This window comes from Protopterus annectens, chromosome 4.part0 (genome assembly GCF_019279795.1).
Source record: "Protopterus annectens isolate FY-2018-M chromosome 4.part0, PAN1.0, whole genome shotgun sequence".
Taxonomy (NCBI): domain Eukaryota; kingdom Metazoa; phylum Chordata; order Ceratodontiformes; family Protopteridae; genus Protopterus; species Protopterus annectens.
In genome coordinates this window covers 998,965,898-999,037,986 of record NC_056733.1, presented here as the reverse complement: position 1 = coordinate 999,037,986, position 72,089 = coordinate 998,965,898, and positions in this window count along the sequence as shown.

Below are 72,089 nucleotides of genomic sequence, written 5' to 3'. Positions count from 1 at the left end.
TGGACCAGTGAAGGGCCTTAGAATGAGAATATGGTGTTTAATTTGAGAGATAGAGCAGTTCTAAGGGAAAAAGTGAAGAGTAAACTTCTTGGAGCCAGGAATAGTTTAAACCCAATTAGGCGGTGCTGCCCATTGTTGCTCTATGCATAAAAATGCGCAAAACCGCGCAAAAGAGGGTTTTAAGAGAGGGAGATCAAGGAGTTTGGAATTGACCCAAAATGGCCAATAAAACTACAGTTTCAAGGCAGTAACCACTCCCACAGGGGCAGGCAGGCTGCTCAATGTTTATCACTGCCACTGATGAACAGAGAGACTTCCCTTTAGCCCAAGCAAAAAATGGCCTCCAAGAAACTTACAAACAGTTCAGAACAGCAAGCCTGTAACTGAACGTTTTTAAATCTCAGAAAAGTGGGAAAAAAGCAAGTTTTTTTGTTTTTTTAAAGATAGCAGAGGTTCACAAGTATCAACAAGTTATAACAGTGCAGTAAATGACCCTACACTTGAGTGCTAGGCCAGAGACAGATAAAATGCAAGTTTTAAGAAAAAAAGATTTTAAAAATAAGTACAAACAGGAAATTCAGTAAACAGCTCTAGGTTGTGTTCTAAATACAGTTACCAATGCAGAAATCAAGTTTAACAAGCCAGAAAATGCTCAAAGTAGGCGGCTATGCAGAAAAACTTAGCAAATAATCTGAAGAAAAATACTTAAACTCTGAAAAGTGGTTCCTTTCTTCTCTCAGCGTTTTCTCCTCTTGGTGGGTGCTTCCTCAACAGCCAACAAGTCTGAAAAGACGCCAAAACCACGAGGCAATCTGGTTTTAAGAGAGGGAGATCAAGGAGTTTGGAATTGACCCAAAATGGCCAATAAAACAACAGTTTCAAGGCAGTAGCCACTCCCACAGGGGCAGGCAGGCTGCTCAATGTTTATCACTGCCACTGATGAACAGAGAGACTTCCCTTTAGCCCAAGCAAAAAATGGCCTCCAAGAAACTTACAAACAGTTCAGAACAGCAAGCCTGTAACTGAACTTTTTTAAATCTCAGAAAAGTGGGAAAAAAACAAGTTTTTTTGTTTTTTGTTTTTTTAAAGATAGCAGAGGTTCACAAGTATCAAGTTATAACAGTGCAGTAAAGGACCCCACACTTGAGTGCTAGGCCAGAGACAGATAAAATGCAAGTTTTAGATAGCAGAGGTTCACAAGTATCTACAAGTTATAACAGTGCAGTAAATGACCCCACAATTGAGTGCTAGGCCAGAGACAGATAAAATATAAGTTTTAAGAAAAAAACGATTTTAAAAATAAGTGCAAACAGGAAATTCAGTAAACAGCTCTAGGTTGTGTTCTAAATACAGTTACCAATGCAGAAATCAAGTTTAACAAGACAGAAAATGCTCAAAGTAGGCGGCTATGCAGAAAAACTTAGCAAATAATCTGAAGAAAAATACTTAAAATCTCAAAAGTGGCTCCTTTCTTCTCTCAGCGTTTTCTCCTCTTGGTGGGTGCTTCCCCAACAGCCAGCAAGTCTGAAAAGATGCCAAAACCACGAGGCAATCTGGTTTTAAGAGAGGGAGATCAAGGAGTTTGGAATTGACCCAAAATGGCCAATAAAACTACAGTTTCAAGGCAGTAACCATTCCCACAGGGGCAGGCAGGCTGCTCAATGTTTATCACTGCCACTGATGAACAGAGATATTTCCCTTTAGCCCAAGCAAAAAATGGCCTCCAAGAAACTTACAAACAGTTCAGAACAGCTAGCCTGTAACGGAACTTTTTTAAATCTCAGAAAAGTGGGAAAAAAGCAAGATTGTTTTGTTTTTTTTTTTTTTAAGATAGCAGAGGTTCACAAGTATCAACAAGTTATAACAGTGCAGTAAATGACCCCACACTTGAGTGCTAGGCCAGAGACAGATAAAATGCATGTTTTAAGAAAAAAAAACGATTTTAAAAATAAGTGCAAACAGGAAATTCAGTAAACAGCTCTAGGTTGTATTCTAAATACAGTTACTAATGCAGAAATCAAGTTTAACAAGCCAGAAAATGCTCAAAGTAGGCAGCTATGCAGAAAACCTTAGCAAATAATCTGAAGAAAAATACTTAAAATCTCAAAAGTGGCTCCTTTCTTCTCTCAGCATTTTCTCCTCTTGGTGGGTGCTTCCCCAACAGCCAACAAGTCTGAAAAGATGCCAAAACCACGAGGCAATCTGGTTTTAAGAGAGGGAGATCAAGGAGTTTGGAATTGACCCAAAATGGCCAATAAAACTACAGTTATAAGGCAGTAACCACTCTCACTGGGGCAGGCAGGCTGCTCAATGTTTATCATTTGGCAAGGAGTATCCACACTATGAACTAAACTACAACAGTATCTGGGAATTGTGTTATTTAACAAGCTATCATTTGGCAAGGAATATCCACACTATTAACTGAACTACAACAGTATCTGGGAATTATGTTATATAACAAGTTATCATTTGTCGAGGAATATCCCCAGTATCAACTGAACTACAACACTATCTGGAAATTGTGTTATATAACAAGTTATCATTTGGCAAGGTATATCCACACTATCAGCTGAACTACAACAGTATCTAGGAATTGTGTTATATAACAAGTTATCATTTGGTAAGGAATATTCACAATATCAACTGAACTACAACAGTATCTGCGAATTGTGTTATATAACAAGTTATCATTTGGCAAGGAATATTCAAACTATCAACTGAACTACAACAGTATTTGAGAATTGTGTTATATAACAAGTTATCATTTGGCAAGGAATATTCACACTTTCAACTGAATTACAACAGTATCTGGAAATTGTGTTGTATAACAAGTTATTATTTGGCAAGGACTGTCCACACTATGAATAGAACTGCAAGAGTATCTGGGAATTGAGTTATATAACAAGTTATATTTGGCAAGGAATATCCACAATATCAACTGAATTACAACAGTATCTGGAAATTATTATATAACAAGTTATCATTTGGCAAGGAGTATCCACACTATTGTCAACTGAACTACAACAGTACCTGGAAGTTATTATATAACAAGTTATCATTTAACAAAGAGTATCCACACTATTTTCAATTGAACTACAACAGCATCTGGGAATTATTATATAACAAGTTATCATTTGGCAAGAAATATCCCCACTATCAACTGAACTACAACAGTAAATGGGAATTGTTTTATAACAAGATATCATTTGGCAAAGAATACCCCCACTATCAATTGAACTACAACAGTAAATGGGAATTGTGTTATATAACAAGTTATCATTTGGCAAGGAATATCCACAATATGAACTGAATTACAACAATATCTGGGAATTGTGTTATATAGCAAGTTATCTTTTGGCAAGGCATGTCCACAATATCAACTGAACTTCAACAATATCTGGGAATTGTGTTATATAACAAGTTATCATTTGGCATGGAATATCCACACTATATATAGCAAGTTATCATTTGGCAAGGAATATTCACACTATCAATTGAACTACAACAGTATCTGGAAATTGTGTTATATAACAAGTTATCATTTGGCATGGAATAGCCACACTATATAGCAAGTTATCATTTGGCAAGGAATATTCACACTATCAATTGAACTACAACAGTATCTGGAAATTGTGTTATATAACAAGTTATCATTTGGCAAGGAGTATCCACACTATCAATTGCACTACAACAGTATCTGGGAATTGCTATAACAAGTTATCATTTGGCAAGGAAAATCCACAATATCAATTGAACTACAAAATTATCTGGGAATTGTGTTATATAACAAGTTATCATTTGGCAAGGAGCATCCACACTATTATCAATTGAACTACAACAGTATATTGGAATTATTATATAACAAGTTATCATCTGGCAAGGAATATCCCCACTATCAACTGAACTACAACAGTAAATGGGAATTGTTTTATAACAAGTTATCATTTGGCAAGGAATATTCACACTGTCAATAGAACTACAACAATATCTGGGAATTGTGTTATATAACAAGTTATCATTTGGCAAGGAATATCCCTAATATCAATTGAACTACAACAGTATCCGGGAATTGTTATATAACAAGTTATCATTTGGCAAGGAATATCCACACTATCAATAGAACTACAGCAATATCTGGGAATTGTGTTATATAACAAGTTATCATTTGGCAAGGAATATTCACACTATCAATAGAACTACAACAGTATCTGAATTGTTTAATATAGCAAGTTATCATTTGGCAAGGATTATCCACACTATGACTTGAACTACAACAGTATCTGGGAATTGTGTTATATAACAAGTTATCATTTGCCAAGGAATATCCACACCATCAACTGAATTACTATAGTAGTTGGGAATTGTGTTATATAATAAGTTATCATTTGCCAAGGAGTATCTACACTATCAATTGAACTACAACAGTAGCTGGAAATTGTGTTAAATAACAAGTTATCATTTGGCAAGGAATATCCCCAGTATCAACTGAACTACAGCAGTATCTGGAAATTGTGTTATATAACAAGTTATCATTTAGGAAGGAATATCCACACTATCAACTGAACTACAACAGTATCTGGGAATTGTGTTATATATCAAGTTACCATTTGGCAAGGAATATCCACAGTATCAACTTTACTACAACAGTCTCTGGAAATTGTGTTATATAACAAATTATCATTTGGCAAGGAATATCCTCAGTATCAACTGAACTACAACATTATCTGGAAATTGTGTTATATAACAAGTTATCAATTTGCAAGGAATATCCACACTATCAACTGAACTACAACAGTATCTGGGAATTGTGTTATATAACAAGTTATCGTTTGCCAAGGAATATCCACACTCTCAACTGAACTATAACAGTATCTGGGAATTATTTTACACAAGTTATCATTTGTCAAGTAATATCCTCAATTTCAACTGAGTTACAATAGTGACTGGGAATTGTGTTATACAACAAGTTATCATTTGGTAAGGAATATCCACACTATCAATTTAACTACAACAGTATCTGGGAATTGTTATATAACATGTTATCATTTGGGAAGGAATATCCACACTATCAACTGAACTACAACAGTATCTCGGAATTATGTTATATTATGATAGTGTGTGTCTGATTTGTGAGCCAGTTGGCAACCCATCTTACAATGAAGGGAGTCACATTCAATTTACTATGTTTATTGGTAATGCCTGAATGTGGGATTGTCAAAAGCCTTTCCCAAGTCGAGGTATGCAGTGTGCACAGATTTGCCCTCTTCAATGACCTTGGTCTCACTTTCAAAGCAATTCACCAGATTTAACAGGCAGGATCTGCCCTTCACAAAGCCAAATTGGGTAGGGACTAGGGTTTGGATGTCACCTATGTTTTATTTATGAGGTCCATAATGATACATTTCATGGCCTTACAGATGAAGCTGGTCAGGCTTATGGGTCTGTAATTCCCCAGGTCTGTTGCTAGGTCAACTTTGTGGAGGGGAATAACTGCTGCTGTTTTCCATTCTGCAATAACAAAGCCTGTAGTTAGGCTATGATTGAAAAGGATACTTAGTGGTAATGCTAGTTTATGCTTTAGCATGTTTAGAAGACAGCCTGTGATATCATCTGGTCTCATAGAGGTAGTGTTCTTTGCCTTGGACAAGTCTTTGAGGGCTTGTTCTTCAGATATGTAAAGTGGGGGGTTGGGAGAAAAAAAACAATGCTTAACTATTTTTACTATATTTTCCTGACTAATCTATAGAATTATTGGTCCTACTTACTGATTAGAGCAGGCAAGATAATGTGGATGAGTGGTCCTTGTTGTCAGACCCAAGACAGAATACAGAATGCTGAGAGCAATCTCCTAATATCTAAATATTATTTCTGTCTTACAAAATGACATCACAAACATCTGGTCATCTGACTCTGTTTCCTTCACTATCGCTCATTACTAGAAGCTGGCATGATTTTAGCACCTATATGCTAATATTTCTGCCCAGTACTCTGAATGTCAATGTGAAGAAATTCAATGAAGTGCGGGTTAATGGTGGGAGAAACTATGACCATCTTAAGGTAGCCAAATGCCTTGTCATCTAATTAGTGACACAATGAATTGATGCACAAGATTTTGACTGTCTCTATTTACTATCTAGCAAAACCACAGCCAGGGAATAGACATGGCAGAATTAGCTGAGAAGGTAGACCCTGTTGAGCTTGACTCCAGTCTGGCACTGTGAAGTGACATGAGAGGTGTATATTAAGTGGGAGGCCTCGGCCATCGGTGAAATACCACTACTCATAATCATTTTTTCACTTACCCGGTGAGGCAGGGGAGTGATCTCGATTGGGAATCTCGCTTCTGGCTCCGAGCACCCGAGCATCCAGGCACAACCCACTCTGGGGACAGTGCTAGGTGCGAAGTGTGACTGGGGTGGTACATTTGTCAAAGAGTAACACAGCTGTCCTAAGTTGAGCTCGGGGAGGGCAGAAACCTCCTATGGAGCAGAAGATAGCAGACAGAGTATTGCTGAAATGTGGTGCAGCTGCTGGAAGTCATAATACCACAAAACCATCCCACTCTTCCTAAAGGAGCTACAACCTATTCTCTAGTACAGACACTGCATCTCCGGCTCCAGTCAAAGCTGTGAGATAACATCTTTATAGCCTAGGCCTAGTAGTTTAATTATCTTACTATTTTTGATGTTTAAGATTAACCTCTTCCCTTCTAGTATATGCTGTTACACTGTATACATTTAAACAGTTACAATAATGCATGCACATTTCTTTTCTTTCCAACAGGGCACACTGTTCACACACTTTAACACAAGCACCTTTACAAATACATTTTTAAAGACAAGCGTCTGTACAAATCAGTTTGATATTCAAATAACATATATTTTTTTACTAAATTCCAGCTAGCTGTGCTGGCATATGTTATACATCCACTGTCCTACTCTTGGCATGGCTGTTAGTACCACCTATTGTTACAAGGAAAATTGCAACTTAAAAATTAACTCTGCTTTATTTGAATTGCACATTGTACTAGCTTAGTAAGTTACTCTGTATATCAAAGGCCAACCACCTTCTCTGCAGTTTTAATATGATGAAAAAGAGGGTGTTCATTGAAGCTGAATTACAGAAAACTAATCCAGCAGATCCTTCCTGGTCCATAATTTACTCAACAAATGGAAAATGAAACAAAAAAAAAAAAACAACAAAACAGAATTCATTAGACTGTGTACATGTTTGAACTATTCACATCCACACTGAAGAAGAAAAAAATGCCATTTTAAATAACGATAGTGTCTGGAAATCTGAGTTACAGGGATCTGGTCTACCACAGGAAAGCGTCACAGTACTGGAGGGTAGATATTTTGCTAACAAACATTGGCCTGGCAGACATGATAGTTGCAGCAATGAAAAAAGAGCTTAACCCATTATGCTCTTGTACCTGTAATCTGCAAGGAGTGATGAAATATATCACAAAATGCATTGTAGGTTTTGGTATCTTATAAAATAGAGTATAAAAAATAATTTCAACACTTGAGGATTATCACAATAAAGTTTTGCTCAAACTAAACCATTCACACACTTCTCCTAAATTATTAAAGTAAGAGCCTTGACTCTAAAGGAAGATCCTGTAGGGGCAATCTGATTATTAGGGGTGTGGGAGAAGAATATATTCAAGAGAAATTAAGAAATGCAGTACAAGAAATTTTCACCCAAGTGGCAGGTCCTACCAAGACCTTACATTATACAGTGTAGATGAACTGCACATATTTTTGCACCTCCCCAAAAACTGCTGAGGTTGATGTACATAAAATGTTTAAGAACTGCTGATACTCCTTGAAACTTGCAGCTAAAATAAAAAAAAAAAATTAAAAACACTTCATGAGTGAGAAAAAAAGATTTAGATGCTGTCTGAGATATGGCTCCTTGTACAACTTATTGTATAACATAGCCACAGATTCAAAATGTCATGCATAACTACTGCATAATTGTCAATGAGTGATGTTATTCACAAAGGTCTAGATACAGCTCAGTATAGTTTGGCTATAAATTGTTCAGGCAGAAATTATTGTTATCACTTCAATTAATTACGTTCTGTCTAAAATTTTGCAGGATGAGATATTTTTCCTTTTAGGTAAGTTTTTACAAAAGAATAACTCCATGAATGGTGGCTGGTGAATATGCAGGTAAAAATCAGTATCATTGCTGTTCTAACATGGATTGTTAACATGTACCTAGTAGTACACATCAGTAATCTACACAAGTCTTACAACAAATTGTGTCTCTATTAATTCTGATTCTAATACTGTTTTCATTCTTAATCATATTGTATCATATTATATCTATCCATCCATCCACAACCCCTTTTTTCCCACTTTTGCACATGGGGTCAGTGTCACTTCAACAGTGAGAATTATCTAGACCCAAGGTTCATACTGCCAGGTGCCTATCCCTGCAGTGGCTGTTCTTCCATACCACACACTTGCATACACTCTCACACCTATGGCCAGTTTAGACTTTCCAATCAACGTACTATATGCATTTGGAATGTGGGAGGAAACCTACACAAATACAGGGATGACATGCAGATTTCACACTGAAGGCACCCCAGCCAAGAACTGAACCAGAGAACCTCTTGCTGTGAGGCAACAACACTATTTGCTTATAGGGTCATATGTGTTTACTTGGCTAATGACCACAAGAGCCTTTTTAAGCCTAGTCATGCATCCCATATCTCTGACAAATCCTGGTACCCTTGATAAGTGTAAGCAGGTGCCTAGGAGATTAACCATTTACAGGCTGCCTGTCTTCATTAGAGACATAGGTGCCAAAGCAGGAATGAATTTCCCATTCTCCATCCAATTGTCCAAGTTACATTTGAATTCGGTTAGGGAGGAACTTTGATTCACATTGATAGCCTGTTCCAGTGAAGGGGTAGTCTCTAGAATATATACTTCCCCAGGATTCAGTAAGCTAAAATACCATGTCTGAATAGTGGCACTGCCCGAACAAGAAGTTCTGAGCCTGTGCGATTCAATAAACCAGGCTGGGCGTGTGCATGAGCCTGGGTGCACTATTCTGGCATGGACACCACTGAATAATGCTAATTACCTCATTTGCTGGTGAAAACCAGAACGGGTGCATTACAGCTCAAAGTAAAACATGTATTATAATCATTAGGCATGCCAATGGCCAAAAATATGGACACTGGCATGGAAAAGAGTCGCAAACTTATAGAAATCAAAGTTTTTTTTTTTGTTGCCAATTTTGGCTGTTTAAGCATAGGGCAGTGGCATGCAAACGGGATCATGCTGAAAATGAAAAAAAAATGTGAAAAGTCAATTATAAGTGAAATCTGCATTTTGCCATTATAGGCTATGGCATGCAGAATCAAAACAATAGCAGGTAACCCTGGTTGCTAAGGAGGAAGGCTCTGGTGTACAGGTGTAACCAGGGACTAAGGCAGTGGGGTATGCAAATGGATACATTTTACTGAATCACTAAATGGGAGACCATTCCTTGGCTGCACCTAACTGTGTGGGAGCTGTAATTCTGTAGTGTAAGCAGGAGGAGCAGCTGACATGAAAAGGGGGTGTGTCATGATTGGTGTAAGCACATTAGAGCTCCATGGCTCCCATTTGAGCTTAGCTAAGCACAACTAAGCAAGGGGGTGTATCTGATGCTGTACTGACTTATTCCATGAAATAAAGAGCATGTTCATGTCCATGGGAGGGCCATTTCTACTGCAAAGTGTTTACTTTAGCTAAACGGGTTTACATGGTGTGCACCAGGTCTAAAACAAAACAAAACCTGGAGATACCAGAACTGTTTTCATCTGGGCAGTAGGTTTGCGTGGCACACCTCATGGCTTAAAAGGGGTGGAAATGGGAAGGGGAAAAAAAAGTGAAATACCAGAATAAAAGCAATCAAGTATAAATAAAATACCAAGCAGGTGGAATGTATTATAGCCAGCCAATCATACAGGCATCATCTGCAGCACAACAGTATAAACTGTGCAAACACCTTTCAGTCTGGTTTTTCCCACAAACTCTGCACCCTTGGTGTACACACTTGGGTGAATGTTTGCCGGAAAAATGTTAGGGGCTGCTGTCACTTTGATACATCAGTATGTGCTGCAGGCTGATGGCAGTGAGGAGGATAATGCTAGCAACCACCCCAGACTGAGGACGAGGAGAAGAGTATTCAGACCCAGGGTAACGTACCAAGGGCTACATGATCTGGAGATAGTAGAGTGCTACAGGGTGGACAGGGACATACTTCAGCAACTAAGAAAGCTGTGCTGGCCTCACCTCAGACTCAGAGCCAACAGAGTGGAACCCATCCCAGTGGATACAAAGTTATGTGTAGCCTTAAGAATATTAGCTACAGGTACTTTCCAAAGACCTACTGGGGGCATCATGCGGCTCTCACAGGTATCTGCATCCAGGATACTCCACCAGATCCTGGATGCCATACTGCCACATGATGGTGATCACATTTACTTCCCCAGAACCCGTGAGGAGTGGACTAGCAACATGCACCTCTTCCACTGTATAGCAGACTATATCCACATCAAAGCACCACCTGATGAGCAGGGTAGGGTCTACATAAACCACAAGGACTTCCACTCCATCAACTGCCAGGTTGTGTGCAATGCCCAAGGCATTATCATTAATGTGTGTGCTGGCAGCCCTGGAAGCTATTATGAGTCCCACATCTGGCATTTCTCACAGCTGTATCAGGGATTGGGGATATCCCATATGGCCATCTGGTGAGGGATGCTGGCTAGGCACTGGAGGCATGGATGATGACACCCATCAGAAATGCACACACACCAAGTCAAGAATACCATAATGAGGCACATGCACAAACCAGGATCATTATAGATTGTGTGTTCAGGATGCTCATGGCACGGTTCTGCTGCCATGACATATGTGGTGGAGCCTTGTAGTACTCTCCAGCCACATGTGCACACATGTTCATAGTATGTGCCGTGCTGCACAATATGATCCTATGGAAGCTGCTGCAGCAGGAACAGCACGGGGAAGAACCACACAGCCCCCCCATTGCCAAGATCCCCATAGGGACAGAGGGACTCAGAGGAGAAACCTACTGAGCCAGCCCCTGTAGGCAGACAGAGGTGTGCCCAGTATGGCCTGGCCTTGGCAAAGAGGCAATTCATAGCACACACACATACACTGACACTGTAGCCATCCAGGGACTGACACCTCTCTCTGACTCACACACACTGTAAAATGGATGACACACACATCACACTACCTTTAACTTACTGTGTATAGACAGTGTACTGCTTGCATCCGACATAGGCAGCCCACAAGCACCATCCACACAACTGCCGCAGGTACAAGGTAAGTCAGTCTTCTTAACAAAAAATGAATGCATTAGTATGTTCTGTTAGCATTATCGATGGTATTGCTGCATGCATGCAAGGGAATGGGGTGGCCTACTGGGATAGCAGCAGACAACTGACAGCTATGTGAGACACCAGGAAATGTCTGCCCAATACCGGCCTGCCCATACTATGCAGTAGTACCCAAGGTGACAAAACCCACTGCAATATATGTGGGGGGGGGACTAACTGGGGCGTCATAGGTCACAGGCATGGATGTCAGTGTGGCGGTCCCATACTCATCCCTCAGCCTCATTCAGCAAGTCAGCTGTAGAAAACCATAAAGAAATGTCTGTCAAAGGCCCACAAATGGTGACAATGATGAAATACCCGCTACAGACTTACACAGTGATAGCACAGCAGGTCTTGCAGTTGCAGTAAGGCTCTGAAGGGTAAGAAGTCTGAAACTCAAATTATGTCATTACAATCTGTCCTGCGGTCTGTAGTTATATGCCTCTAGTCCCCAAGACAGGGCACAATAGTATGCTTAATAGAACCAAATGTAAAGCAAATATCAGCACAGTCAATGCAGATGTGTATAATTAAGAGGTGTGCCCCCCCCCATATACCCACACAAATGCAGTAACATGTATGTTTGCAGGCAAATAGCAGCACAGCACTCATTGCCAGGGCTGTCTCAATACACATGATAACTTGTTGCATGTCCACAATATGCAGGGGTCAATGAGCTGTGTATATGTGTGGTCAATACTGTCAGGATTTTGCCAACACTTAATCCTGGCTGTTGTGTTGTAGTGCCTAGGTACAGTACTGTCTCTGACAGGGCCATGTTCAGAGAACTGCAGTGCAAACTATTATGCATATCAGCTACAACTACAGTAGGAGATATACACACTGTGTGGGTGTCAATATCTGTTAATGCAGGAAAGCTGTACATTTCATGGACAGGGGGCCACACATATGGACAGTACACAGCTTGGAATAACCTATACAGTGCCTACCATACCTGTTAACTGTATAGACCTATTGCAGAATGCCCAGAGGTTTGCATAATAATTGTGGACTGTATAACATGAAATAGTGGTTGCCTGGCAATTCATTGGCAAATCACACAAGACTACAGTCAGAAAATAATGACACATTGTAGTGTCAGACTTCATACCTTATAGAAATATGCATGCAAATGCAAAACCTGTTATTGAATCAACTTTCCAGGTTTGTAAGGCCAATACTTAAAAATAGTCCCTACATTTAGGCCCCGTTCCCCAATCACTTTTGGCATTGTGCAGATGTCTGGCTCTCAGAAGTTAAGGTACATGAAGGTCAGTGAACTACCAGTGTATAAAAGACTGCCACCTTTCTGTGTGACCACTGACAACATGTCAGTGGCCAACAGCCATACCCCTGGAATGACACAGGTTGTCACAGAAGGAGCACAAGTATGCCTTGTATAGCTGTTTTGCTTGTCCTAACTGCATTTGCCTGCCAACTATTTGTCAAACAAGAAAGGGTAATTTCAAAACAGCAATAGCAGACAGTGGGGAAGCAGATATCAAATCCATAAGAGCAAACAAGAAATTACCAAACCGGTCTCCCAACTGTCTGTGTGGCAGAACATGATTATCACCCTGTCCCCATGTGTAGGCCTTTGTTTGACAGTAATATTTTGGCCTGTGAAGATGTCAGTCTGTGATGGTATGACAGCTAGGCCCACATGTAGCCTCATGATAACATATAGCAACACAAAGCACGTAAGGACCACAGCAAATGGAGTGGTGCAATGGTGGACAACCTGCTAAATAGGTACATTTGGAGGTGTGAAGTCCACAACCCTGTGTGCAATGTAATGTCATGGACCTTGCCCACATCAGAATTACAAAAACATAACAGTAGCCACTGTGGACAAAGCCTGTAACTGGACTGCAGAAAGACAAAGAGACACACATAAGGGCAAGGGGAACCAATGGCCAGACAAATGGAGAATGTGCACACCAGAACAGAATGTGCAGTAACATAGGTGCCATGCAGTGTAAGGGGTCAGTAAACATCACCTGCAAATACACAACACACAGCCATGTATGTGGAGGTCCGCAACAAAACAAAACCCAAACAATGGACACCTTAGAGGCAAAATCTCAAGAGAATCCCACAAACCTACACATCACAGACCATGTAGACTCCACACACAAGGGTCTTGCAAACACTGAAGCCTTACCTCAATCCCCAAACCCCTACCCTACACAGATAGGCTAACAGCACTATCCCTTTACCCTTTTCCACACAAACTCTGCTGAGGTGACCCCTGTCTGGCATAGAAAACAATCCAGACCCTGCCTTGATGGGACTATAGCACATCTGGAACTTAAGGCCCACTCGATCAACCTGTAGGTGCTGCATCAGCCTGGGCTGTGATATCAGTATGGCTTGTTGGTGTAACAGATATGTGTACCACACACTCCGTCATCTGTGAAATACACTCCCTGTCCACAGCAATCCAAGTGCCTCATACCCCTAGTGACATTCTCCCTGTATAAGTGCACGAGAAACACAGAAGACAGTCCTGTGATCCCACCTGTGTCCCTGCTGGACAGGACAGGGGCTCTGTGTGCTAACATGGGCTACACTCTCATCTGCATGGTTTATAAGGGCTTCAGGGCCAATACCCTACTACTGCCATAGCAAACCACCAACCTATACACAACTGTCTGTCAGTGGCTCATCACATTACTCTCTACTGCTCTGCCACTAACATACCTGGAAGTCACAGTGCTATTTGAAATATACCACACATATAGTGGACATGTCTGCATAGTAGAATGCACCCTGTACCCACACTGATACTTTCCAACCACTGACAGCAAGACATCTGGACAAAGTCAGAAGTAAAAGTGAGACAAAGGCACAATGACATGTATGTGTTGTAAATAGTGTCCTTACATACTGAGAGAGTTGGTCGGATGAGGGGTTTTGCATTAGTGGGAATTGTCTGAAGTTTATGTAGTCTGAAACAGTAATGTTTATCATTATTTTGTAATGTTGGTCTACAATTATATGCAACTAACATGCCATAAAAACAAAAGTTTATGTAGACTAGATGAAAGTCTTAGGCAAACACCTGGACAATCTGCCAAACAATGTGCAGTTGAGAGGTATGGCCACACCAGGATATGACATCTCAGGTAAGAAAGATCCACCTAAGCAGAACGCCAGTCAGTATATCACCAAGTTGATGGACTGTTTACACAGTGTCATCAGTCAACCGGCTGTAGCCACACCTCCCAACTGGCCTTGTTGTGCAAGAATGTATATAGCCAGGCTCATAATATTGGTCTGTGCATCATACATCTTGTATTCCTCAGGCAAAGCACTGTGTTGATCTGAAGATGTCTGTCACTAGATAATGACACAATACATTGCAGTGTCAGACTACAGATATGTCAGAAATGTCTGCTAAACAAACCCAGTACCCCTAGGAAAGACCAGTTTACTTCTGAGAGGTATGGCTGTAGCATGCAAAACCCCAGACTGTAGTACACCTATCTCTGGAATGGAGTCCCACGCTCACTATAGAAGGTCACACTGGGCTTGCTCCTACACTTCGAGAATCATAGGTTATGTTGGAACACATATCAAACTTTATGATTGCATTGTGTATATATGTCTTTGCATACAGACAGCTATGTACACCTTAACTGTCCCTACACACCCCATGAAACAGGATTACCCTCAGCTAGCAGTAGGTGGCCCTTATGTGATATATATGCATCTGTTGCATGTGATACACAGACATATATATGGGCAACAGATAATATGTCAAGCGTATACACACATAGATGTGGGGAAGTGAGAGAGACAGACAGTGCTAGAGAGAGAGAGACACACACAGGGGGACACACACAGAGTGAGTCACACACGGATAACCTGAATGGCATAGAGTGATGCCCTGCTGCAGACAGTGGCATACCGGTTGTAACCAGTCGCACATGCCAGCATTAAAGATGAGCACCATTGTGTAATAGTACTGAGGTGGGGGTTATAATATCACATCACCTGTCTGCATTTGTGTGTGTGTGTGCGTGTGTGTGTGCGTGTGTGTGTGTGTGTGTGTGTGTGTGTGTGTGTGTGTGTGTGTGTGTGTGTGTGTGTGTGTGTGTGTGTGTATGTGTGTCCTGAGTAGGGATAGTAGCAAATATGAGTGTCATAAATCCTTTACTATCTGATTGTGCATGCTGCTACATTTTCTGGTGGTCTATCAGGTGTATATGTTTGTAAGGGCAGACTGAGAAATATCCTGTAACACCTCAGGATTCCCAGCAAACTGAGAGTTATGCCAGCATATGTATGTGCAGTGTGTGACTGGCAATCAGGATATGTTTGTTCAAACAGTCCTTCTAGTCTACAGTTCATTTGGGATGCTGGTATGTTGCTGTGTCTGTGGTGCAAATAGTTGTGGGTGGACATTTTTGCACCAATATCTGCTTTTCCCTACAGTTCCATCCAAGTAGTGCATGATATATTTGGAAATATGTGGGTAATTCCCCAGTGCTGATTCGAGTTATTGTTGTGTTGGTCTTACTGCGATTCAGAAAGTGCTGTGTAAAATGGTTGGTAGCTGTCAATGTTTTTTTCTACTCTTTTACATGACTGCAGTCATACTTCTCCACTGTACAGATGTCTGGACACTGTCCAAATGTGTGGCTCATATGTTTGTTCTGTTGCCTATAACAGTTGAGGGATTCTGACAAATCACTGGGATGATGTGATCATTGACATCAGTAAATAATGACATTCATTTGTGTTTCAGACCTGGAATCTATCAGGAATTATATGTTAATGCAAACCATGCTACTCTAGCAGACTTCTACAAGTATAACAGCCATATTTCAAATATGTCACTATTGTTTGCCATTTATCCACCCCCTCCCACACTTTGTCAGGCTTTTTGCAGTTGTCTTCCATTAAGAGGTTATCTCTCTCTCTCTATATATATATATATATATATATATATATACAGACACACTCACTCTGTGTGTGTCCCCCTGTGTCGCCACATAATGCATGCACTTAAGTCACTCCACAAAAAGTACAAATACAACTCTGTCATTGTCCATGCTGGATTGAATGATTTGAGACGTACCTCCCTGGACTACATGAAAAGAGACATGGAAGAGCTCTCAGATCATGTGGTCGAGGCAGGTATGACCCTAGCCTTGAGTAGCATCCTGCCTTCACCCAGAATGATACCACAGTATAAAGACAAAATGATTGACTTCAACAACTGGCTAAGCTTCTGGTGGCATTCAAAGGGGATCCAGTATCTGTCTGCCTGGGACAACATTATCAACAAACCATGATGCTTTGCCAGAGATGGTCTGCACCTGTCACCCCTGAGATTCAGGTTACTGGCTAAAGCTCTTACCACCCCTATAGTGCCTTTTTTAGGCAAGGTTCAAAGGACAAAACCATCACTGTAACAGATACAAGCATGCAAAATCTGAAGGTAATGCTACTCAATGCTAGAAGCCTAAACCTCAAAATGCACTCTCTCGAGGCACTCCTAAAATGGAGAACATCGATATCTGTGCAGTAACTGAGACCTGGTTCAAGGCTCCAGAGAACACCCCTGCAATACCAGGCTATAACTCTTACCACACTTTTTGGCCACCAAACCAAGACCGAAACACTAAAGGTGGAGGAGTGTCCATATTCACCAAGGATATTCACACCACCAGGCTAGTTGCCCAACACAATGCATCTGAAATTCTCCAGGTGCAACTAACAGAACCTTCAAACACTGGACCCCACCCAGTTTGGGTTCGTGAAGGGCTGATCTTGTCTCCTGAACCTGATTGACTTCTTTGAATCAGACTCCAGAGCTGTAGCCAAGGGTAAGCTGGTCCACGCAGCGTATCTGGATCTTGCCAAGGTCTTTGACACCATCCCCCACTCTGGAATCATAGATAAACTTACTAAGATGGGCATAAATCCCAACATCACTCGATGGGTTGCCAAGTGGCTTACTGACAGAACCCAGACTGTAAAATTAGCCAACTCTAAATCCAACTCCAGACAGGTGACAAGTGGAGTACCTCAGGGTTCAGTCCTGGGACCACTCTTGTTTGGCATCTACTTCTCTGAAGTACAGGCCAACATTAAGGGACCCTGGCTAACAAAGTTCACAGATGACTGCAAACTGGGAGCCATTATTTAATCCCCAAATGACATGGATATTCTACAGAAGGACCTTACAGGAACAGATGCTTGCTGCCAGAGCCATGGGCTCAAGCCTAATGCCAAGAAAGGTATAGTTATACCCTTTGGGAAAAACATGTACCCATGAATTACCACATAGGTGGCAGTACACTAAACACAGAAAGTGTGATGAGAGACTTAGGGACACAGGTGGACAGTGGTCTCACCTTCCATAACCACATCACCACAATAGTCAGGAAATCCTTTTATGTGGCACACCTCATCACTAAGGGCTTTTCATCCAAAAAAAGGAGGTCATTGTCCCACTGTACTCATCCCTCATTAGACCTATTATAGAGTACAATGCCCCATTTGGTATGTACCTCACAAGGCATCTGCAACAGCTGGAAAGGCTGCAGGAATACCACACTAAAAGAATCACAGGCCTAAAGCAGATGCCCTATGCCGACCGCCTAAAAAAACTCCAGATATACTCTGTGGCATATCGTCTACTCAGAGGTGATCTCTGCTTAACATACAATGCCATGTCAAACCTGAACTGTTGGACATGCTGCACTTAAAGAAATCCCAATCCCTCAAAGCCACATGCTCCAGGGATCTAAACCTTGTCATCACAATGAACAAAACATGTTGGAGGGGTAGGTTCCTGACCCAGAGACTCCCCATAATCTGGAATAGACTTCCCATACATGTCAAGCAGAGCGCCTCCTTGGCCCTCTTAGGAACCTTGATGATTGGATGGGAGATAGGAAATTCATCCCAGGGATCACATCATTTGCCCTGCTAGACAGGGGTCCAGGAAAGTAAATATTGCGGGAAGAAATATCCAGGGAATTGTTATTGCTAGGCTTGTATAGGCCCTAGGGCCAGTTGCCTAGTACCAACATATGAACACATATATATATATATATATATATATATATATATATATATATATATATTACACCTATCTATAGATCTATATATCTTTATATATATATATATATATATATATATATATATATATATATGTGTGTGTGTGTGTATTACACCTATCTATATATCTGTATATCTTTATATATATATATATATATATATATATATATATATATATATATATGTATATATATGTATGTATATAAGAGTACTACGGATATATATTTTTCCCTTATGTTAAATGACTGTAGTGCATGATATGTTTGTAAAAACATTGCATACTCTTACAGCTCAGATTGTGTAGAGGTATGTTGCTGTGATTATACTGCACTGGGTCCTGGGTTCAAGACTTGGAAATGATGATTTATTTCATTAATGTTAAATGACAAGAATGCATGATATGTTTGTAAAAGCATTACAAATCCCCACAGCTCCAATGGTGTAATGGTATGTTGCTGTGATTGTAGTTTGAGAATTAGCAGGACTAATTATTTTGTTGCTGGACAGAACAAGGGCTGATGGAGACATAGTAATTAAGATACTTTTAAGCAGTTGTAAGCGGGTTTTTATGTAGCTAACAGATGCTAATATATGGTTAAGCCCTCTTAGCTTCACTTAGCACTGCATACTCCTTACATTGTTTAACAGTGCGCAAATCCAGTTAGTTGAGCTCACTTCTGCTTAGCATTCACATTTAAGCAAAGCTTGCGCCGACTAAGCATAGCTAACCATTGCTCAATTTTCATTTTAAAAACTGTCAGGATAATGACTTAATTAATCATTACTGACATAGTAGTAAGTGTATATGATATACTTTACATGACATCCCTCTATGTGCTTTCATTACATTACCATGGGTGTGACTATACTATATGGGACACTTGTGTATACCTGGGTGATCTCACATGTTATATGCACTGACACTTACAATTTAGACCAGCTACACTACCCTGGTTGAAAAAAAATATCAATTACTGCATAATTTAAAATTAAAATAATATTTTTAACACTTCCTTCCCATGTAAAAATAAAGTGTCTGTCTTGGTACTTGAACCATGAAGGCTTGCATTCAAAGCCAGGACTCTAACCACTACGATATCTCAGCATAAGGTTTGTGACCGTATATTTATATATATCTCCTATGGGATGTTTCAGCAACGCTAAGCAGAGGGCCATAACATGCACACCCACTCAGCTACACTTAAACATACCTTAGAATGGAAAAAAAAGATTTAAATTCATAAACCAAATTTATTTACATGTATCTGTACTCCTTGTCAGCCAAAGTAAGAGAAATTGTAAAGGGACATGACAGATTTTAATTATTGGTCTTACAAAGTTTGGCAGTGGGATTGTGGTTTTCTAGCAAATTATTGGCAAATCACTTGGGGTTTAGGTCAGAGATTACTGGCAGACATTTGGATTTCAGACTTCATACCCTTCAGGAAATCCGTGCTACTGCAAATCTTTTATTTTATCAGCTTTCCGGGTTTGTCATTGAAAAATTTAAAAATTGTCCACATTTTTCTGCCTTTGTCCCCCCATTATTTATGGCTTTGTACAACTTTCTTGCTCTAGGAGGTTGAGAAATATGTGAGGCAGGCATCTGGGAATTCTGCAGAAACCTGTACAGTTGACGGCCATGGCTGTACGGCACTTTCAAATGGCACACATTTCTGTTTCAGTCTTCATACCCTTCAGGAAGTCCGTGCTACTGAAAACCTTTTACTCTATCAGCTTTCTAGGTTTGTCAGTGCAGTATTTAAAGAGGGTCCCTATTTTTGTGCCTTTGTCCCCCCATTATTTATGGCTTTGTACAGCTTTCTTGCACTAGGAGGTTGAGAAGTATGTGAGGTAGAGATCTGGGCATTCTGCAGACACCTGTACAGTTGATGGCTATGGCCATACAGCACTTTTACAATGCAGGGGGTATATGACAGAACCTGTCACACACCCCCTTCATTGTTTCTTGCTCCCTTATTTCAGTGTCCAATGACACTGAAATACTTTTTGAGTGCAGGGGGTGTGTTAGATGTGAGTGCACTGCTTAGCCATGAATATTCAAGGCACACTACTGTTACAGCTGCTCTTTTGTGGATATGGTCCAATCCATGTTGGAATAATGCTATTCCAACACAACAGAGTTTACTGAATGTCAGGGACCTGTCTTTCCAGCAGATCATATATACATATATATATATATATATATATATATATATATATATATATATATATATATATATATATATATATATCGCAGGCAAGGTTTAAGTCTTTAGAATGTGTAATTCTGGTGCTATTTGATTTGGAGATATGTAGAGAGTCCATCAGGGTTGATTCTGGCATTGTCTCATATGTCAGATATAGATCTTCCCTCAACAGTTTGTAGGAGACAGAATACAGGGATAGTGACGTGTGGTGGTCTGCATAGGGCATGTTACTTACACCCTATATTCTTTCAGTGAGGAACCTCTGTGGTCATTCCACTTGTTGGATTTACCTGGTTAGGTACATGCCAAAGGGAGAATTGTACTCAGTGACAGGTGTGATGAATACTGAATACAGTGGAATGATGACTTCCTTGGACCTAGATGCCATACCTTTGTTCATATGTTTATTTATTTATTTTTTATTTTACATTTGTTAACCGGGAGAGTCCGACTGGATACATGTCCATTTTCAGCGGAGGCCCGGGGAGAAAAGCTCCAAGTACATAACAGACATATGAACATTGCTAATGCAAAAAAAGGAAGATAGTTGAGTTCTAAATACAATATAAAGATACATCACATCTTGGGAAAAAAAAAAACAACAGCAGCATATAAATAAAAAAACATAGGTCAGTTACAAAGGCGAGGCGCCTTGTTAAAAAGCGGTTAAGGATAGTGAGGTAAGAGAAGGGTAAATGATAGTGGTTAATCAGGTTTGGAACAGGGACATTGCCAGAGAGTATTGAGATGGGGTTTAAGCTTTTTTTTGAATTGTAGGAGTGAGGGTTCTGAGGTGAGCATGGTCGGTAGGGAGTTCCACATTTTACCTACAAAGTTTGAGAATAGAGAATCCCCAGCAGAATTATTGGGTTTGGTAGTTTGAGCTAAGATCTTATTGGAGGAGCATAAAGATTGCAGGTTAATATAGGGGTGAATGATGTTTTTCAGAGCTGGTGTTTTCTCTAGGTGATACAATATCTGGTGAGCCATTTTGAGTTGGTTGAAATGAAGTTGGCTGGAAAACTCTAACCACCCTAGTTGCTTCAAGTTAGTGCAGTGGTGCGTTCTAAAGGTGGAATTTGTGGCAAATCTAGCTATGTGATTGTAACAAGAAGCAAGTTTGTTAAGGGTTGTCTTGTTTAGGTTTGTAAAGAGGGGGGAGGCATAGAAAAGAGTTGATAGTAGGTGTGTGCTGGCAGTTGTAATTTTAGCATGAGGAGTGAGAAAGTGTTTTACTTTATAGAGAGAGACAAGCTTTTTATTGACGGTTTTGATGGTAAGATTGAAATGGGTGTCAAATTTAAGGGAGTTATCAATGGTAACACCTAATAGCTTTGTGTGAGCTTCTGGTGATATAGTGATTCCATTGGAGGATGTAATAGAGAAGGTGGGGGGAAGAGTCTTGTTAGTGGGTGAGAAAGTAAGTAGTTTTGCTTTGTTGGGGTTGAGAACTAGTTGTCGACTTGAGAACCATTTTTCTATTAGGTTGAAGGTGTCTTGGGTTGAAGCAGTGAGGTCTGCCAGGTTGGAGGCAGTGCTGATGATAGTCGAATCATCTGCATATTGAATGCATGTGGCATGGGGGTGATTGTGGGCAGGTCATTAACAAAGATGGTGAAGAGAAGAGGGCCAAGAATAGATCCTTGGGGAACTCCAAGTGTAACGGGTAGGCATGTAGATAATTTGTCCTGCCATAGAACAGCCTGTTGCCTATTGGACAGGTAGGATTGGAACCATTTCAGCGTGGAATTGCTGAGTGATAGTTTTTTTAATGTATGGAGGAGTTGAATGTGGTTCACCATATCAAAGGCCTTGGAGAGGTCTAAGAAAAGAGCAGATGATAGTTTATTATTGTTTCTGAAGTTATTGATGGTATTAGAAAAGGATAGTAGGGCTGATGTGGTACTGTGATTTGGCCTGAAGCCATGTTGGGAGTTAGCTAGAATTTTATTTTGTTGCACAACATAGAATGGTATCCTCACAACTGTAGACACCTGATGGTTAAAGGCTAGATTACTATCTATCTTTGTCCCCAGGTCCCTGACTACTGGGTCAACTCTTAGGGGTATGTTGTCAGTATGATAGTTATCAGGGATGGATGACTTTCCAAAGGATACTATTATGCATTTCTTGGCATTTAGTTTTAATCTACTGCTCTGACACTAGTTATTTGTCTATGTCCACCCTTCCTGGAGAACATTTATGAAAGTGTGGGATTCAGTGACAGCTCCTAATGTGCAATCATCTGCAAATTTAGTCAGTCAGAGGCAGTTGAGATTGGCCTTGACTTCAGAAAAGTAAATGCCAAAATGGAGTGGTTCCTTGAGGAATTTCTTTTGTGACTGGCTTCTTTGCAAAGGTGAACTCCCCAATTCTAACTTCCTGTACCTTGTTTGTAAGCCAGATGGCTATCCATAAGGTGACATAAGCATTTGCACCTAAACTCTTAACTTATTACATCCGAGTTATGCCTCCAGGTGCATTTGCAGTTAACTCCTACTGACGCCTCCAGGCATCAAATATTGCTTGTTCATATTTGCATTTATAATTCCAAAACCATGTTATGTACAAGGTTTTAAAAGATTTCAACTTAAAGCTTACACAATGGCAAACTGAACTGTGTTAATATTTGACCTCTGTCTGGTGCAGGTAAATTGATATCATGTGTTGTTTTTATGAAATTAATTTATATAAATATAATTTTCAAATTTTTCTAAATATCTCAACAACTAAGTAACAAAGGCAGAACTCCTTAGCCTCATATAAAAGGTCTCAGCTAGATAAATAAAATGCTGCTGACAGCATGTAGGTAACTTGATTGGTTGCTAAGACGTTATAAGTTGTTTACAAAATATTACAAATGTAATAATTACTGTGTTTACTGTGACTTATAAAATTTGGTTTAAGACTTAGAACCTAAAGAATACTATCGCTATAAAATAGTTTGTACTGAAGAGTTTGCCATTTGGTTCCAGAGATACAAACATTTGTTAGAAATGTGGGGACATAATTTGACTCTATCAAAAGGCTTAGGCTCCCCCATTGGAAGGTAGAGTGCAAACTTCCTGAGCTCCACTGGAGTGAATGAGTTAAGTTTGCCAACAATGCTTTAATTGGGTATTGTGTCAAATGCACTGGCCAGGTCAAAGTAGGTAGTGTGAACAATTTTTCTGTCATCCATTGCTTTGACTACCTTCCGAAGGATGTCCACCAGGCTGAGTAGGCATGACCTGCCCATTTAGAAACTAAATTAGGTTGGCTCCACTGTCTGGAGGTTTCCTATGTCATTATTTATTATCTCCAATATGATTCTTATCATGGCTTTGCATATGAGACTAGTGAGACGTATAGGTCTATAGTTTCCAGGGTCTGTAGATGGCCCACCTTTGTGCAGTGGGATGACTGTTGCTGTTTTCCATTCATGAGGCATGAAGCCTATTTGAATATCGTCTGGGCCCATTGATGTAATGTTCTTGTTCTTAGAGAGAGCATTAAGAACCTGGTCCCTAGTGACAGCAGGGGAGTTATATTTGATGGTATTTTCTGAGGGAAGGTTGAGGGGGGAGAGGGGTAAAGTTGAAGCTGAACTTGTCAGCCAATAGGATTGCTATTTCTCCTTGCTCCATATAAATGGTTCTATTTACAATGAGTGCTGCACACAACTGTATATTACTTTTATCTCAATTTTTTTTTATTTTTCAAATACATTTGAATACATAAAATCATAAATAACTATGTACACTGTTTACATTAGCCTGACACTATAACATATCTTAATGTATACAGTTACTTTATAAGTATGTCCAGTCCATTATCAGAGTGTCTGATCAATTAGTGTATAGTGTCAATCAATGATAAGACTTTTCCCCAAGGGTTGTTGATAAATGGTTTTGGTTAAATTCTTAGTTCTTTAATTTTAATTTCCAATAATGCTATGGTCTTCAATAGGCTGAAGAAGTCTTCCAAAGTTGGTATTGTGTTTGTATTCCATCTTCTTGTTATACACTTCCTTGAAATTGCAAGTATAGTCCATACTAGATACATGTTTGACCTATTCAAATGAGGACCTTCGTTCACATTTAATAATACAAGAGAGCTAGTTAAATAAAATGATTCATTAAATAAAGCTTGTAGAAAGTTATTAGTTCCATTCAAAAATGGCTTAATTTTAACACAATCAAAGAAAATGTGGTTCCAGTCTGCATTGTGTACTTGCCCACATCTCAAACATATTCCTTTTATGGAAGAACTAATTTTATTGATTCTATCTGGGGTTAAGAATGCTCTGTATAAGCATTTACAATTAAAAACTTTCCAGTACTCTGTAAAGGATGTATATTTTATCGATAATAAGATATTTGTTTTAATATCTTCAGTTAACTGTATTGAGTGTCCTTTTGTTATATATTTCCAATATGAGGTTTTGGGTGTTGTTTGATAGTTTATCAATATTTTGTAAAATTTTGAAATACTATTTCCAATGTCAAAGTCAGTATATATGATTTCATATATGTATTTCGTAAATTTAGGTATTTCTTTAAATGAAGAATTAATTATTCTACTTAAATCTTGTGAATATGACATAATACTCAGTAAAGTTAACCAGTCCTGTTGTGGAATTTTGCATGTTGCTTTTATTTCTTGCATATCTAAAACTTTTAGTTCTTTGATACATTGGAACCAACAAACAAATCCTTTCTGTTCGCAGGAATTTAATAATGTCTCTATATATGTTATGTTTAAAGTTTTTTGTGAAAATAAATGGTGCTAAAAGATCAAACTAGATTTTTAAATCTTTATTTGCATTAATAATGTTCTTAAATGTCAATGTAATAATTAATCATACGAGTTTTAGTGGATTTAGTTATGTTATATTGCATATTAATACATAATATGTGCCATGGCAAATTGTTTTTAATATGTTATTTGAATTTTTTTTTTTTTTTGCAAATCAAATTAATTTATTGATATTACAGTAGATGGCAGTGGTGGTGCAGCAGTTAGCATTGGCACCTCACAGCAAGAGGATCTCTGGTTTGATCTTTGGCAGGGGCGTCTTCTGTGCGGAGTCTGCATGTCCTTCCTGTGGTCATGTGGGTTTCCTTCGGGTGCTCCGATTTGCTCCCACATCCCCAAAGACATGCTGCAATTGGATTGGACATGCTAAAAGTGTCCCTGGGCATGAGTGCATACATGTGTGTGCCTTCCATGGAAGGTTGGGTGCCGAGCTGGCAACTTGACACCATAAAACTCCACTGCCAATCATGAGTGGACAAGGTGATCTGCTGTGGTGACCCCTAACCGGAAAAAGCTGAAAGAGAGAGAGAGACAGTAATTCTTTCCAATTTGCAGAGTAATTTGGACTTATCCAATCTCAGATTGTTTTAGATATTGATGGTTTAATATATGTTTCTATATCAGGAAGTTTAATCCACGGTCTGATATGATGTATTAAAGCTATTCTGTTTCTTTTGGGAAACCATAAAAAATTTATTAGGCATGAATTTATTTCTTTACGTATATTCCTTTCTGGTAACAGTTGTATTGCCAAAGCTATATAGGATCTTGGGCATTAAAACCATTTTTATTAACTGTAGTCTATCTTCAAATGTTAATATTTTTTGTTCCAGTTTTCCACAGAGATTTTTATTGTATTGATGATATTATTTTAGATAGATGTTTGAGACTAATTCATTATTATCCTTGCATAACTCAATTCCTAGATATTTTAAGATAGATTCTTGTTTCCCTATGATGTTATCCCCCTTAGTCTGCAGTTCTTTTTTTTTACTTAAAAATAACAATTTTGTTTTTGATTTATTGAAATGGAGTCCTGAAGTCATGTGAAATTTGTCAATTAATATATCTAATTTTTCAAATGTCTCTTTTGTATTAGATAATGTTAGTAATATGTCATCAGCAAATAGCATTACTTTAGAATTGTATTGTTCATAAACATCTATTCCTTTGGTTTTTATATTGTTATGAATTGAATCTGCCAATATTTCAATAGTCAGAGCAAACAGAATCGGTGACATGGGACATCCTTGTTTAGTGCCTTTTGTTATATGTATAGATTCAGAGGTAAAATGACCCAACTTGACATTCGCTAAATTATTTGTATATATATTCTTTAGGAGATGAACAAAGGATGCAGGAAATTCAAATAGCATTAGGATTTTGAATATATAGTCCCAATTTAGGGAATCAAAGGCTTTCTTTGTATCTAAGCCAATTATGAGTGTTTCTTTATTTTCTTTATTAACATAATCTATAAGAGAAATTATCGTTTTAATATTGTCATGTGTGTGTCTATGATATATAAATCCAGTTTGATCATTATTTATTGTTTTGGATAGTGGTATTTTCATTCTGTTAGTTAATATTGTCATAAATATCTTAAAGTCGTTATTTAATAATGATATAGGTCTATATGAGGTACAGAGGTTTGGGGATTTGTTTTCCTTTAGAATTGGTGTGATTAAGGAATATCTCCAAGAGGGTGGTATTACAGCTTGTGACTGAATTTCTTTTTTTCTTCAAAGCTTTATTTTACTTTTGTTTCATTATTTTGGTACAACATTTACAAAAAAACATTTTACTGAAACTGGTCAGCATACAGAGACAGATAAGGCCAATAAACATTCACATAACTAACCAAAACATTTAAAGCTTACTTTCTTAATATGACAGGAGAGACTATACTATTAAAAGATACATGACATTCATGACTCAAGTAATTCAAACTATCATTACTGGCACAAAATTGAAAAATCAGTAGTTAACAAAGAAGATAACATGAAAATATCACATATACAACTATTTACATATAATGCTACATTCAAATTTCTAATAGAGTTTTATGGAAGAGGGATAGTATCTTTGAAGGAAAAGTTTATATATTTCATAATTATGCCATCTGTACTTGGAGATTTATTATTTTTACCCTCTTTTATTGTATCTGCAATTTCTTTGTAGGATATGGGTGCTTGCAGATATAGTTTTAATTTTTCTGGTATTTATTTATATTAGAACATTTTCATCTAGATTTAATTGATCTATATGTATATTTTCTTTTTGAAAATGTTCCAAATAGTGATTTCTATAAGCATCAAGGGTGTCACCTATACCCAAGACATTTTTCCCCCTTCTTTTCATGAAAGATACTTTTAATGCTATTAGCTTTTGATTGTATTTTGATTCTTGTGGATAAATTATGTAGATATTTGGGGAAGTGGCCAAGGTATTAATGTTTGGTTTTTCTAAAGCTAAACTAGTTTTATATGTCAGAATTGAATTGTATTTATTGCTTAATACTTCTACTTTCTTTTTCATCTCCAAATGATTTTGATTTTTTTCAGCTTTTACTAACAAAAGTTTGGATTGTAGATCAAATAATTCAGAATCCCATTCTCTGATTTTTTTATACCAAGTTTGGGTTTTACCATATATGCAAGCTTTTAATGATTATTATTTTATTTATCTCTGTGGTGTAATTAATATCTAACAAGAACTGTAATTCAGATAATAACCAGGGTTTGAGCTCTTTAATTTTAGTTATATGTGCTGTAATTCTGGAGTTAAAGATTAATGGTTTGTACCCATTTTGAAGTTTTAGTATCAATGAATTGTGGTCTGAAAAGGGGAAGGGAGTGATTGAGAAATTAATGATTTTAGAGTGTAAGTCATGGGCAGCAAATATTTTATCTATTCCAGTTTGGATACCAAATCTGTGATCTTGATGGGAAAACAACAAAGATTTATCTTCTTTAAATCTGAAAGTATCCACAAGATGAAATGATTGTACCCACTTGATTAAAGCTTTTGTATGCAGTGGTCTTTTATTTGTAGTTTCAGAAATATCAAACACACAGTTAAAATCTCCTCCTAATATTAAATTGCCTTTATAATTATTGGAAATGAAATCCAAGTCTTTTTAACAGTTCCTGTTCCAATGCATGGGAACTAGTATAGATTGGCTAGGGTCCATATTCTGTTATTATATTTAACTATTACTAATGGCATAAAGACTCCTTTATCTTCATACTTATAAATGATTTCTGGGTTAATCACATTTGTTTTCCATAAAATTGTTACCCTTTTTGTCTTTATCATATAAGTGGATTGTGCCAATATCATATATTCCTTAGGATTCCATTTGTGAAGGTCATTTGTTTTGAAATTAGTTTCTTGAAGGAAGACAATTTGTGCTTTGTTCAGTTTTAAATATTTCAGTAGATTTGATCTATTGTTAGGATTGTTTAAGCCTTTGGCATTTAAAGATAATAAAGTTAAATCCATTTAGGTTATTTAGACTATGTATTTTTGTTTTATTGTGACTATTAAACATTTTCCTCTGATAAGTATAAAGTATATGTTTGGGCTTTTAAAGGAAATTATCAGTTTTATACTTTGAGTGTTTAAAAAATAAAGTAATGTTTTGGTCAGGCATACTACATTTTTTTTGTGAAATAACAAATTTAAATTAATAAATGTTAACAAAACTAAGATCCGCATTAGCCATGGAATGAAAATCATTACTAAGCTGATGGATAAACCCAAGTCCATCAGATTATCACTCATATCTTGACAATCTAGAATATCTGATTTCCATAAACTGAATTATCATATGGAGAGTATTTGTAATAGGAGTAAGCAATATTTATATTATTTTGAATAGATATAGTATTATTATAGATTAGACAGAATTTGAATATAATATGAATGTCTACTTATTGTATAAGCAATTAATATTTACATGAAATATATATAACAAGCAATTAAATCATGCCAAAGTAGGATGTATCGTATATAAAACTTCAATAAAAGATTATAACACACACTTTCAAAATGTATTACTTAATATAAATAGATGGTAATAATATTTATACCTAATGTTTATAATACAATGTATTTTAATGGATATATCAGAAGTTATATTTCATTGTTTGCCAGCATTTAAGTAATCCCTATGTCTGTTGTTAACTTACTTAAAACATCAAGTTTGTTTTATATGAACATTGATTAAAGTTAGTGCATTTTAATTATCAGTGCATCCTTCTTCCTCCCATTTCCTACACATAAGGATTTTCATATCTGTCATTTCTTATTATAAAATAAGTGAAATTATAGGTTAAGAACAAGAAATTCACTTATTGTGATTAATGATTACAAGTTCCCTTTCCATATTCATAAATTGCCATTTTGTGGCATATACTGAAGGCTTTTAGATTTAAATGGCAACATTCTATCTGTATAATCAGCAAAGGTTAAACTGAGTGATTATTGTCAATTTAATACTATTTGTTAAGATTGTGATTGTTACATTCTGTGACATTCCTAGTTCAGGCTTCTGTTGTTTCCCTTGAACAACTTTGTCAGTTTGATATCATGTATAAACCATTAGTTACCTTGGTAACTGCTTAAGCATTACGTATGGTCAAGATAGGTTACAAAACCACAATTCAAGTTAAAGTTATTATATGATGTGTTATGCACATTTACTTATATGAGAAAATCATCATGCTTCCCCTTGATGTTCAATATAGTTTATGCCATTTATGACAACTTAAAACAGTATTGTTATTATACACAAGCCCATGTTATTAAACTGAGTGTCTACTGTCAATTTAATACTATTTGTTCAGAATATGATTGTTAAATTCTGTGACATTTTAAGTTCAGGTTTCTATTGTTTCTCTTGAACAACTTCAGTTTGATGTCATGTATAAAACATTATTTACCTTGGTATTATATATGGTCAAGATGGGTTACAAAAACTACAATTCAAATTAAAGCAATTACATGACTTGTAATGGATATTTACTTATATAAGAAAATCATCATGCTTCCCCTTGATGTTCAACACAGTGTATGTCATTTATGACAAGTTAAGACAGTAGTGTTATTATACACAAGCCCATGTTATTAAATCCTGTCTTTAATATCTAAATTCAACAGACTGCTTCATCTTATATGAAGATTATATATTTTATGTCTAGATTTACTAAAACATACATTACATAACTATTGTGTGTTATTTTTTGTCTGTTGCTTAGTTATTTGAGAGACCACAAGCTGTAATGCTTATTCTTATTATTAGCTCCTTCCAAGCATGTTTATACAGTCCATAGACTTTAAATTATGAGACCCTTCTAGTTTCTTATTTGTTATAAGTATATTTCCATCCTTATATACATGCATATCAGTACTTCAAGCATGGGCAACAATGCTCATCCAGTTTTGATAGAATACCATTCACTAGTCAATGCGGTGTGTTTCCAGGCTGTTCTTAAAATATCCAAACCAATATTTGTCCTGTTCCATTTTACCAGTCTGTTCCATGCAGTGGCCACTCTGCCAGTGAACCACTCAACACACCTTCTAGTCCCACATATATTTTCACAAAGGAAATCTGATGACTCTGTAGCACTTCCCAGCAACCCCAAACACCCGTAGAATCAGCTATCCTCATATTCCCAACACGTCCGAGCAAGCTCACCTCCCAGACCACTGCAAGGGGTACTGCAAAAGACCAAGTGTTCTTAGTCTTTCACAATAATTCAGACTTCCACTCTTATGTAAGTCCTTAATGTGTTTGGACCTAAATACATTTTAAATACAAAATTGCCCTTATTATTATTATTATTTTTTTTTTTTATCAAGAATCAACTTAATGAGCTAAACAATGTGTTAGGAGACCATCAATATGTGTATATGTGGTCAAACAGCCCCTTTATTATATATTTTTTTTAAACCAAAAACTTCATTGCCAAGAATCATCTTGGAAGCTCCTCAGAGCTGTTAAACATTATCATCACTCTGTCTCCCTTACCATAGCAACCTGGGAGCGTCTGTTTCTGTTAGTGTGTCTGTGTACTGCATACCAGATGCTCATGATGCACATGAAGCAAAGCTTCACTTCACTGCAACTTCAAGCCTCCCTTTCAGTGAGGCAGCAGCCAGGGCAAAAATGGAGTGCAAACAGATAAAAAAAAAACTCTCAACAAGCCACCACAACAATTTATTTATTTATTTATTTATTTATTTGTTTTTATTTTACATTTGTTGACTGAGCTAGTCTAGCTGGATACATGCCCATTTTCAGTAGAGGCCTGAGGAGAAAAGCTCCAGTCTGTGTAATATAACAGTAGTAGACAATGATAGACACCATAGAACAGACCAAAACTAAAGAACATTAAAAAAAGAAATACATTAAAGTATAGGCTAACATTATAAAAACACACAGAGAAACAAACAACAGTATAGGTTCATAGGTTCATAGGTTCATACTAGGCTATCTGCCCTAGGGCATTTATAAGCCTAGCCAGAGTGTGTATGGCTTTCGCCACCCATTTTAAATTAATTTTGCTATGCTCTTTTTCAAGGTTAGTATACTGTGCCTCTGTCTAACAGTGACACAAAAGTGATACCCGGGGTAAACCTACGATCTCCCATCCACTCATCAAGATTCCTCTTGGAGAGTCAATGAGGGACTCTGCCTAACCTGGACTGGGATTTTATTCCAGAGTGAAGGGAGCCTCTGGGTTATGAATCTGTCCCTCCAGCATGTCCTATTTATTTCAGTGCTGAGGTTCAAGTCTCTCGAGCGCGTAGCTCAATGGGATTTGGATTTTCTGAGGTGCAGCATGTCCATTAATTCTGGGTTGGACATGGCTTTATACGTCAGGCACAGATTGCCTTTGAGTAGGCGGTATGCCACTGAGTAGAGCTGGAGTTTCTTTAACCGAGCAGCATACGGCATCTGTTTGAGCCCCTTGATCCTCTTGGTGAGGTACTTTTGGGGTCTTTCCAGTTGCTGCAGGTGTCTGGTAAGGTACATCCCAAAAGGGGCATTGTACTCAATTATGGGCCTGATGAGGGATGAGTAAAGAGGCACGATGACCTCCCCTGATCTAGATGTGAATCCCTTCATGATTAGGTGGGCTATATAAAATGTTTTTCTAACCACTTTGGCCACGTGGTTGTCAAATGAGAGATTGCTATCAACCTGGGTCCCCAGGTCCCTAATTACTTCTTCTGTACTTAATGGATTACCACCTATGTGGTAATTTGTGGGCACTTTGTTTTTGCCAAAGGGGATGACTATACACTTTTTGGCGTTTAGCTTGAGGCCATGGCTCTGGCACCAGTTGTCTGTTTCTATGAGGCCCTTTTGGAGGATGCTTGTGTCGGCTGGAGAGTCTATTATGGCACCCAGTTTGCATTCATCTGCGAACTTGATCAGCTACAGTCCTTCCATGTTGGCCTGTACCTCCTGTATAGGCTAGCATTATACAAACAACATGCTAAGAATCAGGGGTATACTGTATAGTAAATACAGTAGCTGCAGATGCAAGATATACAGGTTAAGGGGTTGACAAATGACAAGGGAGAGTAGGCAAAATGAGATAGAAATTCACTATAGATTTGTTTAGAAGTTATACACTCAAGGGGAATAGATGACATACATTCAAAACTATGAAGTGGGTGCATGGAGCAGGGGTAAGTTAACAAATTGTTTAAATACTTCAAGGAAGCTTGCAGGCAAAATGAGGCTTACAAAAAGAATAAAACATTAAAAAGGCTGAGAGAGCAGAAAAAAAGGTTGTAAAAAACAAGTAATGCTGACAAATTAGTTTTAATCTGGGTTAGTGCATGGGCATAGCCATTGTGCTTTAAGAGTAGTTTTAGTTGCTTTTTGAAGAGTGGTAGTGATGACAATAATTGAAGATTGCTGGGAAGCCTGTTCCAGATTTTCCCTACAGAACTGGAGAAGAGGGAGTCACCTGCTTTATTAGTGGATTTCTGGATAGTTATCAGTAAAGTAATTTATTTGCTGAGCGAAGGGTAGTAAGATTTCTATAGGGAGTGATAAGAGTATTGAGAATTGGAATATTATTGGGCTGATAAAGTATCTTATGAGTGATGGTAAGTTGTTGAAATGTTAGCTGATTTTGTAGCTCTAGCCATCATAGCTGTTTAAGATTTAAACAGTAGTGGGCTTCAAAAGGTGAGCCTGTGGCAAATCTGGCAATGTTGTTATAGCAGGTTGCCAGTTTAGTAAGGTTACTTTTAGAAAGATTGGTATATATATAGGTAAGGCATACAAGAGGGTAGAGATGAGGTGGGTATGGGCAATGGTGGTTCTGGTTTCAGGGGTTAGGAAAGATTTTATTCTGTAGAGAGAGCCAAGTTTTCTGTTAACAGTTTTGATAGTCGAGTTGATATGCAGGTCAGTGTTAAGGTGTTGATCAATTGTTATGCCTAATAGTTTAGTGGATGGGTCTGGTTTAATGATAGTACCATTATTGGCCTTGATGGTGAGGTCAATGGAAGAGGTCTTCAGTGTCGGAATGAAAAGCAGTAATTTAGTTTTTTTGGCATTTAATAGGAGGCATCATTGTAGAAACCATTTTTCAACTGAGTTAAATACAGTTTGAGTAATGGTTTTAAGTGCAGCTGGTGAGGGTGCAGTACAGACTAGTGTTGAGTCATCTGCATATTGAATGCAGGTGGCTTGGGGAATATGTAAGTGTAGATCATTATGGAATATTGAGAAGAGGAGAGGTCCCAGGATTGAGCCTTGTAGGACCCCTAGTGTAACAGAAAGAGGAGTAGAAAGTTTGTTGTCCCAGAGGACAGCTTGCTGTCTGTTTCCTAAATAGGACTTGAACCACTGAAGTGCCTGTGATGTGAATGAGAGTGATTTTAGTATGTCTAAAAGTATTTGATGGTTCACTATATCAAAGGCTTTTGAGAGGTCAATAAAGAGTGCAGCAGAGAGGTTATTACTGTTACGATGATTGTTAATGCAGTCAGAGAAGGATAAGAGAGCAGCTGTAGTACTATGAAAGGGCCTGAAGCCATGTTGACAGTCTGCAAGTAGGTTATTTTGGAGAAGGTGATCAAGTAGTTGTTGATGAATACATTTTTCCATTACTTTGGCAAGAGGAGATAGTAGGGCTATGGGGCGATAGTTAGAAAGTTCTGTTGAGTTACCATCCTTATGGAGTGGGATTATGTGAGAAATTTTCCAGAGAGATGGGATGGAGCCTTCGGTAATAGTTCTATTAATTAGTATGGAAACAGGGTAGGACAGCACTTTTGCTGCAAATTGTAGGTATTTGGCTGGTAGGTGACTGGCAGAGGGGGAGCATGGTTTAAGCTTGGTAAGTAGTTTGAAGATGAGAGATGTAGGAACTGACGTAGGAACTGACTTTAAGTGAAAGGTAGGTGGTGTTTTAGTAAGGGAAGAGGGGAGGGTTGAGCTACCAGGAGGTAAAGAGTTAGCAGGAGATTGAACAATTTCTGTAAAGAAGGTATTTAGGTCATTGGCAATCTCATTAGGGTAGTTTAAGGAGAGACCTGTGGGGGTTGGAGTCTTGGTGTGGCCTGGGTGTAAAAGTTTATTCATAGCTGACCAGAAAGTTTGAGATTTTTGTTGATGCTTATGCTGGAGTTAAAGTAGTAGTTTCTTTTATCATGGAGTATTGATTTTTTTGTGGCATTTCTTAGCTGTTTGTAGTTCTGGTGGTCAGTTAGGTTTTTAGTATTTCTCCATTTAGACCAAATCTTATTTCTTATTAGGATGTTTTGTCTAGTTTCTTTAGTGAGCCATGGAGCGGCTTTACTACTAGTTCTTATAGATCTAGTGGGGGCATGGTATTCCAGAATTTGTAGGAATTTAGAGTTGAAATAGCATACTGCTTCCTCAAGGGGGAGTTGTTTTAAGGGAGACCAGTTGCAGGCTTGCAGCTCTGCTTGGAAGCTAGTGAATTAAAGTCTTTTTTGTTCCGGGTAGTTTTAAAGAGAGTTTGGTGAGTAATGAAGGTTTTTTGTTTGATTATGTAAGTAAGGACATGATCACTTATATGGTCAGGAAGGGTATCTGCTTTGTAAGAGAAGGGATGGCTATTTACTAGGATCCAGTCTAAGGTACTTTCTTTTTTACTAGGCTTATGGATTCTGGTAGGGCTGGTGATAATTTGAGAGAAGCCTTAGAGATTTATATGAAGTGTAGGTTTGGATGAGGTACAGCTATTCCAATCAATATTAAAATCACCAAGAACTATGGTTTCTTGTAAGAAGGATGTGGAAAGCCAGCAGAGGATAGATTCAAGGATGTTGATATTATTGCCAGGAGGTAGGTATGAGCATATTATATAGATGGACTTACTAGCATTGATCTGAAGCTTAGAGATAAGGATTTCAGTGTAACTATCTATAGGTAGTTGTATATTTACTGAGGAAACCTGTAGGTTGGACTTAAACAGGATTGCTACCCCTCCACCCTTTTTGGTAGTACGGTCTAATCTTATTATATTATAACCTGGTGGTATGACATCATTGTCCTTTGTTTCTGGTTTGAGTCAGGTTTCTGTTAGACATAGGATATCAAAGGAGTGGGTGTCTAGTAGAGCATGGAGTTGGCTGGTGTTATTATTTAAGCTCTGGATGTTGAGATGACCTATGAGTAATGTGTTTGGAGTTTTAGTAGAGGTGAAAGGGGGTTGGTAGGGCTTGAGTGGAGGTGGTGTTGTATGGACCAGGGTTGGGATGAATGTCACCATGAAGTAAAGGGTATTGATGAGGGATAAGTAAGAACTTTAGGAGTTTGTAAAGATTATTTTGAGACCTTCTAGTTTGTTGCAAGGAAATATGGACTAACCTATGATACTTAGGGGAGAGGTAGTGTGAGGTAGAGGTGATGTTAGCATGGCTATGAGAGCTCAGTTGATTTAGAGGCTGTGTTTGTGTTAAGGGATGGAGAAATTCCTTAAAATGTAGATTTTCATATGAGGTCAGAACAAAGGATATAGATAGAATAGATAAAACAGCGAGTAGGTGAACAGGATTTGTTAGTTTAGAGATGTAGGATATGGGCATTTTAAGAAAGAAAGATAGAGAATCAGTATGAAGTAGGGCTAATTAATAAAGTAGGATGGACTCAGATTGGAGTAAGAAATACGATATTTGGGTAGATATTATGAAGAGTGATGACAGTATAGGTCTGTATGTAAATGAAGTTCCAGCAGAAAAATTGGATTGGTAAGTGGACAATTAGGGGAGGGGTGTGGCTTGTGATATATAAGTGTAGGACCACTGGGAAAGGGTGGGAATTGGGAGTAGGGTAGGGGAGTGGAGTGAGCCTGCAGGGCGAATGGAGCTGGTAGAGCCAGAGAGGGGAAAAAAGTACAAGGAGAACAATCAGTACAGTGTGAAGGTAAGGGAGTACGCATGAAAAGTTGAGGAGAATAGTAAAGAGGGTAGCAGGGATAGATTAGGCTAATTAGAAGAGAGTTGTATGGGATAAGAATCTACTGGGACAAATTATAGGGTAAAGAAGACAGCAGGAAAGGCTCAGAGCTCAAATAAGGAAGAAAACTGTAGAGAAGAAGGTGAAGAAATATAGGGCAGTTAGCTGTATTTAGACTACACCTTGTAGCCAGTTACGTAATTGCAACAGGAGAAAGAGAAAAAGGTCCCCTAAGGGGGATAAGAGACTGGGTTAGAGTAGGGAGAAATCCTACTTAGGAATAAGGGAATATAAATTGAAAGTACGGGTTGAGAATTTTAATAGAGGAAGATTTGGCTGCTAGCTAACCTGGCTGGGATGCTTGTTTTACCTAGCAGTAGTAGTCAACAGGCAATAGTACCATTTGAAGACGTACTTTCACTATATTCTTTTCAGGGAATAAATTCTCAGGGAGCAGGTTGATTTTGTCACTATTCAGGACTCAAATTCATTGGCTACCAGCAGGGTACATTCAGGTAGATTAGAGCTGGGACAGGCAGGAACACAGTGCTGTTAAATGTAAGAAACAAAGGGAAGAAAAAGAGAGATAAGGCTAGCAGTTCAGGAAATAGGGATACATACAGTTAAATTCAATACACACAGGCATTAAGAGTTAATTTTACAGGTAATCCCTTATAAAATATTTCACAAAAGAATGAAATGCAACTAGCAATCCTAATTTGGTTCAACAGGAATTATCAACTTGCTAAGTAATGGTCAGAGATAATTAGGGCTGTACTTAACATTAACTAAACAAGGTCGCTACAAACTTTATAATTATCAGTGTAAAACTTGCTACCAATACTTAGGTTTGATATGCTAAAGCAATACTCAATGCCCAGGATATAGTCAACTTAGTCAAGAGAAAAAAAAAAACAATGGACTCATGATAAATAACACAAGTTTAGCAAGCAGGAAAAAAAATATTGTAATGGTGGCCTAATCAATTGCCTAACCCCCTTAAACCTGATAAAACGGCCATATAAAGGAGGTAGAATCAGCACGCAAGTTAAGCGCACCAGATATGTAAATAGTTTAAAATCAACTAGAACCCCACTCAGAGATACATTTCACAGGTGCCATGCTAATTGTAACAGACCATAGGTTAGGAAAAGTCAGGGTACCTTTTTGGCTAGGCTTGTATAGGCCCTAGGGCCAATAGCCTAGTACCTACCTATGAACCTATGAAGAGTCAGTTACTAAAATCTGAGAGCAGCTTTCAGAGTAAACCAAGTCTAATCTAGTTAATGTGTGCAAGCAGGTAGTACAACAGAACTATAAATACCCGTAGGTTGTATTGTTGGCTCCATGCAAACGTTTACAGGAAAAAGTGTATGGAAAAGACATACAGAAAAGCCTATTGTGTAAACACATTGCTGGCACTTTCAGCAGAGAAAATAAATGTAATACTTGTTCAGGTAGTCAGTTATGAAGCACAGAATACTTAAACAGTCTTTATCTAAGAGAAGTATCAATGTAATATGGATATATCAGTGATTCTAGTTGAGGAAGTAATAATATTGAATATATATTACAAAATGCCACATTGTTTCATAGTTTCGCTAAAGACATTGCTATAACCCCTAGTTTTACAGCGGCAATGAAACAAATTCTTTAAACACCACGTGGACCACACCAAAGTAGCGTATTGTATTCAGTAGAAAAAATATCATGCACAGACAAAATGACTTTTCACTAACACAGCTAGTAAAATTGTAGTCAGTAGTCTAGTTAGGAAAAGCCATTAATTTAGATAACACAAGTAACAGTTACTTACGCTAGGAAGCAACACCAGAGCCTGGGATGCACAGCAGCCAGAGGACAGGGCAGGAGGAAATAAAGATGGTGTCCCCTAGAGTAAGGTATATTTCTATAGTTCGAGAGGAAGTTGGAGGCAGTACGGGCAGGTAAGTGACACAGCAGTGGGGGTGGAAGATTATGAGAAATGCAGGTAAGGACCAGGCACCACGAGATGTGCAGTAATAGGTCAGATAGATGGAGGGAAAGATTTGAGTGAGGTAATGAGAACGAGGAAGGAAGAAATAGTTTGTGAGTAGACACAGAGAGCAGAGTTACATTTAAGGGATAGGAGTATAAGAAGTTTAAGATTTGGAGGTAAAATGACTAAAAAAGTGAAGGTAGGAGTGGTATAGAGATATAATATGTAGAAGGAAAGTAGCCAGAGAGGGAAAAAAAGTTCAAGGAGAACAATCAGTACAGTGTGAAGGTAAGATAAGCATGAAGAGCTGAGGAGAATAGTAAAGAGGGTAGCAGGGATATATTAGGCTAATTAGACGAGAGTTGTATGGGATAAGAATCTACTGGGACAAATTATAGGGTAAAGAAGACAGCTGGAAAGGCTCAGAGCTCAAATAAGGAAGAAAACTGTAGAGAAGAAGGCCATGAAATATAGGGCAGTTATCTGTGTTTAGACTACCACCTTGTAGCCAGTTACATAATTGCAACAGGAGAAAGAGAAAAAGGTCCCCTAAGGGGGATAAGATACTGGGTTAGAGTAGGGAGAAATCCTACTTAGGAATAAAGGGAAATAAGTTGAAAGTACGGGTTGTGAAGGTTAATAGAGGAAGATTTGGCTGCTAGCTAACCTGGCTGGGATGCTTGTTTTACCTAGCAGTAGTAGTCAACAGGAAATAGTACCATTTGAAGACATACTTTCACTATATTCTTTTCAGGGAATAAATTCTCAGGGAGCAGGTTGATTTTGTCACTATTCAGGACTCAAATTCTTTGGCTTCCAGCAGGGTACATTCAGGTAGATTAGAGCTGGGGCAGGCAGGAACACAGTGGCTGGGAAGCAACCCCAGAGCCTGGGATGCACAGCAGCCAGAGGACAGGGCAGGAGGAAATAAAGATGGCGTCCCCTAGAGTAGGGTATATTTCTATAGTTCAAGAGATAACACATTCTTCCAGCCTTCCCACCTCTCATTCAGCAAATTTATAAATAAACTATTCAATGCCAAAATATCCCAAATCACAGTTTTGTCCACCCCCTTCTCCTGGATCCCGGCTCAAACACCAAGTGTCTCTTCCTAGCAGGAAAGCATCAGTAAACCTCGATCACAAGCCATAACCCACAGCTTCCTGGAGACAAAAACAGCAACATACAACAGCTGCCAGACACAGCTGCATCCACACACATCATGTCAAGCTTAATCAACCAGCACTCAAAGCTATCATACATGCCCTAAATGATATTAAGTATGTCTAGACAGAATAATAATGACATTTGTAGTAGCTGCCAGACACGGCTGCATGCATGCACACCATACCAGGACTGATCAAACAGCACTCAAAGTTATGATACCTGCAATAATTGATATTAACTATGTTTAGACAAAATAATAGTGACATTTGTACTAGCTGCCAGACACAGCTGCATCTACGCACACCATATCAGGATTGATCAAACAGCACTCAAAGCTATGATACCTGCCATAATTGATATTAACTATATTTAGACAGAATAATGATGACATTTGTACTAAGAGCTTGCTACTATTATTTAACCAGGATATACATGACATTTCTAAATCATACTTTAACTGAAGAAGGCATTAGTCTCCATGACAGCATTTATTTTTCAAAACACTCTACTGTTACTGCTATTATGTATGATGTTAATTTGCTACATTTGAGTCTGAATTCTGGTGAGTGGTATCTTGTTGAATTAGTTAATTAATTGATTAAATTATAAGTAAAATCAATGAAAAATGAACAAGATAAGTATTCATTGAGTTCAAGTAGGGGAACATAAACTTTTATGTTTGTATTGTATGTTGCTTTGTTTGGCTTATATATAATGTAAATAGTAACCCATCTTGACCTACCTTTGTTTGTGAAGAATTATTGGACTCTGAAAATTCTGAATAAATCATTACTGCTTCTCAGTTGTTTAAGACTCCCTCCTTTTTTAAAATAAGAACAGATGACAAGTGATGTACCATATCAGTTGATACTTTGAGAGATGTAGTTGTAAGAGCTATCTTGGAATCAGTTTTTTGTTTCTTCTTTCTAACATCAATCCAAGGGGATTTTTTTCTTTTATTCTTTTAAGAGTAGGGGCCATCCATTCCATTTCTTCTGAGATAGACACTATGTTGCTGTTTTTGATGAAAATAGTAGCTTCTTCTAAGTCATTAAAGGTTCTCATCTCATTGACAAAAAAGTATATTTATCTTGGTTGGAAAGGCCAGCTGTGTTTTGTTTCAACAGTGTTATTATTGGCCAAACTTTTTTCCTTTGTTCTAGTATTCTGGAAAAATAATCATTGTCAAACCCTATCAGGCTTTGATTGTATTTTAAGGGTAATTTTCTCCAAGCAGATTTTAATACAAGTCCCTTGTCCAGAAATGAAAAAAAAATTATAACTATGGATGTGGGTGGAGTATCTGTTGAGTTAGAAACATGTTTCGTCAGTGCTCTATGCACCCTTTCAATTCCAAATGAAAGTCCCACTTTCAAGTCTAAAAATTCAGGAGTCCAGGTTGTTAAGAATGAAATGTCTTCTCCTTCAGTGTTTTCAGGCAGACCAAAGATCCTTATGTTGTTTCTCCTTTTCCTGTTTTCTAAGTCATCTATTCTGTTAAGCAGCCATGTATTCTGTTTAAGCAGAAATGCTTTTTGGAATTCTTCCTCTTTGAGTCTCCCTTCAATGTTATTTAAAGACGTCTCTATATTTGTTAATTTTGTATGGTGTTGCTGTAATAGTTCCTTAAGAGTATCAGTCTGTTTTTGAGAATTTAATTTGAGGTTTTTCTAAGTCATTTTTAAAGCCATCCATCTTCAAAGATAGTTCCTGTAAGGCAGTTGCTATCAGTTGCAGTTCTTTTTTCAAAGCAACATCTGGATGAGAATTCCTTGAGTTCTTCATATTCAGTGACTCAATATAGCTCCAAGTTACTTGACAGGAAAATTTTTGTATATCTCCACCAAAATTGATATTTATGTAGTTTAGTAGTTTATCTATAGATTTCTGATGTTTTAAACTTGAAAATAATAAAATTTTCCTATATTATTATACTAGTTTATGGAGCTCTCAAAATTCACTGCTCTCAGTTAGCCATCTAGGCTCCACCCCCAACTGTATATTACTTTTGAGGTTGTTGACAGAGCTAAAGAATACCTTATGGTTCTCCTTGGCCCAGGAGGCCAAATTATCTGAAATTTGGCTATGGTAGTCTTTATTTGTCCTCTGAGTTGTTTGTTTACTTTGATAAGAGTGCTTTTATCCTGCTGGGTGCTGCACCTCTTAATTTCTGACATGATTTTCTTCCTTCTGTTATACATCAGTTTGATTTTGTGATTTCACCAGGGTGGCTTGTTTTTGAGTTAGTTCTGTACTTCTTCCTGATGGGCATAGCTGTCTCTATGCAGCTATTAATATTCTTGTACAGGGTTTCTGTGAACCGTTCCATGTAGCAGCAGTGTTCTTAGGGTTTATGGGGGCTTGAAATGTTAACAGGTTATCACTTAATAGTAGGAAGTGAACCTTAGACTAGTTCCTGAATATTCCAGGAATAGCTGGGGTTACAAGTTTTATTTTCATGGCAAATGGATTTTAGTAATAATGGTAAATGCATTTTAGCAACAATATAAAGTAAAATCAGATGGTAGCTATGGAAAAAGGAGTGGTGGTAACTGTGGGGAAATTTATGCATATGTGTAAATATATTTGTTTATCTATATAATTGTACATTTTGCAAATATTTTGTAATTAAGAGTTTTCTTTTTGTATATGAATAAAGGACCCATTGTCTTTTTGACAAGTGCTGTAGTTTTACTGCACTTGAGCTATCATCAACTCAGGCATTCGGGGCTTCACTTTAATGTCTCATTTGAAGATCGACGCGTTTGGGAGTGCAGCAACACCGTTATAATACTTCACCATGGTGTCAGCAATTGATCCAGCTGTTGAGGGAATAGAACCCACAGCTTTCTGCCTCAAAGGTTAGTGTGCTACCTGTTTTGCCACTAGCATTGATAATATGTGAGTATATGACATACTTGGTTTGGTCCAATTGGTCACACAACATTATTTAGTTGTTGTTTAACATCTTGTAATATGTGACTTTACAAATTTGCTGGATGGTGCAGTAGTGCAATGGTTTGTGTTGTCGCCTCACAGCAAGAGGTTTTCTGGTTCAGTTCTTGGCTGGGCTACCTTCTGTGCAGAGTCTGCATGTCCTCCCTGCATTTGTGTGGGTTTTCCAGTTTCCTCTCATGTTCCAGAGACATGTGTTTGCAGTGTTTCTCCCTGGGTGTGCATTGAACATTGGCTCATTCCAGGTAGGACTTTCCTGGTAAACAAATGTTAAATAAGTTCCTTGTAAATATGCAAGACGATGATAATTACAATACTGCCTCAACACCATCTGGTCATTCCTTAATAACCCTCCCCTGTGTCCTCCCCTCTTCTCTCTCTTCATTTTCACCACTATCATATTAACCCCCTTTTCACACCATTACCCTGGTCAAAAAGTAGATTCACATCACACCCATGGCCAGAAATAGCCTATAAACAAAAATGTATATTTATTTACTCAGCATTTGCGCAACACTTGACAACGAGAAGTGCTGCTGACCATACTTCAGTGACAGTAAGTGCTGGTGCCCGTACTGTGGTAAACCAACGAATGAATTCTCACCTTTGGCTGATTTCATATGCAATATGAAGTATGACTTCCTCTGTGGTGTGCTCTGATAATGCTCACATCTAGAAAATGTTGATTAAGATTGTAAAGTATTAGAATCCAGCATTATGTACAGCATTAATTAAAGTTGTCTTTATTATAACATTTTGCCTCAGGAAGTATGGGATACAAATGTTACTCCCCATGCCATTATCCTGCTTATTTTGTAATTAGTCTACCAGTATCTTAACCCTGTTTACTCTCCATTTTGAACACATTAAACAGCAAAAGAACAATTTTAATGATGATAAACAAAAGATCAAGTCAACACACACACATGGGTTGAGATGCCCAAGAAACTGAAGTTATAGATGTCTATAGTTGCTACTTGCTTGATATTTGTCATGTAGCAGCAAAGCCAACTACCACTTCCCACTCTAAGTTAAACAACTCAGAAAATAATTGCACATGTGTTAATATTTTGCCATTAGCTGTACAAATGAGCTTGCCGGCAGTCCCATTTAGTAAGTTATTGAGGCAGACTAAAAAAAATGTTAGGGGTTTTATTACTTGTATATGGTTCATAGTCTTATTGTACTCAGGATGTGATGGGTTTATTGTTGTGCAATCTATATAACTCATAATGTAGATAAAAGTTGATGTGACATAGATCTATATCACTTTGTCGAATCTCACATCAGCGAGAATCTCTTTGTCAAATAACTTTTCATCAAAGCTCCTAATCAGAGAACAGGGTTTTCAGTGAATTTTTTTGTTGCACAAACCAACATAGGCCACCCTAGCATCTGAAAACAAAATCGTAAAACTTAACACTTGGGTGGGGGCTATGCCCACCCCACACACCCCCAATGTGGGGGGCTGCACCCTCCATACACCCCCAACTAAATATACCAAATCCAAGATCGCACTACAGTGGGGAAAAGGGCAGATTCAAGATGGTCAACAACCATTGTTTTGCCCTAAGAAGATTTTCGCTGAATAGTCCATTCGCTGATTAGAAGCTTTGATAAGTAGGTATTCGACGAAGAGGTTTTCTCCGATGTGGGATTCAACAAAATGATATAGACCTGATATGACACCCATAACCCTTCCAAGTGTGTTGCAATGAACTGGTACAATTGCAAACATTTTTTTGGAGAGTTTTACAGCAGGTGAACAGAGATCCATGAGATGGCCCTTGGAAACTTAATTTGGTGACAGATTTTTTTGAATGCCACCTCCACACCAGGTCTGAATGATATGGTATCTGTTTCTAGTTTCCTAAAATTAAAAGCCAGACAATAATTTCTATTTTTTTCTTGAGCAGCAACATCTGTCTATCATATAAATGCAAATAGCTATTCAGATCCAAAAAAGGAAGGTAGTTTCAAATTTCAAAATCTACAGCTTTTATACGTGTCAGTGTTTGTTAAACTATGTAGTACTTCTAGTAACTTTGAGACATACAAAGTTTGGCCCCTGTTTGGATAATAAATAAATAAATAAATAAATGTCTGATTAATAATTTAGGAATGCTTGTTAAGTCTGTTTACTTCATTGATACAATTTTGCACACATTTCAAAAACCGTCTCATTTACTAAATGTCTGATTATTAATGTTCATAACATCTTAAGGAAGTTCATTCTGTTAAAATAATTTGTGTTACATCATCAACTTCTTAATTCTTCTGGATTCCTCAAAACTAAATGCATTTTAGTTATTTATTTATTTCACATTTATTTGACATTTGTTGCTGAGAATGTCTGAGCCTGCACCCTTTTTCAGCAGAGAAAATGCCATCTCTTTTCACATTCTGCCCTATAGCAACCAGTCTATTGTCCAGGTCCTCTCATTCAAATACCTAGGCATCTCTGTTGATCCCAGTTTAACTATGTCTTTATATACAATCAACTTACAGTAAAAATTATGCCAACCCCTTTGGTTGCCACAGGATTTTGTACGTTTTATCCAAGAATGTGGAAAAGCTATTGATAAACATATTTTCTGAAACATTTAGAATTCCTCCCTCTATCAGAGCTCGCCAAACACATTTCAAGAAAGTTTGCAGATTTAATCTTCTATTATCTAAAAACAAACACCACTACATCACTCTCCAGTGAGATACATGTCTCCTTGTAAAACTGCATACAGATCTAGTACTGTTCCTCCTTGTCCATAAATCCCATCACTCAGTCATGAGATACATGACTACTTGTAAAACTGCATACAGATCTAGTACTGTTCCTCCTTGTCCATAAATCCCATCACTCAGTCATGAGATACATGACTACTTGTAAAACTGCATACAGATCTAGTACTGTTCCTCCTTGTCCATAAATCCCATCACTCAGTCATGAGATGCATGACTACTTGTAAAACAGCATACAGATCTAGTACTGTTCCTCCTTGTCCATAAATCCCATCACTCAGTCATGAGATGCATGACTACTTGTAAAACAGCATACAGATCTAGTACTGTTCCTCCTTGTCCATAAATCCCATCACTCAGTCATGAGATACATGTCTCCTTGTAAAACAACATACAGATCTAGTACTGTTCCTCCTTGTCCATAAATCCCATCACTCAGTCATGAGATACATGACTACTTGTAAAACTGCATACAGATCTAGTACTGTTCCTCCTTGTCCATAAATCCCATCACTCAGTCATGAGATACATGACTACTTGTAAAACTGCATACAGATCTAGTACTGTTCTTCCTTGTCCATAAATCCCATCACTCAGTCATGAGATACATGACTACTTGTAAAACAGCATACAGATCTAGTATTGTTCCTCCTTGTCCATAAATCCCATCACGCAGTCATGAGATACATGACTACTTGTAAAACAGCATACAGATCTAGTACTGTTCCTCCTTGTCCATAAATCCCATCACTCAGTCATGAGATGCATGACTACTTGTAAAACAGCATACAGATCTAGTACTGTTCCTCCTTGTCCATAAATCCCATCACTCAGTCATGAGATGCATGACTACTTGTAAAACAGCATACAGATCTAGTACTGTTCCTCCTTGTCCATAAATCCCATCACTCAGTCATGAGATGCATGACTACTTGTAAAACTGCATACAGATCTAGTACTGTTCCTCCTTGTCCATAAATCCCATCACTCAGTCATGAGATGCATGACTACTTGTAAAACAGCATACAGATCTAGTACTGTTCCTCCTTGTCCATAAATCCCATCACTCAGTCATGAGATACATGACTACTTGTAAAACTGCATACAGATCTAGTACTGTTCCTCCTTGTCCATAAATCCCATCACTCAGTCATGAGATGCATGACTACTTGTAAAACAGCATACAGATCTAGTACTGTTCCTCCTTGTCCATAAATCCCATCACTCAGTCATGAGATACATGACTACTTGTAAAACTGCATACAGATCTAGTACTGTTCCTCCTTGTCCATAAATCCCATCACTCTCCGATGAGATACATGACTACTTGTAAAACAGTAGACAGATCTATTACTGTTCTTTCATGTCCATAAATCCCTCTGAAATGCCTCCAATCCTCCCTTTAGTCACAGACTAACCATTAAGAATATTCTATACAAACTTTGTTCCAAAACCAATAGTTTTCCACTACTGTCAAGTCCTGCTAACTCATTGATAGAACATGCCTTCTCCATTCTGACACTATAGTTATTGGATACCCATATTTTCTAAAATCGGTAACATGTTTATTGTAATTTCAGAAAAAAGCTGCTAACCATTCTGGAGAAAAGAGGTGGTTCAACCTGCATCAGGTATCCACCGATAACATAGATTCTCCCAACAAACTCTTACTTCTAACAACATCTAGCTCCCCTTCTTCCTATATTGGAACTCTTGTAAGTAGAAATGATTTATCCATCCTTTGATTCCTCTTTATAATGTACTACATCAATTAGTCTTACAACATTATATAATAACTAACTACTGCATCACCAAAACCTAAAATAAAATATCTCTAGTCTAGTAAATTTCTTACCTCTCCTGTAAATGTATTTATATGAATGGCTTATTTATTTATTTGACATTTGTTAACCAGGTTAGTCCAACTGCGCAGCAGAGCCTTTTTTCAGCGGAGACCCGAGAAGAAAAGCTTCACAGTTAAGCAAATACAAAAACCAAACATCATAAAATATTAAAGTGTGAGAGCTGAGAGGGGAAGCAGAAGAGGAGAAGGAGTAGTTTCGGTGGGAGTCGGACAAGGACAGGCAAAAGGGATGTTTGTTCCAGGCATTGGTAATGGAGTGGCTGTACAAACGATTGCCAATATGTTTATTGACTCTGTAGATGTCTAAGAGGTGTAGGTCTTTGCTGCATAGGTTATGCTTAAGAGAGTAGGGAGTGATGAGTTCTGTGAGGGCAGGACAGCAGGAGGATTGATTTAAGATAGTGTGTGTGAGTTGGAGTTATGGAAGAAGGACTTGGTTATGTAACTCAAGCCACTGTAGGTTTTTTAAAGCTATGCAGTGTTGACAGTGACAGGGAAGGTTGGCAGGTTGGCAAATCTGGCTATTTTGTTGTAGGTGATTTCAAGTTTAGCTAATAGATTGGAGTGAATATTGGTGAGAACAGGGGCTGCATAAAGTAAGTTGGGAGAAGGAAAGTCTGTGCAAGAGAATGTTTGGTGTTAATAGTGAGGTATTTTTATGTCTGTATGAGATCAGTTTTTTGGTGGGTCTTTTTTTTTCTTTTTTCAAAAATGTCTTTAGTGCAGTTTTTTAGGTTACAACATATAAGACATTATACAATAAGATACACACACAACAAAACATACCATTCTATATACAATATATACAAAGAAGTCACTTCAAAAATCCAGTTTTTGTAGTAACCACATATTCTGCAGTGATAAGAAGTATAAACCAGTTAGTTGTTTATTACATATACTAGGAAAAGTCAAACTAAAACCTCTTTATATAGGGTATGTGGTTTTTTAATCAACTTATCTATGCAAATATTTATAAAATGACAATGTTAAAAAGGTTCTAAGTATATCCTTATTGGTTGTCTTACATATATTGCATATTTCACTTTTACATTTAATATTTTTACCTCTTGAGAATGAAATCTAATAAGTATTCCCAATACTCTTGGTAATATTTACATTTCTTAGTAACATATTGTAGCTTGTGGGAGGCAATGTATTTGATTTCTACATTTCTTAAACCTTCCCATGTGAGTGGGGCTGCAATAGTCCAATTCTTTGTAATATAGAATTTGACTAGAGAACGTATGATGGTGAGGACATGCTGTAATACTCTGGGAAGATTAGTCATATTTATGTGCAGTATAACTGTTTCCCAGAATAAAGTACTTTTTTGGTAGCCAATTTTCTCTAGTCTTGCCCTTAGTGAACACCATAAGTTATGAACTTTATTACACTCCCACATAACATGTAGAATGTCTGCTGGTTGTTTCTTGCAGTGTGGACACTCATTTTTTGAGGGGTAAAGTATAGGTTCATAGGTAGGTACTAGGCTATTGGCCCTAGGGCCCATACAAGCCTAGCCAAAAAATGTACCCTGGCTTTCGCCACCCAAGAAATTTATTTTCCTGTGCCCCTGTCGAGCAGAGCCACAGAAGTGATCCCCGGGGTGAATTTCCCATTTCACATCCAATCATCAAGATTTTTCTTGAAGAGTGCTAATGAGGAGCTCTGTTTGACATAGATAGGTAGTCTGTTCCAGAGTATGGGAAGTCTCTGGGACAGGAATCTATCCCTCCAGCATGTTCTGTTTATTGTGGTGACAAGGTTTAGGTCCCTAGAGCATGTAGCTCAGAGGGATTGGGATTTCTTTAAGTGGAGCATGTCCAGCAGCTCTGGGTTTGACATAGCTTTGTATGTTAGGCAGAGATCGCCCCTGAGTAGGCGATATGTGATGGAGTAAAGCTGTAGTTTTTTGAGACGGTCTGCATAGGGCATCTGTTTGAGGCCAGTAATCCTCTTTGTGAGGTATTTCTGTGGTCTTTCCAGTTGTTGTAGATGTCTTGTGAGTTACATACCAAAAGGGGTGTTGTACTCTATAATGGGTCTAATGAGTGATGAGTAGAGGGGAACAATGACCTCTTTTTTTCTGGATGAGAATCCTTTTGTGATGAGATGAGCCACGTAGAAGGATTTCCTGACCACTGTGGTGATGTGATTATCAAAGGAGAGACTACTGTCCACCTGTGTCCCAAGGTCTCTTATCACATTTTCGGCATTAAGTAGACTACCAGCTATGTGGTAGTTCATGGGTACAGAGTTTTTACCAAAGGGGATGACAATACACTTTTTGGCATTGAGCTTCAGGCCATGGCTTTGACACCAGGTATCTGTCTCAGTGAGGCCCTTTTGTAGTTTGTCCACATCGTTAGGAGTTTTGATTATGGCTCCTAGTTTGCAGTCATCTGAAAACTTTGTTAGCCAAAGACCTTCTGCGTTGGCCTGCACTTCAGAAAAGTAGATACCAAACAGGAGAGGAACCACGACTGAACCCTGTGGTACTTCACTTGTCACTTGTCTGATGTTGGATTTGGAATCCGCTACTTTCACAGTGTGGGTTCTGTCTGTGAGCCAGTTGGCAACCCATCTTGGGACATAGGGATTTATACCTAGTTTAGTGAGCTTATCTATAATTCCAGAGTGGGGGATGGTGTCGAAAGCCTTGGCGAGATCTAGATAAGCTGTGTGAACCATTTTACCCTCATCTATGGCTTTGGTGACTGCTTCAAAGGAGTCAGTCAGGTTTAGGAGACATGATCTGCCTTTTACAAATCTAAACTGGGTAGAGTCCAGAGTTTGGAGATTACCAATGTCTTTGCTTATGAGTTCCACAATGATACGTTTCATGGCCTTGCAGACCAGGCTCATCAGGCTAATGGGGCGGTAGTTCTCGGGGTCCGTCGTGGCTCCCCCTTTGTGGAGTGGGATATCCATTGCGGTGCACCATTCAGTGGGTACAACGCCTGAGGTGAGGCAATGCATTATTGTTAATCATAAGTTGGGTGTAGAATAACCTTTTGAACAGCTGAATTTGAGCATGTTTTCGATGGCATCTTTTTTATTTTGTTCAGTAATTTGTGGGTTTTTCTTCTGCCAGTATAAGGAGAATAAAGTACAATTCTGATATTTTATATAATTTATAAGTTTATAGACTCTAGAGATTGTTTTCCCCTTGGTAGTTAAATTTTTTAGAATTAACAGGGACAAACTAGTATCTTGTTTATCAAAACTTTCAGTATGAAATTTAGTGTTTACAAGGTATTTGAGTGAGTTCATAATAATTATGTATTTCTTTGGGAGATTTAATTGCTCTTGTAACTGTGTAATATCACATTCCTTCCATTTATAAATTTCCCATACTGTAATATCTCTTATTAAGTGATACTCTTGCAAGTTTATCAATTTATTATTTAGTAGCAAATTAGGATTAAGGTGTATAGGTTGCAGTAGAAGGAGGGCATTTAATGATTGTACAGATGAAAAAAGCTTTTGAGTAGTTAAAACCATTTGTTTAATAAGTGGATGCAAATTCTTAACATAAACAGAGTTTTGGTTTAAGTTTAAGAATAGGGGAGCCCTAGAATTGCACCCAAGTGTCTTAATTGGTTCATACCAAATTCTAGACCATAAGGGAGACCATACATTTGTATTTGATTCATAATTTAAGATTTGACATAGTCTATATGCCTGGATAATACTGTAGTATAATTTTAAATCAGGTAACCCTAACCCACCTTTAGATTTATGAAGTATAAGCTTTTCATATTTGATTCTAGTAGATTTAGTATACCAAATACATCTGGATATACTTCTTTCCATGTCTATAAAAAAATTTTGAGGTATAATTGTGAAGGTAGTGTTCATTTGGAAAAGAATTCTTGGTAACATGTTCATCTTAACGATACTGCTTTTTGACAAAGACATATTGATATTTTTCCATCTGATCATATAATTTCCAATAGTATTCCAGGTATAGGTTAAGTTATTGTTAATAATTTCACTAAAATTGGGAGTATATTTTACCCCCAAGTATTTTAGCTGATAAGTTATCTTTATTTTGCTCTCTGGGAAGTAAAAGTGCATATGTCCTATGAGATTTAGTGGGAAAAGTTGGGATTTGTTTGTCTTTAGTTTGTAATTTGAAATCTCTGAGAATTTTTCAATGGCTGTCAGTATTTTAGGATGATCTGCTGTGGGGAGTTGTAAGTATATATTTAAGTCGTCAGCAAATGCCGAATATATAATGTTAGTATTTAGTAGTTTTGCAATGTGTAGAAAAGATTTCTGTGATATATAAAGAAGTAGGGGTTCTAGGTATAAATTAAAGAGGTAAGGAGAAAGTGGACACCTTTGTCTCATGCCATTTGAAATGGGGATAGGTTTTGTTTTATTATTGTTAATCTGAATGGAAGTTGAGGCCATCTGATATAAAACCTTAATTTTATTAATAAATTATTTAGGAAAACCAAATAAAGGCATAACATTAAATAAAAAGTTTAAATTTACTCTATCAAAAGCTTTACTAGCATATGCTGCAATAATGTATTTGGGATGTTTATCTGTTTTTAGTAATCTGATAGCTGTATCTAGTAACAGAGTGTTATCACTTGTTTGCCCATGTACCATAAAACCTAACTGATTATGCAATATAATAGAGGAAAGTATATTCTTCAACCTGTTGGCTAAAATTTGAGCAAAGATTTTAAAGTCAGTATTTATGAGGCCTATTGGTCTATAATTAGTGGGATCCGTCGGGACAGAATTCGGTTTAAGTAGAAGGATGGTCTTAGAATTATTTATATATAAGTCTGTTATCTCATGTTGTATTATATAGTTATATACTTTAAGTAGGATTTTAGAGACCAGTTCTGAGAATATTTTATACAATTCAGAGGTTAATCCGTCAGGTCCTGGAGATTTACCTAGCTTGAGATTTTTTATTGCTTATTTTATCTCTGTTAGATGTAGTGGTGCTCCTAAAAGTTTTTGTTGTTCTTGTGTAACTTGTGGAAATTTTAAATTTTGAATGAACTCATTAAATTTGTCATTTGAGGGTGGTAAGTGCAGGTTGTACAGCATTTTATATATGTTCTCAAATACATTTAATATGTCTTGGTTTTCCTGAAATTTATGTCCTTCATAATGTAATTCTTTAATTTTTTGTGGCCTGGACTCGCCCGCATACGAGTTATCATCTTTAAATGAGATGTCTGGACAACATAATAAAATTAAAGGGTATTTTAGAGACCTGTTTATCGATGGGCTGATCGATATTGACACCTTCAACTTTATGAACATCTCTTTTCCGAGGATCCCAATCATGTTTGGGATCCCGAAAATTCACAAAAACTTGGTAGATCCACCAATGCGGGCTTTGATTGACGGTAGGAACTCAATTACCCACCCTTGTGCCAGGGTAGTGGACCACATTATTTCTAAGTACCTCAAGCTCATCCCTCAGATATGTAGAGACTCATGGTCTTTCCTTCAATCCATGGATAACATCTCTTTCGACATGTCTCTCAATTTTCTAACAATAGATGTAGTTGACTTATACACATCTATTCCACATCAGGAGGCTATTGAATGGGTTGAATTAATGCTTTTAAAATTAGAAGCCCCTAGGGATGAGATCTCAGTGGTTACACAACTCTTGGACATTGTCCTGTCTTCCAATTTCTTTATTTTTGATAAGTGTTATTACTTACAAAAAAGAGGGATCGCCATGGGTTCACCTTGCGGTGGTAGTGTAGCAAATTTAGTAGTTGCATACTGGGAGAACACCTGCCTCTTGAACAACATCACATTCCAAAGTTCAATTAGATTTTACACCCGGTTTTTGGATGATGTATTCATCCTTTTTGATGGTGATGAACAGCAGGCTACCAATTTGGTCAAATATATGAATGGCTCTTCCACATTTTTAAAATTCACCCACCATTTTTCTAGTAGAGAAATTGATTATCTTGACATCAAATTGGTCAAAGATGTGGTCAATCAGGGTTATTTGTCTAGCATCTTTAGGAAAACAACTTATTGTAATGGCTTCCTTCATTTTGACAGCAACCACCCATGGAAACAGAGGAAGTCAATTGTGAAAGGTCAATTGGTCCGTGCTGTCCGTATGTGTAACACCATTGAAGCTTTTGATACCGAGTGTTTAAATCTTAAGACCATGTTCTCAAACAGGGGGTATCCTAGTGAGTTTATTGATTGTTTAATCGATGAAGTCTCTCTTAAGAGAGAGAATGGTTTTTACAACCCCCTTCTTTTACAACGGAAAGTCGATCCCCCTATTACATACAGGTTGGAATCAGGATGTTATACACCATTGTTTAACAATCCTGAGGTTGATGTTGTGTGTGATGTACTAAGCACCTCACAAAAAACCACTAGTGTTGACTTTAAGTCTAGTCTAGTCATCACCTATAATCGACATATCAATGCCATTTGTTCAATTATCAAGAAAAACTGGTACTTCATTTTGAATAACTCACAGTTAATTGAAACTTTGGGTTTACAACCTTCCTTTGTTTTTAAGAGGGGTAACAACTTGAAAGAGTTACTTCAATCAAGGGAAGAACCAATAGATTTTTTCTCTAGACAAAATGGCACTTTTACTTGTGGTATGTGTAATTTGTGCAGGCTTCTAAAAGTGGGCAACTCTTTCTTTGTTAATGGTATCAAATACACCATTAACCATAAAATCACGTGCAACACTAAATCTGTGGTGTACCTTGCGTTTTGTAATTGTTGCCCTGCATTTTATGTTGGTAAGACGGACCGTAGACTAAGGGACCGTGTTTACCAACATAATTATGCAATTAAAAACAAAAAGGGCGACAATGCTCTTTCCAAACATATCATTAAACATACGGGACATAGTTTCTCTTATATGGGCATCGATTGTGTAAATGTAGGTATAAGAGGTGGACCACAACCTCTTCTACTTGAGATTAGAGAATTAGAATGGCAGTTACGCCTTAATGCCTTTTCTTACCCAGGGCTAAATGAAGCATGTAATATTCTGGCAGTACTGAAATACAAAAGTTACTTAAGGTAACACATTTCTTCTCTATCTCTATGCACCCTTTATCTCCATTTTGGCTAGTACCCCTTAGTGTAAAATTAAGAATGGGTATGGGGTCGCACATAGCATCGAGTTTTTAAACACCTTAACTTGTGCAGGATTACCTAATTTGCATTGTCTTTTAGTGTTTTTTAACGGCCATTTAAAAACACTTAATATTATGGCGAGGCTGATTTTCTGTATACTTAATAAGAGTGGATTTGTGTTTATAAATAGTTTCATAAAAGGGTTTTCCAACAGCATATTTTCTTTCTTTTAAGAGGTCCATTTAAAAACCTCAAGGTATTTAAAAACCTCACTACAAAGTCACAGTTTCAATATGTTTTTTAATCGATTTGCGTTTATATATATACAAACAGTTTTATTGATTTGTCAAATTGAACTATTTTATGTGATTGTGTACCTCAGTACACTTTTTATTGATTGTAAATATCGATTTCTTATACATAAACAAAAAGTGTACCTTAAAAAACGGATGTATACTTGAAAGGAAATGACATCATTTCCTTTCTATATGTTTAAATTGATTGTGTTCTGTGTTCTCAGTGTCTGATGAAGCTTCTTTTGCTTTGGAAGCGAAAACGTTTTTATATTAAATTGCGTTTACAAAGAATCAACGAGGAAGTATCTTTTTATTGCCTTTAGCAATTCTGTGGAATTTACTTTTGATACATCCTTGTGCTGACCGGTTGGGTCCTGGTGCCGTACGCTATTTGTTTTGGACTTGTCTGTTTATTTTTCGGTCACTACTATTGTGGCCCACTCTTAATATTTATTAGCCTGGCTAGAAATCTTCAGAGTGTTTGAGCCCATTCTGAGTACTGATATAAAGACCGCATTTATATCATGTTATCGAAAGATGAAAATAGCGAACACTATTTAATCGGCCCCAAAACATCTAAACATGAAAATATCGAACATTCAGAACAGCATATTTTTTCCCATGGAAAAAATTTGCTGCTCCGAAGCACATACACACAACACAAGCACATCAAACAAGCAGCAACCACACACATACACTTAAATTCCTACGTCTAACGCTACACTAAACTAAACATACACTACTATCTACCCACTTACCTTAACCCAAACCCTAACTCTAAGGTCTGTCGCTATCGCACACTCACCTAACCCACGCCCTAACCCTAACTCACTTAAACAGCCCCTAACCCTAGAGTCTGCCACTATCGCACACACGCCTAACCCACGCCCTAACCCCAACTCACTTAACCTGCCCCTAACCCTAACATACAAACAATCGCACACTTACCTGAACCCAACCCGTAACTTTCCATCACAGCACTAAGAATAGTGAAGCCACAGAAACAGCCAACCGAATTCTTTCCCGAGGAAAGAATTCGCTGTTCTGCAGCTTTGCTATACTTAGTGTTTGCTGAATAGTGTTCGATATCAGAACATTTGAAGTTTTAATACTTCAATGTTCTGATATAGACCTTAAAAACCTGCTTTCTAAACAAGTTACATTTTCTAAGTAATGCTTATGTAGTTGTTTTTGCTATTCCATACATTTTTCCTCTAATTCCTTTGAATATTTTTGTTGTAATTGTAGTTCTGCTGACGCAATTTGCGATTCTAATGTGGTTTTGGTATTATTATATTTTTTCTTAAACCAGGCAGATTTTTGAATTATAACACCTTTAATAACTGCTTTTGCAGCTTCCTATCGCTTATCATAACATATTGGAGTAATTATGATTTCATCATCTAATTGAGTGAGTATACTGTTTATCCCTTTATCTACTTCTTGTCTCCGAATAATTTTTGGGTTTAAAGTCCACTTATTAAAATAAGATATGCTTTGGCTGAAATTTGGCAGGTTTATGAGTGTATTCATTTTAGAATGATCCGAGACAGATCTAGGTGAAATGCTGTATTTTAGCTTATACGACCGAAAGAAAGAACTGAGAGATTAGGAAGGCGTCTATTCTAGACCAAGATTTATGAGACGTAGAAAAGAAGGTATATCTGGATATTGTTTTGTCATTATGGAAATTCTCATATGGATCAAATAGCTCAAAAGTATTTTGTAATTCACTAAGAGCTATATTTATGATATGCGGTTGCTTGGTTTCTTTATTGGCTCTATCTTTGTCAGGTTCCATTACTGCATTTCAGTCTCCCCTGATTATATATAAATGATTAGGAAATTCAATAAGTAAATTAAAGATTTCATAAATAAACATGTGTTGGTTAGAGCAGGGACTATATATATTTAGGAAAAGTAAAGGTTTATTTATGCTATGGAAATTTGAGGTAAACATAGCCCATCTACCATTCAGGTCAGTCTTCATGGAAGCAATTTCCCCCTGATAGTTTTTGTTTATAATGATAGCAACCCCTCTGGAAGTAGGTGGGAGGGTGGCCTAATGGTTAAGGTGTTTGCCTTGCAAACACAAGATACAGGGTTTGAATCTCACAGGGGATAACTGGCTAGGCTTAAAATGGCTCACAAGAGCAGTTAGCCTAGTACTAACCTATGAATTGTGTCCAGCAGCTATTATATGCTTGACCCATTTACTTTTTCTCTCCCTGTCGCAGAGTTGTGAGATCAAGTGAGTTTCTTGAAGAAAGGTTATCATTGTTTTACTTTGATATATAATACGCATGACTAAATTTCATTTACTTTTGTCTGAAATTCCCTTAACGTTCCATGAATCTAAAGATATCATTTCTGAAAATGTAAAAATATTTCTTGATTAGTGTTAATAAAGCACAATAAGCAATGTGATAATATAAATATATACTGTTGTGTATTAGTGTTAGTATTTTCCGCATAGTGACTTCTATTTTCCTACCCCCCTTTGTGTGCCTAACCACCCATCCCTCTGTAATGTTAGATAAACAAAACTTCTAAAATCAAAGGATTTTTGTGACTGAGTCTGGGTGTAAGTCTTATAGAGCAGAGTATGTCAAAATTACCTACTATTTTCCAAACATACACAACCATATGCATCAGCTCTGCATAGCAGCCTCCCTGTACCCATATTCAGAATCAGTTTTAAATATCTTACCATTTTAAACCTATGTAATCAAAATATTTTGGATAGCGTTATAACCAAACCAAAGGAATATACTAAAACTCTAAATAAGGTCCTTAATTCTTTTATACAAGCCCTGAAAGCCCCCCCCCCAAAAAATATAAAAAAAATAATAAAACATCCCTATGTCATTTTGTTTTTAAGCTATACCAAGTTATAAGGTGCATTTGTAATTGCATGCAAATGCCTGACTAATACAAACAAACTGAAGAAAAGAGAAAAAATACAATGCAGTATATTCGTATGAGCTAGATCTATGAACACCAAAGAGAAGAGAAAAAAATACTAGATTGGCATTATTAAACAGTACTGCTGCCACTCTAACAACAATATAATATTGCAGCTGTCTTTCACCTTCAATACATGTGTATTACAATTTTCCTCTCTCTCTCTCTCTCTCTATATATATATATATATATATATATATATATATATATATATATATATATATATATATATTAGTATTATAGCCTAATAAAGATAAAGATAAAAATAAATATAAAAATAAAAAATAAAAATATAAAAAAAAATTTAAAATGTCTCAACTGTATATATAAATTCTACAATATCTTTTAAACTCTGTTCTCTTTTCCTAGAGAAAAAAAATAATAAAAAAACAAGTACACATTCCTGTTGCATATTTTACCTTAAGGCGTTCATCAAATAATCATATTTGTTTTTAGTACAAGACCAACATCATATCATCATAAATGTAATTTTGCCACAGCATATATGAGTATGCAGCTGCTATCTAATATAATAATTTTCAAGTCTTTTCTTTATGTATATCTGATAGCTTTGTTTAAACATGAGTATAGGAAGGTTTCACCTAATAATTAAGATTAAGAGAAAAAACATGTTATATTCCACCTAATCATCAGTTTAAAAAGTTCAAGCACATTATTTGAAATAATATTCTGCATTGCCCCTTTAAAATAACTGCATTAACTTCAACATTCTCTAGCATAGAAATTAACTAAACATCAGTCTATCTGCTTACGTTAGTATGCTTGGCAAATAGTCTAATGTCCTTCTTCAGTGTTGTAATGTCTTGTTTACATTAGATCCATTCCCAGCAATGCACTAGGGCTCCTAGGTCATTTAGGTGACGAAATGAGTTGAAAGGTGAAAGGTTATTGCTAACACATTGTAGCTGCATGGAATTGTGGGTAAAGGGACATCACCATGCTAACAGACCTCTCGGCCTACTCAGCAAAGTGGAAAAATAAACATATTTAAGTATTTACCTCAAGAAAAAGTCGAAATATGCAGGATTCAGCCTGAAACAGAAGATTATATCATTCAAATGCTTCAAAAAGGTGGATTGTCTTTTTTCACACTGTATTCACATTGTAGACATGGAGAAATGTGGCTTTTGCTTCTTGGGTCTTTTTGATTGCTTGCTGAATATGTAGGTCAAACTTTAGTTGGTCATCTGTGATTACACCCAGAAGTTTAGTATGTGGTTCAACAGATATAAGTGTGTTATTAAGAGAAGATACTATGAATGTATTTTTGTGTTGCTGTAGTGATTTGGGGAGGAAGAGTAGAAGATTTTTTTTTTTTTTTTTGTTTTAGGATTCAGAAGTAGTTGATTATTGGTCAGTCATTTTTAGACTGACAGGAGGGAATCTTGAGTAAGAGCAAGGAGGTGGGGAAGGTTATCAGGGCACGAGATAAAAGTGGTGTCATCTTCGCATTGTATTAGTGAAGAGTTTGGACAGGAAGTGTGTAGGTTATTTGTAAAGATATTAAAAAGGAGAGGTCCAAGGACTGACCCTTGGGGGACACCAGTTTGGCTTGGGAGAAAGGGGGAGGAGGCAGAAAGCCATTTGACAGACTGGAATTTGATGGAGAGATAACTGGAGAATCATAGTATAGTAGAAGAGTAGAGGTTAAGGGAAGAAAGTAGGGTATGGGAAATGGTGTCAAAGGCTTTAGATAGGTCATGGAAGAGGCATGATACTAGTTTGTTATTGTCCCGTGCTTTGGCAATATTCTGAGTAAATGAAATAAGAGCTGCAGAGGTGCAGGGGTGAGGACAGAAACTGTTTTGGGTGGGAGTTAACAGGTTGTCCTGTATGATGTGTTTGAGAAGCTGGTTATGAATACAATTTTATAGAATTTTGGATAAGAGGATAGAATGGAAATAGGTCTGTAGTTGCTTGGTTCAGTGGAATTGCCACCTTTGTGGAGGGGTATGACATAGGATATTTTCCAGATGTCAGGGACTGTGGTCTCTTGAATTGACCTGTTTACTAATATGGAGACTGGATGTGTAACAGAGTTAGCTGCAGGTTTAGAGAATAGAGGAGGTAAGTTGTCAGCGGGGGAGGAGCAGGTTTTCAGTTCGGTAAGAAGAGATTTGATGCACACAGTAGGGACAGGTTTAAGACAAAACTGGGTGGAATTGGTAGAGGGATGGGGATCAGAAGGGGAGAGGGAGGTGTTGTCAGGTTTAGTTTACTTTTTTTGTAGAGTTGATGAAGAAGGAATTAAGAAAGGAAGCAGTGTCTGCTGGTGAACTGTTAATGCAGGGGCTGGGCATAGAAGATTGACTGGATGTAAAAGTTTGTTGATACTATTTCAAAACTTTTTCTTGTTGGAGTTGGGGGTTATCTAGTTGTTTTTGATAGTACTGTTTTTTTTGTTCAGATTGACTTGTTTCTTGGTTAGGTTCCTAAGTGCTCAATAGGTTTGGAGATGGCGATGTAGTTTTGTTTTTTCCAGGTTTTCCAGGCGCTGTTTCATGTAAGCATTAGTTTACAGGTGGATTGGGTTAACCATGGGACAAAGTTTGTTTGGCTAAGGAGTTTAGGATATTCAGGAAGGTGGTGTTAAATTTGGAGACAGTCTCATTGAGAGACAGGGCATAGAGAAAGGGCCAGTTAATAGAGAAGAGAAGATTATTGAAGGTATGTGGGCAGCAATTAGAGACATTATGGCTGTCTTTGTATTGGTGAAGATTTAACAGATGATGTGAGTGTTGTAACATGTGGGTAGGGAGATGTTCACTGAGGGAGTCAGGTAGAGTGGTAGGATTATGATACAAATTTGGGTTAGAGGTAAGGATCCAGTCAAAGGTACTGCTGTCATTTGTGTGTTTATTGATACAGGTGGGAGAGGTGATGAGTTGGGAGAATCCAAAGAGATTGATGCTAATATTGTAAGAGTAGGAATTAAGGGAGTTCCAGTCAATATTGACTAGGATGATAGTCTGATAAGAGTTGTTTTGAGATGCCCAGGAAAGAAAGTGTTCAAATGTAGGGATGTTGTTGCCAGGTGGGATATAAATAGCTACAATGGCTAGGTTTTTGTGATTATTTTATTTGCAGTTAGCAATAAGAATTTCAAGTAGATGGAAACTGGGAGGAACTGTAGTTAGAGTATAGCGAGAACATTTGTCAGAGTATACAATAGCTACACCACTACCTCATTTCTTGTGTCGATCAAGGTGGAGGATGTTGTAACTAGGGAGGAGGATTTCAGAGTCTGTAATATGGGGTTGTAACCATGTTTCTGACAGGGTTAGAATGTCAGGGTTGTAGAGACAGATAAGGGCATGGAAAGAAGTAACTTTGTTAGCAATGTTTTGAATACTGAGGGAGAGTAAATTCAAGATTTTGGAATGTGAGGTTGAGGGGTTTGGATGGGGAGATAGAGGGGTGAGGAGGGAGAATGCTCAGATAATGTAGTGGAGGTGTTAGAGGGGTGAGTATGGGTACCTGTGAATGGGTTGGAGAGTGGGCCAGGTCTGGGGTCAATATTGCCAGCCAGCAGAAGGCTTGGAAAGGAGGGTCTGTATGTTACGTTAAGGGGGCTGTAGAAGAGAAGTTTGGGTTTAAGTTTTGTGGGGGTAGAGGGAGAGAGATGCATTTTAAATTTATGTAAAAGAGTCTGAGAGAGAGTAAACAGTGATGGAGCTATTGAGAAGGTTATAGAGGTTAGTGGATTGTAGTGATTGGGGGAGATACTGGGAGAAGAGTGGGAGTGGTGGTAGTGGGATTGACAGGAGGGGGAGTAGGAAAAAGTGAGTAGAAGGCGGGACTTAAGTAGGATGAGTAACATATTGTATGTTGAGTGAATGAAGTTAAGATAGTTAAGAATTAAGTGGAATAACAGGGTGGCAGAGGTAGTTTTGAGTGATTGGATAGCTAGAATTGGCTGGAAGGAGGAAACTGAGTGGTTGTGAGGCTGTGGTTAATTAAAGTGAGTGTATACGTTTGAGTAAAGTGGGGGGGTGGAAATGGGTGTAGGGTGACACCAAGCAAAGCGAGGGCATACAGAACGAGTTGAACCAAGACTTGGAGAAAGCTGTAAGATGAGAAAACAATCTACCAGCTAGCCTAGGTCAGTACCTAAAGGTGTCTTTTTATCTATGCGAACTCACAAGCAGATTTAGTAGAACATGAAGGAGGTAGAATATAAAGTAAATGCAAAGCTTTTTAAAACAGTATATTTTAGTTTCAATAAATGGGTGGGGGGGCAGGGGTCCAGTAATGTGCACAGCAAAAAAATTAGTAGGAGTATCTCAGAGCGACCATTATATTAGACTTACACTGCTGGGGGGGTCCAGTAGTGTGCACAGCAGAAGAATCAAGAGGAGTATCTCTGAGAGACAATTATATTAGACCTACACTGCTGGGGGGGGGCAGTAGTGTGCACAGCAGAAGAATCAGTAGGAGTATCTCAGAGAGACCATTATATTAGACCTACACTCCTGGGGGGGGGGCAGTAGTGTGCACAGCAGAAGAATCAGTAGGAGTATCTCAGAGAGACCATTATATTAGACCTACACTGCTGGGGGGGCAGTAGTGTGCACAGCAGAAGAATCAAGAGGAGTATCTCAGAGAAACCATTATATTAGTCCTACACTGCTGGGGGGTCCAGTAGTATGCACAGCAAAAGACTCAGTAGGAGTATCTCAGAGAGACCATTATATTAGACCTACACTGCTGGGGGGGCAGTAGTGTGCACAGCATAAGACTCAGTTGGAGTATCTCAGAGAGATAACTATATTAGACCTACACTGCTAGGGGGCAGTAGTGTGCCCAGCAGAATAATCAGTAAAAGTATCTCATAGAGACCATTATATTAGACCTACACTGCTGGGGGGGCAGTAGTGTGCACAGCAGAATAATCAGTAGGAGTATCTCATAGAGACCATTATATTAGACCTACATTGCTGTGGGGGGCAGTAGTGTGCAAAGCAGAAGAATCAGTAGGAGTTATCTCATAGAGACAATTATATTAGACCTACACTGCTGGAGAGGCCAGTAGTGTGAACAGCAGAAAAATCAGTAGGAGTATCTCATAGAGACCATTATATTAGACCGACACTGCAGGGGGGGGGGCAGTAGTGTGCACAGCAGAAGAATCAGTAGGAGTATCTCATAGCGACGATTATATTAGTCCTACACTGCTGGGGGGGCAGTAGTGTGCACAGCAGAAGAATCAGTAGGAGTATCTCAGAGAGACGATTATATTAGACTTACACTGCTAGGGAGGCAGTAGTGTGCACAGCAGAAGAATTAGTAGGAGTAACTCAGAGAGACAAATATATTATACCTACACTGCTGGGGGGGGGGGAGTAGTGTGCACAGCAGAAGAATCAGTAGGAGTAACTCAGAGAGACAAATATATTATACCTACACTGCTGGGGGGGAGTAGTGTGCACAGCAGAAGAATCAGTAGGAGTATCTCATAGACACCATTATATTAAACCTACACTGCTGGCAGGGGCAGTAATGTGCACAGCAGAAAAATCAGTAGGAGTATCTCATAGAGACCATTATATTAGACCTACACTGCTGGGGAGGCAGTAGTGTGCACAGCAGAAGAATCAGTAGGAGTATCTCAAAGAGACCATTGTATTAGACCTATACTGCTGGGGGGGGGGCAGTAGTGTGCATAGCAAAAGAATCAGGAGGAGTATCTCATAGAGACCACTATATTAGACCTACACTACTGGGGGGGCAGTAGTGTGCACAGCAGAAGAATCAGTAGGCGTATCTCATAGAGACCATTATATTAGATATACACTGCTGGGGAGGCAGTAGTGTGCACAGCAGAAGAATCAGTAGGAGTATCTCAGAGAGACCATTGTATTAGACCTATACTGCTGGGGGGGGACAGTAGTGTGCATAGCAAAAGAATCAGGAGGAGTATCTCATAGAGACCACTATATTAGACCTACACTACTGGGGGGGCAGTAGTGTGCACAGCAGAAGAATCAGTAGAAGTATTTCATAGAGACCATTATGTTAGACCTACACTGCTGGGGGGCCAGTAGTGTACACAGCAGAAGAATCAGTAGGAGTATCTCATAGGGACCATTATATTAGACCTACACTGCTGGGGGGGGGCAGTAGTGTGCACAGCAGAAGAATCAGTAGAAGTATCTCATAGAGACCATTATATTAGACCTACACTGCTGGGGGGTGGAAGTAATGTGCACAGCAGAAGAATCAGTAGGAGTATCTCAGAGAGACCATTATATCAGGCCTGCAGCGCTGGGGGGACAGTAGTGTGCACAGCAAAAGAATCAGTAGGAGTATCTCATAGAGACCATTATATTAGACATACACTGCTGGGGGGGCAGTAGTGTGCACAGCAGAAGAATCAGTAGAAGTATTTCATAGAGACCATTATGTTAGACCTACACTGCTGGGGGGCCAGTAGTGTACACAGCAGAAGAATCAGTAGGAGTATCTCATAGGGACCATTATATTAGACCTACACTGCTGGGGGGGCAGTAGTGTGGACAGTAGAAGAATCAGTAGGACTGTCTCATAGAGACCATTGTATTAGACCTACACTGCTATGGGGGGGGGGCAGTAGTGTATCTCATAGATGCCATTATGTTAGACCTACACTGCTGGGGGTCAATAGTGTGCACAGCAGAAGAATCAGTAGGCGTATCTCATAGAGACCATTATATTAGACCTACACTGCTGCGGGGTAGTAGTGTGCACAGCAAAAGACTCAGTAGGAGTATCTCATAGAGACCATTATATTAGGCCTTGACTGCTGGGGGGCAGTAGTGTGCACAGCAGAAAAATCAGTAAGTGTATCTCATAGAGACTATTATATTAGACCTCGACTTCGCACAGTCTTTTGATAAAAGTAGGACTTGCAGTAGTTTTTACTGGTTTGTATGGGGTTCTGGTGTCCATGTTCTTGTATGCAGGCAGTTGCTTCAGGGTTTTTTTTTTGTTGTTGGACTATTGAAAGTGGTTAAGGGACTGTAAGGGAAGCGAGAGAGATGTTACTATGATGCCAGAAAAGGGGGTAGGTGATGTAAAAAAAATAAAGTGGGAATAAGAGACAGACAAGAAAACACCACAATTTAAGTTGTTTAGCTAAGCAGTACTTAATCAAATAAATTAGTTAAGGACCAAGCAGTAATAATTAATAAGAAAGTCACCCTGTTTAGTAATATGAAATTCAGTCTATTGCCACCTTAATTTCACAGAATGCAGAGTAATTCATTGCCAGTAAACTTTTCCAGCTATGTGTTGCCTCCTAGTAATGCATGCCAACAGAACTGAGCTGCATGATGGGAGGGCATAAAATTACAGTAAAATCACTCAGTTTCTGCACAACACAGTAACAGAATAGGCACTCAAATAAGCTAAGTATTAAAATCTAACAGAGGTTGAAACAGCATGCAGATGGACTAAACAACATAGGTTCATAGATTCATACTAGGCTATCTGCCCTAGGGCATTTATAAGCCTAGCCAGAGTGTGTGTGGCTTCCGCCACCCCTTGGAATGATACTACTGTGCCCATTTAGGGTTTAGTTTACTGTGCCTCTGTCTAGTAGTGACACAGAGATGACCCCCGGGGTAAACCTACGATCTCCCATCCACTTATCAAGATTTCTCTTGAAGAGAGTCAGTGAGGGGCTCTGCCTAACATGGACTGGGATTCTGTTCCAGAGTGTAGGGAGCCTCTGGGTTATGAATCTGTCCCTCCAACATGTCCTATTTATTTCTGTGCTGAGGTTCAAATCTCTCGCTCTCGTGGCTCTGGTGGATTTGGATTTTTTCAGGTGGAGCATGACCATTAATTCCGGATTGGACATGGCCTTGTACGTCAGGCATAGATCTCCTCTGAGTAGGCGGTATGCAACTGAATAGAGCTGGAGTTTCTTCAGTCTGGCAGCATATGACATATGTTTGAGACCCTTGATCCTCTTGGTGAGGTACTTCTGGGGTCTTTCTAACTGCTGCAGGTGCCGGGTAAGGTACATACCAAATGGGGCATTGTACTCCATCATGGGCCTGATAAGGGAAGAGTATAGGGGCACAATGACCTCTCTTGATCTAGATGTGAATCCTTTCATGATAAGGTGGGCAATATAGAAGGTCTTCCTAACCACCTTGGCAATGTGGGTGTCAAATGAGAGGTCACTGTCAACTTGGGTCCCTAGGTCCCTGATTACTTCTTCTGTAATTAATGGATTACCACCTATGTGGTAATTTGTGGGTATTTTGTTTTTCCCAAAGGGTATGACTATACATTTTTTGGCGTTCAGTTTAAGGCCATGGTTCTGGCACAAGTTATCCGTTTCTGTGAGGCCTTTCTGAACAATGCTAGTGTCCGCTGGAGTATCAATTATGGTGCCCAGTTTGCAGTCATCTGCGAACTTTGTCAGCCACAATCCTCCTATGTTTGCTTGTACTTCTGAAAAATAAATGCTGAACAAGAGGGGTCTCAGGACTGAGCCCTGTGAGACACCACTTGTGACTGGCTTAGAGTCTGTCATGGCTCCAGTGATTCTGACCTTGTGGGTTCTGTCCTTTAGCCAGTTTGCATCCCATCTTATGACATATGGGTTTACATTTAAGCTGGTGAGCTTGTCTATGATGCCCGAGTGGGGTATTGTGTCGAAGGCTTTTGCAAGGTCAAGGTAGGCTGTGTGAACTGCCTTACCCTCATCAATGGCCTTAGTGACTGTTTCAAAAAAGTCGACCAGGTTCAAAAGGCAGGATCTGCCCTTAACAAAGCCGAATTGGGTAGGATCAAGTGTCTGTAGGTCCCCAATGTCTTTGTTTATGAGTTCAATAATGATCCTCTCCATAGCTTTGCAGACCAGGCTCATCAAGCTTATGGGGCGGTAATTTCCAGGGTCCGTAGAAGTATCTCCTTTGTGGAGTGGAACCACTGTTGCTGTACTCCATTCTTTGGGTACGTATCCTGTAGTAAGGCTAAGATTAAACAGCAGCCTTATGTGCAGGTTTAGTTCCTCTTGGAGTTCATGTAGCACGCAACCCGGGACACCGTCTGGTCCCATTGATGCTGTGTTTTTAGCTTTGGAGAGGGCGGCTCTCACCTGGACATCTATGATGTCAGGGAGGCTACATTCAACTGGGATAGATATTTCTCCTTTTGGGGGGGGGGGGATTTGCACTGAACCTGTCTGCCAGTATGTTGGCAATATCTGTGGGTTCAGTGTATTTTTTGTCATTTTGAACTAACTCTGAGCATATCTGGGAGTTTCCACCCAGGTTTCTAACATAACTAAAAAAGGCCTTGTGATTATCTTTAGTGTCTTTTGCAATTTTTCTCTCAAAGTTGGCCTTGGATGATTTTATGAATGATCGTAGTTTTTTGCTAGTACTGATCAGAGATGGCTTCCCTTTTTGGAATTTTGTTCTATCCTGAAGTAGCTTCCTCCTCCTGTTGTAAAGTTTGTTTATGGCTGGGGTCCACCAGACAGGATGCCTGCCTTTGGGGGAAAGGGTCTTGGTTTTATTTGGGATTGCATGATCCATGCATTTTTGAAGGTGTCCGTAGAAAGCGTTTATAAAGGATTCAGCGGTGTGGGCTGTGGTTTCCGCTGACCCAGAGGCCTTGAAGGATACCACTTCAGTCTTAAGTGTGAAGTCAGCTTTTGAGAAGTTCCTCAATGTGGTCTTTTGTGCTGGGGGTGGGGGCGGGATGTGAATTTCCAGTGAGATTAGTTTATGGTCTGATCTCACCAGTGATTGAACACCGATGACAGCACTCGGTTCCAATTTAAAAGCATTAACAGCAATGTATTCTAGTAACCTGGCGAATACAATCATGCTAAGTCAAGCTGAGATAGTGCATTTCCAAACTGTAAACAGGTTAAATGTCGCAAGTTTAACAGTAAAAGGTTATTTCTTCCTTTAAGTAATTAAACCTACGACTTCACACTAAATAGGAAATGACCGAGACAGCGTAGATATTTTATAGGTGGAGTTATATACTTGGTTGTGTAACAGAAGTACTAACACATTTGTGTGTTTTCATTCGTCATAATATCAGTTCAATAAATTGTTCAATTTCTAATGTAAAGATTGTACTTTTTTTTTTTTATTTGCTTTAACGAACTATGAAACTTCCTATATTATATTCTGCTGTAAATTCTGGATTATATTTGAAATGGGTCCACAGTGGAATTACAGAGCAATGCAATAAAAAAAAAACAAGCTTGTAGTAAATCATCAAAAAGACATACAAAATCCAAATTGTCCCCACTATGGTCTACATACATGGTCTGTGAATGCTAAGCCACTAAGAAGACCAGAACATTTTACATAAGTGCTCTTGTCCTTGAATCTTTCATGTCAAACTTAAAGTGCTGTTACTCAAACAGTATGCAAGTGCTTTCAAAAATACAAACTCCCATTCTGAACCCTGCCTTGTACAATAATTATTTTATGACAGGTCATTTAAGTTATGCTAGGCTTGCTGCTGGGCAGAGTCATCATTTTTCCAGCTGTCCATGCTTAAGTGTTTTCTGTATCAGGCTCTGTGATTAAACTCCTTTGTGGTTGGAAGGGATTGTCTATACCCTCCAATTTAAAACAAATGCCAGGATCACTATACTTCATAAGACAATATGCAGCAATCTTGGAGAAATGATTATTCTCAGCTTTTATCACAGACAACCAGACTGAGATGAAGCAGTCTACAGAGACAAACATTCCCCAAATTCAGGTAAACCATATTATGGATTTAAAATATTTGTATGTAGCTTTCTTAATGGCTTCTCTGTCCTGCACAAAATTCATAAACAAATAGGAAATCAATGGTTTTAACATTATGGTGATGTGGCAAAAATTGAATGTATGTAGTAGCACGAAACATACACACTTTCGATACTGTAGAAATCTGAATAATAGTTAAATGCGGCCCATAAAAAGTGATATATTTCAGCTGTTATGTCACTACTCAGGGCAACTTTTTTTCAAAGGATTTCTTTCTCAAAGTACAGGATTTATAATTACATTTAATTAAATGTAATTACATAGACTAATTATGTAAATGTGTGCATTCAGATATTTGAACAAATACAATATAAGAATTTCTGAACATTTCTTCAAATTATTACTGTTTTAGCTCAAAGGAACAAGTAAAGGAAAAAAATGGATTGAGGTGACAGGTGTTTATTGAATAATATGAGAAACAGGCATGTCATAACAAATATTCAAATTTTTGAAAATGAAACACAATGCAAAACTCACCTAAAGTGAAAATTACTAAAACAAAACTATACTTGTGGATTGACTGATTTTTATTTATTGTGTTTGTAACAGGTGCAGAACATTAGTCATAGGCTATTTGTTTTTATCAGTGAATTGTATGACAATAATTATGACACTCCAAAGAATAAAGCTATAATATAAGACCTTAAAAAATGCAAAGAATCCCAGTGATCCAGAAAGGCAAGTATATACAGTAATAAAATGATTTCAAATCATACAGAACTAAGAGCTTTTAAACAATAATGTAGCAGGATGAAGTAAAGATCCTCTTCCCCCAGGTAGATGATATATAAATAGTGCCAAGTCGGCACCGGGATCATAATTTAGCACAAAAGAGAAAATGGATTGGCATAGGTAGGATTGGGAGGGTGGCCTAATGGTTAAGGTGTTTGCCTTATAAACACAAGGTGCAGGGTTTGAGTCTCACAAGGGATAATTAACTAGGCTTAAAATGGCTTGTTAGGGCAGTTAGCTTAGTACTAACCTATGAATCAGAGATACAATCACATCCTATGAATAAAAGGCATTTCTTTTAATATGAAATACAAATTGAAGTCATCATGAGCTCTATATGAGGTAAATCTCACTGTGAGGCTTAAGGAATGGAGACAAGATAGGAAGAGAGGAGAAAGATCAAGGGTGAGCTGTATAAAGCAGGAAAAGAAGTGTGGAATACAGTCCAGTCTTGTCCTGAATCTGGTGTGATCAATGTGTGTTTGTGTCAACACACAATCATGTATGTTTGTATGTGAGACCACATATTTTTATTTTGTTTGCTTATTTTGAATTTGGTATTCAGGTAAGTATGTTGGTCCAGGGACCCTTTTCTGACAAAAACTGGATCCTTATGTAAAAACATGCAAAAATCATGCAAAAAATGTAGCAAGTACTATAACAGAGACTTGAGAATACATAAAAACATCAATATAAAAGACAGTTGTTGTTGTTTGTCTTTCGTCTTTTCCCGGTAAGGGGTCGCCACAGCGGAACTCCAGTCTTCTAATGATTGGCAGTAGATTTTTTAAAAATGCCGAGGTGCCAGCTCGACGCCCAACCTTCATAGGTTCATAGGTTGGTACTAGGCTATCGGCCCTAAGGCCTATGCAAGCCTAGCCATAACAATTCTCTGGAAATTTCTTCCCATAATATTTACTTCTCTGGGCCCCTGACTAGCAGGGAAACTGACATGATCCCCGGGATGAATTTCCTATCTCCCATACAATCATCAAGGTTCCTTTTGAAGAGGGCCAATGCGGTGCTCTGCTTGACATGTATGGGCAGTCTATTCCAGAGTATGGGGAGTCTCTGGGTCAGAAACCTATCCCTCCAGCATGTTTTGTTCATTGTGATGATAAGGTTTAGATCCCTGGAGCATGTGGCTCTGAGGGATTGGGATTTCTTTAAGTGGAGCATGTCCAACAGCTCAGGGTTTGACATGGCCTTGTATGTTAAGCAGAGATCACCTCTGAGTAGATGATATGCCACAGAGTATAGCTGGAGTTTGTTTAGACGGTTGGCATATGGCATCTGCTTTAGGCTTGTGATTCTTTTAGTGAGGTATTTCTGTGGACTTTCCAGCTGTTGCTGATGTCTTGTGAGGTACATACCAAATGGGGCATTATACTCTATAATGGGTCTAATGAGGGATGAGTACAGTGGGACAATGACCTATTTTTTCTGGATGAAAAGCCCATAGTGATGAGGTGTGCCACATAGAAGGATTTCCTGACTGTTGTGGCGATGTGGTTATCGAAAATGAGACCACTGTTCACTTGTGTCCCTAAGTCTCTTATCACACTTTCAGTGTTTAGTGTACTGCCACCTATATGGTAATTCACGGGTACATGTTTTTTTCCCAAAGGGGATAACTATACATTTCTTGGCATTAAGCTTGAGCCAATGGCTCTGGCAACAGGCATCTGTTTCTGTAAGGCCCTTTTGTAGAATATCCACATCATTTGGGGATTCAGTAATGGCTCCCAGTTTGCAGTCATCTGCGAACTTTGTTAGCCAGAGTCCCTTAGTTTTGGCCTGTACTTCAGAGAAGTAGATGCCAAAAAAGAGTGGTCCCAGGACTGAACGCTGAGGTACTCCACTTGTCACTTGTCTGGAGCTGGATTTGGAGTTGGCTACTTTTACAGTCTGGGTTCTATCAGTAAGCCAGTTAGCAACCCATTGGGTGACGTAGGGATTAATGCCCAGCTTAGTAAGTTTATCTATGATTCCAGAGTGGGGGATGGTGTCAAAGGCCTTGGCAAGGTCTAGATAGGCTGTGTGGACCACCTTACCCTTGTCCATGGCTCTGGAGACTGATTTGAAGAAGTCAATCAGGTTCGGGAGACAAGATCGGCCCTTTACGAACCCAAACTGGGTGGGGTCCAGTGTTTGAAGGTTGCTAATGCCTTTGTTTATAAGTTCCATGATAATACGCTCCATGGCCTTGCAGATAAGGCTCGTCAGACTGATGGGACGGTAGCTGGCTCACAAACTGGACCCAAGAAGTTAGAATTGGGGAGTCCACCTCTACAAAGAGCCTAGTCACAAGCGGAGTCCCTCAGGAATTGGTCCTTTTTGGCATTTACTTCTCTGACATCAAGGCCAGTGTCAGTGACCTTTAGCTGACTAAATTTGCTGAAGATTGCAAATTAGCAGCTGTCATTGAATCACCCAATAAACAAGCGTTCTCCAGGAAAGGCTGACACAGATGAACAACTGGTGTCAGAGCCATGGACTAAAACTAAATGCCAAGAAATACATA